Source organism: Cynara cardunculus, unplaced genomic scaffold, assembly GCF_001531365.2.
Source record: "Cynara cardunculus var. scolymus isolate 2C unplaced genomic scaffold, CcrdV1 Un_Scaffold_652, whole genome shotgun sequence".
Classification (NCBI taxonomy): Eukaryota; Viridiplantae; Streptophyta; class Magnoliopsida; order Asterales; family Asteraceae; genus Cynara; species Cynara cardunculus.
The window spans coordinates 64,770-118,465 of NW_020200601.1; the positions used below are offsets into that span (position 1 = coordinate 64,770).

Consider the following 53,696-nt stretch of genomic DNA (forward strand, 5'->3'; position numbering starts at 1 on the left):
TTTGGCACAACAGCATCTTCAGATGTTCCATCCTTAGCCCCGATTGCTTAATAAAACTTTTTGAGATAATTATTAGGATCAATTTGATGCTAACAATCTCCCCCCAAAGTTTTATGAAGCAAGCATCTTCATGAAGTCTTYAGGTCTTCTCCCCTCTGCTTTCTTGATTAAAGCTTTAGTGTGTTTGGTATGGATGGAATTTTCAAGCTCCCCCCTGAATGTAGTTCTTTGTTCTTCATTTTCAACTCTTAGATCAAATCAGATTCAATGTGAATGTTCTTCATTTTCAACTCTTAGATCAAATCAGATTCAATGTGAATGCAGCACCACTGATTGCACAAGATGCAGCTTTAATCTGCCCACAATCCAGCACATTCTTTGAAGCACAGAATAGCCACTTACCCCAAAAGTAGCAAATTCATCCAAAAATGGATAAATAAATGTGTGAATTACTTGACAAAACAGTGCAAACAGTCTTATGACAAAGAAACTTTCATTGAACCGCAAGTTGAGTAGGAATTCAGCTTTAGAGCTTGATTCAATTGAAGATAACTTGAATAACCGAAGCAAACACCATTGTTATTGAGAAGCGGATAGAAGAATTAACATTTAAGCTTTATGACTTCAAGAAACAGCAGGTCAAGTCAAAGAAAATTGACAGAATTGCTGTTAAGGGCAGAACATGAAGGAAATTGCCATAAACATGTAGGATTGGTGATTACAGGCAAAGAAAAACTTTAAGCTATTATAGATTCAAATCCACAAAAAGAGAGAAGATGAAAGAATACTCAAGATATTGGCGATAAATATATGTTTGGCAAATAAAACGCCAATTGCCTTAGGTTGTGAGTACCATGAACTCTTGCTAAAACGCCTACGCGTAGATTTGACAAAATCAAAGTTCAATAAGTCGACTGACTCCAAGAAACTCTATAGACCTAAAGATTCAAGATCAAAATAGGTTTGAATTCATCCAAGAACAAATCCCTTAAAAGGAATTTGATTAAAAATTTTAAACATATGATGAAATCAGAGTTTTTGGGACCAAACTGCAGTCGAACTGGAAGCAGTTCATGAGAGTATTTTTTCAAGAAAATTGAATCTACTGCCAGAAAGATCGTATCGATAGAAGTTAATCGATTTGGCTCTGATACCACTTGTTAAAACCCAGATCTGACAATAGAACAATTTAATAAGGAAATTCAAGAGAAATTTGTAGAAGAAGAAGATGAAATAGAAATYGACGGCGCTTYCTTTATTGAATGGAAAATTACAAACTCTCAAGAACCCTAATCGACTCTCATAAGATGTATCTGAATCTATGTGTTTACAATAAATTCTCTATTTTCTCTCATATTTTTCTCTACCTGAAACACTACTTATATAGGCAATAATACATGATAACTGAATAAGATAAGCATTATCCAAAATAGGATTAGCCTTATCCAAAATAGGATTAGCCTTATCCATAATAGGATTCTGAAGATAGTCGTCTTGAAGGACCAGAGGATAGACAGACCAGAGAGGCTCTAGTCCTCCAGAGGCTCTGGTCAATACAACCAGAGGCTCTAGTCCTCTTCACAGAGGCTCTGGTGTCTCTTACAGATTCTCTGGTTCTTCTTACAGAGGCTCTGGTCGTCCATACTTGGTCGATTTAGCACAGCGGCTGGTCTTTTTCCAGACTTAGACGTTTTGGCACAACAGCATCTTCAGATGTTCCATCTTTATCCCCGATTGCTTAATAAAACTTTTTGAGATAATTATTAGGATCAATTTGATGCTAACACATACTTTTTTTATCAAACAAGATTTATCTCTTAACAATTCAAATGATGTCTGATAAACAAACAACCCCTAAATATCACTAATCAAAACGAGAGTAAAGTAAACTACAAAAATAGTCCCACGACTATATGCATTATTCTACAAGTGCAGATTTATGGGCATTATTTTTACTTTTAGTTCAAAAAAAAAGTATATTTTTCTTAACAATATTAATTGTGATGTTTTTACTATCATAACGTATAAACCATGAATTCATTGAGCTTTTCAGTTAACCAGTATCATGTATCTCGAGAAAATGCCAAAAACTGATAGTAGTAAGGAAAAAGAAAAAGTTTGGTTGAGTTTTAGACAATATTGCATGTTTTCAGATGTTTTCGGTTATTTCTAATTGTACTAATTTGGTTATTTGAAATGTTTTTAGTTCTAAATGTTATATGATATGTAAGTTGATTTCTCTGCTATTTCTTGAAGGTATTATGGCATTCGGATTATTTTGACAATTGTAAGTAAAGTTTGTAGCGTTGTCTTTATGAAGAAAATAAGGGTGCTACATATACTCATTACAACTAATTTGGAAGTTGGACGTTTTTTTTTTTTTTGTTGTGACTCGTGTAAACATGTAAATTGTTATCACCTTCTTGATACTTATAAATGTCTAAATATAATTGTCATCAACACTTAGAGTAAATTATGTTTTTAGTTCCTGTGGTCTGTTGAAAATTTTTGTTTTCGTCCTTTTGGTTTTGAAATTACGAATTTCATCCTTATAGTTTATAATTTATTGTCTTTTTCGTCTTTATGATTTAAAATTTATTTTTTTTTTGTCCCTATGGTTTATAATTCGTTTCTATTTTAGACCTCATATTTAAAAGTGGTGTTTTTGGCCTTAAGGGTAAAAATAGAAATGAATTACAAACCATAGGAACATAAATCAAAATTTCAAAACCACAGGAATAGAGATAGTCAAATCGGCCCGGCCCGGCCCGGGACCGCTGGAGGACCAGGACCGGGACCGACAAAGGACCGGCCAGGCCCGAAACCGGTAAGGACCGGTTATGGGACCGAAAACAGGGACCGGTTGAGGTTTTTGGTAGTTTCATGGGACCGGTTTTGGGACCGACTATGGACTGGCCCGGCTCGGCCCGAAAATTCAAATAATTTTATAAATAAATGTATTTTTAAATAATTTTATAATGTATTTTTATAAGAAAACATAATTTTAATTATATTAAAACGCATTTTTAAAGTGTATTTGAGTGACCCAATTGTAAATTTAATAATGTATTAAAAATATATATCATTAAGAAAAGCAAAAAAAAATCTTATTTTTTAATGCAAGGACCGGTTGGGACCGGGACTGGCGGCCCATAACCGGTTATGAAGTACCTTGACCGGTTCTATCATTTTCGACAAAGACCGGGACCGGTTATGGCCGGTTATGAGAAAGGTTAGGACCGATTGGGCCCGGCCCGGCCCGGCCCAGGACCGGTTTTTGGCCATCTCTATACAAGAATGAAATCCACAGTCTTTAATAAACCACAAGGACAAAAAAATATAATTTACTCTAACATTTATAAGCATTAAAAAATCTAGAGTAAATTACACTTTTGGTTCTGTGGTTGCCACCCACTTTCAACTCTCGTCCCTCTTTTGAACTAATTACAGTTTTGGTCATTATGGTTGTCATTTTGTTTCACTTCTAGTCCCTCAAGCTAACTTCTGTTAAATAGGTCTGTTAACTTAGAGGGTATTTTAGTCTATTAATCATTACAATTTTCAATTAAAAAAATTTAACATATATATTATTATATTACTATTATTGTTATTATAGTATATTAATATATACACATAATATCATATTTACCATTGAACACCCCATCGATCAACCAGTCCCGTGTAGTTGGCGTTGGCCTCCTTGAAAGATCGAGACGAGAACAAAGATGGAGGTGGGGGGTTCACCATTGCAGGCGATGGTGATGAGGGTGGTCACCAGCAAAAACGATAATGAGAGAGGCGAATGAAAAGTCCCCCTTCGTTGGTGAAGAAATTGTTCCCGACGACCAAAACCTTCATACTCCAGCAATTATGTGAACCTTTTAAACTCTACGCAAAGAAGACCGTCCCCCTCTGCCTGTAACGATGACTAACAAGGTGAACGGAAGTCCCTCTTCCCCTTTAGTAGGCGATTTTGGTTTGGGTTTTTTTAATTTGCAACATCGACCAACGAGTTCATTTTCCATTTGTATTTTGGTTTCAATTTGGGTTGGTGATAGGTGTTAATTTATTTCTGTTGCATTGTTTTTCTTACCGTTTGCTTTTACTTTATTTGCACAATTTCATTTTTGAGTCTTTTGTAGTATGTCTTATTTTTTTTATCTTTTATATAGTTTGTAATAATTTAATCGGGTCTTATCATAATCTAGTACCAATTTGAGTTTTATTTGGAGTATGTGAAGCATGTAGAATGTTTTTCTATTGCTATCATTGCTTATAGAGTTATGTTGGCTATTCTTATAACTGATGCCTCTGTAGAAAGAAGTTTCTTAAAGTTGAAGCTGTTAAAGTCTTATTTGCACTCCACAATGACACAAGATAGACTCAATGGACTTGCCTTGATTGCGATTGAAAAATGACTATTTGGATAAAGTTGATTATGAAGAACTCATTGAAGACTTTGTTTCGAAGAATGTTAAAAGAATGATTTTGTTTAAGTGAATTTCACATGTTACTTTGTTATTTTAAGCATTTTGGTTGTTTTATATTCTAAGACTTTTAGTATGATGTAAACTTTAATATTTTGTCTTATGTATTACTTGTTCAGATGAACTATGATAGTAGTACATGGTAACAGGTGTATCAGGGCCTCCAAAAAGATTAGGATGGATCTGGCCGGAATCGAGTTCGAGCTCGTGGAATGGAGGGTTTTGAGTTCTACAATGGAGGATGGAATCGGTAAGCTAGAAGATGAAGAAAGAGGATGCGATGGAATTAGGTTTTGTATCTGATATCAAATAACAAAGGTAACATTGTAATCTCAAGTTTAGACTCATGTTGTTCCACCGTTTTTGGTGGAACAGAAAAACTCAAAAATAGTCCCATGAAAACTCACTTTTATCTCATGTTGTCCCATCTCATTTTTGTCCCATGACACACCAAACATGGGACTATTTATTTTTGTCTCATCCCGTCCCACCCAGTGTGCATACCAAACGCACCCTTATGGGATTTTAGCAGCTAAGTTTCTCTACGACTTGTGTCTTCATGCATCAAAGTTGTCCAAGATAGGGGTTTCCGCTTCGGTCTTGACTGTTTTAGCATCGTTCCTTGTGGTGTTTGATTCTTGCTCGTTGGCCGCTGTATTCAATCGAGTACAGATCTGGGCGACGGGTTGTAGGTTTGCGGCTTTAAGGTTCCGTGATTTTCAAGCTGTTTGGTGCTGCTGCTTTCTGGCTATGATTTCTTGTTCCTTTCGCGGCTGTTTTACACACACACACTCTCTCTCTCTCTCGGATCTGGTTGTGGTTTTGTGGCTGCTGATATCTAATGAAAGCAAATCTAGTCGTGAGGTCCATATCTGACCGACATAAAGCTTCCACGCTGCTGTTTGTTTCGATTTGAGCTGTTGCTCGTTGTTGTTTGATCACGGCATCAGGTCTGGTTGTGGTTTCAAGTCTGGGTGACGGTTACTAGTTTTTCATCCAACTGCTGTTTTTGCTCGTTGCTGCTGCTGGTTTGATCACGGCTCATTTTTTTGGGTTCGGTTTAACCGACATAGTTGTTGTTTGGTTGTTGCTGCTGTTTTGATCACGACTTCGATTGTGGTTGTGATTTCTAGGGTGTCAGCTTTCCTTGTTTTTGGTTAATAGACACATCAAAACTAGAAATCCTTTAACAACATACGCATTTTAGTTATAAAAAAAAGGTTATAGGAAAACTCACCTCAATGACAACAAAACAAGGAATTTAAACTTTAACTGAAACAAGCGATCGAAATTGAGACCTTTAATCCGAATCAGATGGTCATAAATCACAATCTAATCAAATAGACTTCACCATAACTCTAAACATTGATGAAGGACCACTTAACCAAACTTATCAAGTGCCAAAAGATCCCTTGAAGATTCAAGATGGCCCAATTACAAGATCAAGATCGAAACTAATCAAGGAAGCTTTGATGAGCTTAGTTGCGGAGATTCAAACAAATGCATTGAAGTCCAATGAAGATTTGCATGTAACGCATGATGTTATGCTTATCGGGCTTTGGATAATTGAAGGAGTTAAAAAGAAGTATTTGTGTTGAAGATTGCAAGTGTTTGGGCCACTTCAAAGAATAAAACTATTAACCATTATTTTGGAGCCCAAAATTGAACCTCTTCTTTGTCTGAAATTCTATTTGAGCCCAATAAACTTGAATTGAAAACCTAATACCCTATCTTAGAGTTTAGGTGACCAAAAGTCTTTGAATAAGAACATAAAGCATGTCTAATTCATGAATTAAATGTATGTCTTTAATTCTTGATTGAAATTTAAGTTTTAGCTTTTAAAAAGAGTCTTTTGGGATGACTTTAGAACCCTATAAATAGAAGTCTTTTGTAATCATTTTGATCGTCATTCTTGAATTATAAACACTTTATTTTTTAGTTTGACTCATTTGTGAGTTAAGATTTCTTGCAAGAGCATTCATAAACTTATCAAGATAGTAAGCACGATCTTGTGGCGTTCTAGATTCCTTTGGTTCTTAGTTTCCTAACTAACGGGTTAAGAATTGCTCTAGGTTAATTGAAAAATCCTATACCTGGGATATTCGCTGCCTAATCTGTGTCATACGAAGGTTTCAAGTTAATTTAACTTGTGGGTTAGCAGTAGGGGCGTGACGGTGTCAATAGTAGCATAGTCGTGATTGGCACAGAAAGCAACCAGTGTCGGCTACATTGGATGCAAAGAGATAAAATTCAATTTCTTTACTTATGCCAAGTAATGATGAATTCATTAATTTGTGAAATTTAAAAGATTTCATCTGTTTCAAGAAATGAACCAAACAAAAGAATTGAAACTTGATATTTTCAATTAAAATCCCATGGATTCCATGAACCAAACAGCACTAGCAAATCATTTTTCCATTACAAGGAGTTGATTAAGAATACTGAAATAATGCTGCAATAAAACCCATCGTTTTCAATTGTGGGAAAAAAAAATCAAAGATCCTACACTTGATGTCAATCTGAGTAAAATCTACCCTTTTAACATACTTGTTACCAAAACATATATATTGTATTCTATACGAGGATTTATTCGCTTATACAAAACTACTGACCAAGTTCCGGTCTCAAGCACTTGACATTGCTTGGTATATAAATATCTCCCCGAAGAAAGAAAAATAACGTGATCAAATTATTCTGCGGTTTTGGGTTTATGGGCGTTGATCAATTGCGTTTGCACATCCGCAGAAACAGGGGAGTGTTCTTTATATTCCATCGTGAATTCTCCCTTTCCCTGCATAATTACAACCATAGAAACTTTAGGAACTCAAAATTTTAAGCTTCAACTAGTCACCAACTCATTATTTTGTATCTCTTTCCATTCGGAACAAAAAAGAATCATTTTTTCTCAAAACTCTTTTACAAACCGGGGGTCGTGATGAAAGCAGTTTCTCTGCTCCTTGGGGTAGAGGTAAGAGGCATTTTCGGTCATGAAGTTGTTTACAGGTTCATGGCTCTGCCGCATCATATTTCTCTTTCTTACATTTTTTTATAAAAATCATGAACTGGTCCATGATTTATAACCAATAAAAGAGAGTGGAGGAATTCATTAATTATTTATTTATTAAAATGGCATCGGGCCCCACAAAAAGTGGTGGCCGACACTTATTTTCTCCACAATGGTATAAACCGGTTTTTTCCAAGCTGATGTGGCAATATATCGGTCCAAGACCCACCCATTGGAGATGCTCTATGGTCTATATGTATATTCTACCCTCGGACCTTACTCATGTGAGATTTGCATGGATTTGTTTGGTTTGGTATGATTTTAGGTGAGCGACCCATTTACAGCAAAATGGCGCCAGATTTGAATACAAATATTCTAGGGAAAAGGCGAGTAATATTGTATAAAAACAAAATAACTTGATGCTCTAAAATTTATCTATGGACGTGGATTGCTTTCACGGCATGGGTCTAGAAGACGACCAATTCATGGTGCGTATTAAAAACGTTAGAAACGTTGCAAGTTGCAACTTTCTCCCTTGAGTTTCATAGTTCAGTTTTTGTCACCGTTTCTGTTATAGTTATATTAAAGGTTTTAAGTTCATTTTTTGGTTAGAGTTAACAGTGAGTCTAAAATATTTACATTTTGGACATCAGCTAAATGTTAGAATTTTACCAATGTAAACCTAAAAAAGATTAACCGAATTTCCAGTCACAACAATTTCACAAATAAACAAAATCATGTTTAAAATGTCAAATTATTTTACTTGTTAATCATTGTTCACTGTTTACTCTTAAAATTTGTCAAGGCTGACTTTGGATTTTACTGTGATTAGGTCTGCCATTTCTTTGTTAATGGTTTAGTCATTCTTGATTTATTTTTACTACTTAGATCATTAAGCTTCTAATTAAGTTCTTCAAAAACAAAATGACAGGTTAGTTTTGTTGTTGGTTTTATTTTTACTGCTTAGATACTTAGGCTGCAATGTTATAACTTTGAATAGTGTATTTTTATGTTCTTAAATATGTATATTCCGAAATCTCCCTTCAATCTCAGAGGACTGGTTTTGTTGGGAAATCTGAACAAATATCTGAAACCTCCTCAGTGGAGATCTGATTCTATTCCTTGGAAGTGGCTAATGAGTAAGACAAGCTCAAATACTTCTCTAAGGACCTGTTTGGTTTGAAGGAATGTTTTTGAGGGATTTGGATTTCATGGAAGGATTTGAAATCTTTTGTGCGTTTGGTTTGTAGCATTTGGAATGGAATCAAATTCCATTTTTTATAGATAATTTATTAAAACAAATTACAAAAATAATTAAATTACCTTCTATTAATTCACTATCATAAAACGAATGTTTTTAACATATTTTACAACATTATTACAAACAAATGCCTGGAAGTACCAACTATCCTCATGGGATTTCGAAATCCGATGTTTGTGAGATTTCATTGTAATCCCGGGATTTTAATTCAGGACTTTCCTTTAAACTAAATGCAGGATTGGAATGGAATCCAATTCTAGATCCTATCAAATCCCGCAAACCAAGCAGGCCCTAATATTACTCCTAATATTTAGATCAACTGAACCAAAGCATATACGTTGTTAAATAGTTTATTTTCATGAAATCATCTCAATTATACGATCTCTATATGTGAAGTAGTATTTGATAATCAGAAAAACCTCAAGAAAGCAATAAAGATATTATAATTCAAGAATATAGTGTAACGATAACGTTTCCACTCACCTGTGTCATAGAACGAAGAGCTGTCGAGTATCCAAACATATTGTTCAGTGGGACCTGAAAACCAAAAAACCGAAAAGTCCCCCAACGTAAATTATAACCAAGTCGATCAATGATCTTCATACAAATCTACTACAGGACCAGAAGTACAGCATACATATGCTGCTGCTGTGTAATCAAACAAAGCCAGTATCACAATCATATATCCCTGTTGCCTCTCCCTAACAAAAACCAAATCAAATATACACAGTATATCTCCCTGTAAGTAGGAGTGGATGTATGCAGCCTTTCTGGCTAGCGTAAAAGCTCTGGGAGTTCTTGAGAGGCCGAAACGTCATTAAAAAAGTTTGAAATTTGAATTCTTTGAAAAAGTAATTGAGGAGCTTGATGTGATGAAAAAAAATTCTACACTACTACTAATTAATGTTTTTCAAACTAGTACCATCATAATTGTATAGTACACAGGATTTGTAACAAGATGCCTAGCTAGTGGAGTAGAAATGTCTCTTGCATTTTGATTGCTTGAGTTTAGCATATATCAATACCACATCTTTTAAATAACAGAAATAAATTTTACAATCGACATCCAGAAACACAATGAATCACATAAAAACAACTATCAATAGCAAAAACATTGCAAGCCACTGCTACAGTTTCTTAGAAATGCAATGCAAGAATATTTCAAGGACGTTATGAAAGCTCAAATATAGAATTTCTTAATCTCAAAGTGCTAAACAGTGAAGGAACCGATTTCGATGTATTTAGGTTGGGACAAGAATTACAACTAAGAAACTATCATGCTTACATCAGACATACTACAGAAACCACTAGTAAATTATGTCAAGGCTGCAACAGTCAAATATTCCTTAATCACACATTGATAAGCTATAATTTGATATTTCATAGAAAGTTGTAAGAGGGGGTTTGATATACTTACAAGGGCAGTAATTACAGAATCATCTCCATCCTGGTCATTTCCAACTATTATGCCTTTTCTCCTGTTATATAATATGTATGGTTAAAGATACTTAAAAAACCAAAATAAGAAAGGGATGGTTGGTTTTACCTGTTCAAGTCCCCAGAAACATTGCCCTGAAATTCTGTTGGCACTTTCAATTCAACCAACATCACAGGTTCCAATATCACAGGCTTGCATTTTGTATAACACTGTGTCATGAAGTCAGAAAATTAATCACTACAGATAAAACCGGTTTAAATGGGTACAAAGAGATTAATTTTGTATGACAAAGTGTTTATTATGACCATCTCTTTCAATTAATCTCGCCACCATCACCACAACCACTGCCACCAACTAATTTTATCATTGTATGGTATTCATAATTCAAGTAAGAGAGTATGAAAATGTCCATGGAGGGATATTTTGGTCGTTTATTATTTCATTCCAAGTCCAAAACTACATTCTGCCAACCAAACATCCTCTAAGAAATTTCATTAAATTCCATTTCAGTTCCTTCTAATTCCAATTCCTTTGATGAATTCTGATTCCACCAAATTCTATTATGCAAATCAAACCCGTGCTTAGTTTTCTCAAAATTCATAAAAAACACTTTGTTTCCTTTTTGAAAACCGTGGTATCTGGGCCTTTGGCCCAACCAGTCGACAGGGTCCATGCAAAGCGCCATCTCCACATGGGCAGAACAAACTTTAGTCCATGCCAACGGGCATGGCACAAAAGAAGTTGATAGAACCCATGGGATTCAAAAACAACAATAGCTGTATGAACTTGTGTCCAAATACCATATTAGAAAAAGTTTAGCATACAGGCAAACAGTATCCACTAGCAATCACCCTTTCTAATCACTTTTTCTTGAGTTATTGACTTTTTAAACCAATGTAGTGACTTTATGTTGCAAAAAACCATCGTTCTTGCAAAAAAAAAAACACTAGATTTTACAAGAATAAGCATTTTTGGAAAACTATGCAGAAGTATGATGGTTTCTTTTTTTACATTTCTCCAGTTTTTCCTCCTCCTTATGAACTATGGTCCTATTTTTTTCACAAGTATGGTTAGTTTGCTATGAAAAGCCAAGTACAACGGTTCTAACAGTCCAACACTTTTTCGTCCCACAAGACTATATTAACTGAAGTACAGACACACAAACTGGAAAGAAAGAAAGACCTGTCTAAAAGCATATATTGAAGCTAATCTGAAAGCAAGTTCACTAGAATCCACAGCATGAGATGCACCATCTGTCATAACAACGCGAATGTTTTCAACTGGGAATCCAATCAAAGAACCCCTGCATAAGCAAAAAGGTTCAGTCTTTAAATGGTTGAAACAATAACAAATACAGTTAGCAAGACAGAACAACCATCCAGGTGAAATGCACTTTAGTATATTGACCATGGACCAAGTTGCAGTAGGAGGCAAAGAAGCTGAATTCCATTTTATCCACCAAGATCTATAAAGAAGTCGAATCATGAATCTCTTTCCCATATGGCACTTCTACTTTGCTTCTCTGCCTCCAACTCCATAGTAGATTATCATTCTAATGAATTCCTCCCTAATGAGCTAAATATATTTGCTGCTGCTTCTGTCCCATTGAACTTGTGTTTAACAACTGGCACAAAAGCTATTCAGTTCATCTAGTTATTCGAGAGTTTTTTGGGGGCAACAGATGCTTTAAGTTTAGAACATTTTTATCAAAAAGAATTTTGAAGAAAAAGGATTGAACTAGTTGGACATGAAGTTTTGAGCCAAAAAGTGATTCTCTGATTGTTGAAATTTTATAGGATGGAGTGAGTGATTTACAGGGATTTCAACTTACTTATCCTATAACTTATTTATGATTACCATGAGGTCTAACAGCTTTGTGGCAATCAACTATCGACTCCCAAGAAAGAAAATCTTTTCAAGATCACAGAAATTTCTACCCCTACTTTGTAGTAACTAGTTTAGCTGAATATCAGATGCTGGGAACATTACTATATTGCACTTGCAGTGTACACGTCCAGCGACCTTCCATGAACAAAATACTGTCCATTGGCTGGACCATACGTCCATAGTTTTCTTCTACTAAAATAAAATACTAATGATAATGAACATTTCAAAAAAGCAGAAAGCTGTATAGAGAGAACGTTAACTTATCAACTTGTCGATATTCAGCCGATAACCATAAAAAATCAAGTTCAATACTTACGAATTGGCAGCTTCCCTGAAGCCCTTCTCAATGTGTGGGATAAAATTGGAGGGTATAGCTTGTCCTATTATCATGTTCTCAAACTCAAACTTCGTTTCCGATCCGGCTGGAAGTGGTTCCATATACCTATCGATTAAAACAATTGCAAGCACAAGTCATTTAAGAAAGAACAGACCAACAATGGCGTAACATCGAATTTGAAGCCATCAAATGTTAAAGAGATATCAGAAACTGGACCGATTCCATTAATTTCAAGCTATTCACATGAAATTACAAGAAACAGAATACATCAATCCTCACATGTTAGTAGTGGATATATCTTCTCCGTTAATGGACACCTACTAGCTATGGCAAAAATACTCTATGCCAAAACATGTTTGATGACACAAAAGTTTAACCAGACCAGGTTAACAAACATCATATAAGGGATCAATCTCTTGGTCATTTATAAGTGCAGTTAGCTCTTACCCACACACCCTTCCGTATTGACCTTGGCCTCCACTTTGCTTCTTATGTAAATAATCAAATTCTGCACGTTGTGTAATAGTCTCTCTGAAGTTGACCCGAGGTTTTCCAACAGTTGCATCAACCTTGCAATGGGTACATAGATGAATAAACACGGTGGTACTTATTTCAAAAAGGTGCCAGTTCTGACCAGATGTAGAGTGCTGTTTTCAACTAAAACTGAAAATGGTACCTTGTACTCCCTCCGAATGCGCTCCACGTAAATATCCAAATGCAACTCTCCCATTCCAGATATGATTGTCTGTGCGAGAAAGCATCCATATTAGTGATGATACAAAAATTAGTTTCAAAGAAACACAAAAATAAATGTTATATGATGAAATACCTGACCACTCTCAGGGTCCAATCCAACACGGAATGTAGGATCCTCTCTTTGAAACCGATTCAAAGCTTTTGAGAACTGAAATGGTAAATATACATCAGCAGTAACTAATATAACCTAATCACTAAGCAGGATCATTGTTGAAGGGAATGCATACTTGCTTTCCGGAATCTTTTGAAACCGGTGAAACGGCTAAGGACACCACCGGCTCTGGAACATTCATAGAAGTCATGGTGTATTTGACTGATCCATCTGTAAAAGTATCTCCTGATGTAACACATAAAAACATTTACAGTCAGAGTACACTCAGAAAGAATAGCAAAAAACAGATATGGCAAAGATAAGAGAGAACTCATTAACATCATCTACATAATGTTAGATTATCTGTCTCTATTTAATCTCTGTTCAAGTTATGTTTCTTTAGTGAGTTATAGAGAAATTTAACTGAGAAACTTTTGCTTTTATATTATAAAGCTAAAATATAGATACTGCATTTAGCCTGCCTCAACCTACACTGTTAAAGCAGTCGATCTGAAATTGCAGTAACAATTGTGATTTAATAAAGCGGTTATCGCGGTGGTATAGCGGTCCAAAATTAGTGGTTCATATAATAATTAGAAAATTATATATAGGGCTGGGTTCCTATGAGAATGAGAGTTAGGGTGAGAAGGGCAAGAAGAGATCTCCACCTTGGATCAATACTAATTGAAGAGTTCCACTAGATCAACACTAATGAGAAGCACCGGATCAATTCCCTTTTAAAGCGCAATTCATGGGTTGTTTTGAGATTAGAAGTGATCAAGGGTCCAAACCCTTCTTACACTTCTCACCTTAACTCCTATTCTCACAAGATCCTTCGTCTATATATATATTGGCAGTCAAAAGTCCATCCAGTAGTTATTGAAATTGCATATTCATACATATGTTTGGCAGCTAAATGCGTGCTCCTAATGATTAACATGAAACAATTAAAGTCTCAAATGACTTACAAAGTCAAAAAAACTAAATTTCAGCTTCAAAATTGACATCATTTTATAACATTGTTGAGCAACTTTGGAACTCAAAGGTCGTGAACTTCAGAAATCTTGACCTAAACATAAAAGATACTTGACACTCGGCCAAAAAAGAGCCCAACACTAAATAGCCCAACTAATGTTAAAAATCAAGCACAAGATAAATCGCCAATTTAGCATCGCTACTGCAACTGAAAAGTAAATAGCACCGCTATTCTCCCGAGACCACAAACCGCTATACCACTGCCATTGCACCGCTATAGCGGCGCAATTAACAGCACAGGCCTCAACCAACAAAAAGAACAGAAGTCGGGAAATAATATGGCCCTGCTATGAGACATACCAGATGCACAATCTAAACCAAATACTGCTACAATTTGACCCGCATGCGCTTCTTGAATATCCTGTATGGTTATTTCCAGAAAAAGTGAGAGAATCGAATGGAACAGCCATAACTATGTAAGGAAAGCATCAAGTTTTAATGACCTAAAGTTGAGGGGGAAATACCTCCATAGAATCTGAATGCATCCGGCCTAGTTTAGACACCTGCCATATATGATGTCAGACTCATTAAATAACTAAAGCCCACATATCTGGCCATTTAGCACTTATCTAATAAAAAGTACCCATATCTACATAACATTTAATTGAATCAACTGTTGTTGTAATTACTTGGGGCCAAATGAATTAATTATTCTTATTTTCAGTTGTACCAGAAGCAATATTTTTTATTAAATCAAAGTTATCATATCTCTGACATGTTGCCTTTGAAATTGGCTGTCATAAAATATAACTATTCTGTTAGTAATTTGTAATTCTTTGTCAGGTTATTTCTACCAGTTTCAACTTAAATGCTTCAGTGCCCTTCATTGTGTTCAAACTTGAAACCAAGGTAGAATCTGCAAGCCCTCAATCAGATACATTGCGCTCACCAATCTTACCTCCACCTCATGCACCAGAACCATCCCAGATTTAACAGAAACATTTATCCACAATCTCATACAAAAATATTCTTAGCTCACAGCTTTGCACGACTCTTTTGCTATTATGAAGTCCATCAAGTGATGTGAAGACTAGCAAGTAAGTTCTACTTGATAGAGAACATGTGTTAGTGGGTACAGGAAGATTGAGACACCAGATTCTGGAAGCTACTACTGCCCTTAGCACACCCATCATGTCAACAGATATCATGAATTGACTCTTTTCCTCCTGTTTTTCCTCAATGGAGTGAAGGTGTTGAATGATAAAGCAACCATAATGAAAGAAACATGACGTAAAATAGCAAATGTAATTCTAAAGATCTAGAACTCACTTTGATTTTCTTTCCTGTGTTAATGTTTGTAATAAATTCACCTTTCTTGAGCACGCCATCATATATTCTTCATTGAAATGAAGCAATGTCAATCATTTCAGCAAAGATGGATAAATAAATTACATTGGTAGGCTTGAAACATGGTTACCTTAAATATGTCAACTGACCAAATGGTCGTTCCTCAAGTTTAAAAGCCAATGCAACCATAGGTCCAGCTGGAGTTCCAGACAGCTTAACCTGTCAACAGTCCAAGCGATGCAGATTTAGTTCCATAAAGGATCATTGAAATATAAACACAAAGTGATGTGAAGCAATTCATCCATACTAAAGGATACCTTTTCTTCCTTCTTAGACTGATCAAGGGCAAAATTGTCAACTTCAAGTGGACACGGCAAATAATTAAACACACCATCCAGAAGCGGTTGTACTCCCTGTAGAGAAACAAAACAATAGATACCACCAATATGTTAATAGTTGAGCATGATTTATGGAAAATTGGAAACAGCTAAGAGAGACAGAACTTGGAACATATATCATGTTATGCAAGGCACTTGAGGTATAAATTCATCAAAAACACAGCTCCCTCAAGAAATATTGGTAAATCTCAATGAGAAAAAAGGTGTGCATTTCATCTTCCCAACGAGGCACAAGAAAGCTTACTATTTTTAAGTTGAAACAATTTACAAGACCAAGTAAAAAACCTTTTCACCAATCAACTTCAAGTCCAAAAGTCCATGGCCATGAACTTTTATTCGTTTGGATGATCACACCAAAAATATTTTTTAGGTACAGAAAACTCAAAAGATAATGCCTGAACCTAAAAGATGCCTCAATAGCACATTTCTAGTTGGTAGTTAGTGGGACAGAAATCTACAGAAAAGCATTCATTTGATAGTTTAATAGCAAAAAAAAGGTAAACCCTTTTTTACCAATGTGAAATCACCAAATCAATTACAATATGATGTAGTCACTTGTACCTTATTTAATAAAATTATATTTTCCACTAGATTTGGCCATTTCAGTACTGAAAAAGGATCGACCCTAAAAAAATTGTCACTCAGGAAGGGGTGGAAAGATCATCAAACCACTGCAGGCTATATAATCACATCTGATTCAGAAAATTTATGGTTTGCAATGATGAAAGGAATCCAGCGATCCTGGTATGATTTCATATAATTGTGACTTTACTCGATCCTGAAGTGGATAAAAGTGACATGAAAAGATGATTGACGGATTTTAACCAAGTTAAGCATGTTTTTACAATATGACTTGAAGACAAGATTGTTTGGTTCAAAGATCCAGATTCCAGAAGACTTCTCAGCAGCCGTGTAGAGATGTAATCATGTTAACAAATACTTCCCAGTATGGTTAGCCAACTCAGATATGGTGGCTATTTTAACAACTTAAAGCATTGTAGATCAGATAAATGTTAACCGCACGCTGGAAACAGGATTGTTTAAAAAATAAAGAGTACTAACATCATCCAAAAGCAAATTACAAAAAAATGTTACTTACCTTGTTCTTAAATGCACTACCCATAAATACTGGTATAAATTTCCGTGCTATAGTTGCTCGACGAATAGCTGCCTGTTCAAACCCCCCAGGCACAAGAAACAGCATTATAAGTACAGAAGTCTTTAATGTTAAAATAATGACCAAATACTATGCTGATACCAAAAAAATTACTAATGAAGTTCTAGAGAACTTTATCAATGCTAGATCCCGTATTTCTAGAAAAACGCAAATGAAAATATATTCTCATCTCATGAAGCCCCATTAGTGTCCTTCCTGTACGAATTACATTATATAGTCAAGTATCCAGCTTACCTCAAGATCAGCAGACGATATAGGTTCGTCACTTAGGAATGCTTCAGCAAGTTGATCATCGACATCGGAGACAGCTTCAATTAATTCACGCCGCTTTTCTGCAGCCATTGCTTGCATATCAGCTGGAATTTCTTCGGTTACAACGTTTTCACTGCCAAAAAGAAGAAACATTAGCATCTTTGTTATTACCATTTAATAAGTAGTAGATTCTTTGTCATATGATACATATACTTGTCACTACTAGAGCCTAAAAGACAAACCCGCTAGAACCACGAAAATAATATGCCTTTAATTGCACAAGATCCACAAGACCCTGAAAGTCCTCTTCCAACCCAATCGGAATTTGCACTGCAGCACTGTGATGTCGAAGCTTTTTCCTTGCCTAAATGGGAGGGAAGGGGGAGCAGGGAGACAGTCAGCACACTATCAAAAAAGAGGCATCAATCAAAATTGAAGCAACCATCCTTGTAACGCTGTAGACATAACAATTTTTCTCTAAACTCTGCATTACAGGCAGGATCATATAACCCAATCATTGGACTGGGGACCACCAAAGGCCTTTTGCCCTTGAAATCAAATCCAGAATGAAAATGCTAAAATCTTATTTCACATCAAAAACTTTATAAAAAACAAGAAATGTACATTACAGTATAAATGCAAACATCATCAAATAATACGCCTGTCATGAAGCCATGTTGAGAACAACTATTAGCCATCATAACATGATGGAAAACGTGGTCAAATGATTGCTTATGTTTCAAGTAGCATTACCAAAATGCCTATTCTGACGCCACCATGGTTTCTGAAAACAGTCGAGGTGTACGCCCCGAGGCGTGCCTCAAGACGATGCGGTTAAAAAACGTTCTTGGGGCGGGGCCTCTGCTAGGTTGGTTGAGTCGTATGCCTCGAACTACTGAGGCAGTGAGGCGGGGCTGAGGCGGTACTAAGACTTTAGGGTTAAAAAATACGCCAAATCAAAGAAAATATACTTACCGATTGATGACCATTAAAGTGAAACCTGTGCTCCGTGTTTTGTCCTTGTGCATGGCCATTGAAGAAGAAAACTTACTGCTATGTGTGATTTTTCGTTTTTATACAGCAAGACTACGTACTAGGGATGAGAATTGGGAGGTGCATAAGGACTCTTCGATTTTACATAGCAGGATTGACTTTTCTTCTTCTCATGACATCTGTGTCACTTTTATTGTTTCTTTTTATGTAGGAAGCTTTTAATGTTTCTCTTTATGTGGGAGGCTTTTATTGTTTATCTAATTTGTTTTTATTAAAAAATAAATTCTTTAACAATTAATTACCTAAATTAAAGTATTTAAATACTTTATTAGCAACATTATAATTCTAAATACAATTATCAGCTAAGTATTACATATATAATATTATTTTATTTATTTTTATTTTTTGCCTCAAGACTAACGCTTCGCCTCACGTTTCCGTACTTTAACCATTGGACGCCACTAGCACTGATCATGATAGAAATCAGAACAAACATCTTTATTACCGAAGGGTAAGTTACCAATTCCTTCACTATTAGTTTGCCTTGAAAATTCATTGTATTCCCATCTGAAGATGCAACTCTGGATTTCAAGCACTTGATTTGTACTCAGTTCCCTAACACGTTCAGTTAGCTTCTAGAAACTAACATTAGCCCAATAGATCATGGGAAGACTAGTGATAGAGAAACTGCAATATGCCGAGGTACAGTTGACAGCTAAAGTTGGTAGGAGATGATGCTCAAAAAATATACTAAAAAAGTACACCAATGTTCACTACTGAATGCCTTTAAAAAAAGGTTTGCTACTGAAGTTGGAATAAGAAGATGTCATGATGATCAGAGACTACCTGATTGAGAACCTTCCATGGATCTGCCCCCATTCGATCAAGTTTGTTAATGAAAGCAATCCTTGGAACCTCATATCTTCTCATTTGCCTATCAACAGTAATCGACTGACTTTGCACACCACCAACACTACAGAGAACAAGAATAGCACCATCAAGAACCCGCAATGCTCTCTCAACTTCAATTGTGAAGTCCACGTGACCTGGAGTATCAATGATATTTATCTGCAAGAACAGAATATATTTTTTGCTAATTCAAACCAAAGCCAAGTCATCAAACAAAGTAAACAATAGTGATGAAAGTGACCAACATAGAAAATACGAGTCAGTTGGCTCGTTATAAATACACCTTCTTATGACACCATACTAGTCACTTAACTCATCATAAATAAAACTTGTAATGCATGAATGAAGCAAAAAGCAACAAAAAGTGAACCATTAATATTTAAAACCAAGCTTGTTAATCAAATTCACATGGCACACCTAGAGTTACCATCAACATGGCATTCTCAGGCATACCCAGAATTCAAGAGTTTTAGGTTTTGTTTTCAGTTCCTGGGTGTTTTCAACCATGAACAACAATAGAGTCTTGCCTATCTATCATCTTATCAAGTATGAAGTATCATGCCAGAACCTCAAGATTCAAAGCCTCACTTCCTTCAGGCCTTTGCACTTACCTACGTAATGATCTGAAATCAGAATTAGTATCACATATTAAAATGTGAATTCTTATAAAGTTAACTCATCTCATCAATGGCAAAGTGACATCTAAGCTACTAAGCTAGTAAGCTCCCCCTCGACATTATAATGACATACCAAGCATTAGCATGATATTCATTTTGTACGCTTCCCTATATATCAGTGTTCTCAAAATCCTCTCTTAAGCCAGGCATTTGGAATTCTCGAATTGCTTTCATTGGTTAAAGTCATTAATCAGCAGCCGATGAGTTAGGCATCCCCCATAGCTTCGACTGACAACTAACTTCTTAATTAAATGTTTTCAAAAATTAATCAGGGCTTAACCAAAGTTCATCAATCAACTGCCTCAATTTAATAGGAATCTGTCCAATCTTTTTCAAATTAATTGTATCAATGAAACAATAAAACCAATCCATTTAGACATGTAACTGTATCAAAATTTCATTTCTCATATGTTATGATTATATATTTATATGAACCACTAATGCTTCTGCTTATGCATTTGTTTAATCCCTGTTTAGGCGATTAAGGGGCTGGTTGTTTACCTCTTAAGGGTTCCATTTAGAGGTAAACCTCTGATTTAGCCAGAGCATATTTTGTTTGGCAACTTCATTAAAGCATCTGAATCATTCAATCTGGCCCCGCATCGTTCCTTATCTTGGACCTCACCGTATCTTGTTCCACCGTTACCCTTCTCCTCAACTGGTCTCATGTATGCTGCTCACCGTATTTCAGCAGATGAAATGCACTCACCAATAGATCTCCCCATCCAGCATCTCCCTTGTCACCTACTGCTCCATTCTGCTGCTCCGTTGTGTGGCTTCAGGTAGTTGTTTCCTCTCTGAAACAAATATGCTTTCTTCTGGATTGGTTGATGTATCATCTATCACAGACTATGTGGGTTTAAGCTGAAATTGAGTAATTAATTGTAAGGGTTCTCCAATTTGTAGGTTTCAATTCATCATCATTTTCAGAATATTTCTGTTGTCTAGATTAAGGTAAGATGCTGCTTTGTGTCTTTGTGACCAACATTTATTTGATTTGAGGATCTCTCCTTTTCGTTTTGCTTTTTTCCTCTGTACCGTTTTCAATTTTTGCACCATTTCCTCCTTCAGCTGCCAATTTTGTCTTTTAATGATAGCAAGGATTTGTTTTTCTACCAATTTTATGCATAATTTATATAACATCCAATTAGTTGAGACTTGAGAGTACAGTACAGCATCATTGGTGTTCTTTTTATCAAATTTTTAGTTCAAGGATCATCTACTATCTGGTCGATGAAATGCTCAATATAAATTGTATGTAGGAATGTATGATTATGCTACTCTTCAATCTCAATGGTTATTTTATTCCAGTTATAAAGTGACATTTATGAGTTGATCTTTAATGTTTTTTAAATGTGATCATTTATTAAGCCTATTTTTATTTGTTATGTTTGTTGCGCAGGTGTATGATGTAGATACCGGGAAGACCTTACCCCATTTAAATGGAATTGCTGTCATAGATAGGGAACAAGGTGGAACTCTCCTTGGGGACCAATTATAATGGTGTGCCAATGTATTCTCTATTTTAGTTGGTGAATCTATAAAATCTATATTTTGCAAGAAACATATATACCATTTGTACTTATGAGATTAATGAAGTCCTGTATAACCAAAAGTTAAGGATTGGAACATGCTTCTCGTTTCTTTCTCATAGGTCGAATACTCATAGGTGCAATATGATTTGAGGTACCTTGTAATTGCATTTCTCTCTAACTTTCCTTATCAATTGTTTGCTATGAACCAATTCTATGCCTTGTTTCACGGAGATTCAGAATTGTGTTCCACAGAGGTTCAGAATTGTGCTACTAGTGCTGCTTCAGTTGGATCTGATGATATTTCAAGATTGAGATGTGAAGCAGAGGGTGTTTTTAGTAGTTGCAGGAGTTGAAGATGGTTTCTGGGTAGGAGTTGCAGGGGTTGAAGGTGGGTCACCATAATGAAGGTTGCCAAATAAGTATTGAAATTGTGCAGGTTGCGTGCAGGTAACATATTTTATGGGTTTCAGGAGGTGTATAGTACATTAGTACATGTGTAAGGCATTACTAATAGAGCCCTAGAGGATATTGGGTTCATGAATCTCATGTTAAAGTTATAGTTGATTATGTTCATGAACCAATGTGTGTAAGATAACATATGTAAGATGTTCATAAATTACATGATAATTCATGTTTTTGAAATTTATATTTGCCAAATAATTTGAACACTTGTCAAACAATCATACTTCATTCAACACTAAATTATACACAAGGTTGAAATGGTAACTTTTTGTCATTCAGACCATCTAGTTAGAACACTTACCAAACAATTATTTTCATGTTGCACTAAAACATACAGTCACACAGAGGCTCTTAATTATTTTGACCACTTAATCATTCCACACCAAATCATTTAGCATCTACCAAACAGCCCCCAAGTATCAAAAGTAGGTCACTTTACTGCCTAGCTCTAATGCTTCTAAAACATGTTTAGTAAAGTACCAAATACAAAACCACTCAAATCTCCTCTTGTTGCGGAAATAAAAAAAACTGACCAAAATCACAGCATAAACATCTAATTCTTTAATTTCTACCTCCGTCATATATGAACCAGACCCTCTCTAGACCATAACAACTTTTTGGGGGGAAAAAGAAAAAAAGCACACACAAGATGTTGAGTTATTAGAAGCATCCTCATTGGGTGCTCGCTCCATCATCAACCATCATTTAAATTCATTGCCTTGCTTTTGAAAACCAGCAATCAACGGAAAAAAAACATAAGATTGACAAAATGGCTCCACTCTGTTTTTTTATTAGGCAACACATTTGTGTTAATATACAACTCAACTCACTTCAACTGTGAAGAAGTGATACAGTTTGCAACCTGTTAAGCAAATGAAAGATACATAGAGACATGACCATAGAGCCGTAATTCATAATTACTACATGAATAAATAAAAAATACGCTTTGAAGTTGAAACCAAATCTAGCACTGTTTTGCATTTGAAATGAATAGGCTACACTTTAAATTACCATCATCAGAAGTCAAAAACAGGGAAATGGGATTACCTGGTAATCTTTCCAAGTGCAGTAAGTAGCTGCAGATTGAATAGTAATCCCTTTCTCTCGTTCCAATTCCATTGAATCCATTTTCGCACCAACGCCATCTTTCCCTCTGACCTCATGAATCTCATGAATCCTCCCCGTGTAAAACAAAACCCTCTCCGTAAGCGTCGTTTTTCCCGAATCAATATGAGCCGATATTCCGATGTTTCTCACCTTATTCATCGACTCCTTCCACCATGGCTCCTGATCATCCTTCGCTCTCACAGCTGGTGCAGCTGAGTAGTGACGGTGGAGATGGAGGAGGGCAGTGATTTGTGACGGCGGTGCCGGTGATCTTGATGATGAATACGGCGTGGTTTTGAGGGATGAACGTAGGGTATATAGTAAGCGCGTGGTTGATGACCGAGATCCAGCCATGATGTTGGGGGGTTTAGATGGCGCACTGATAAACCCTACTGAATATTGCAAAGAGGAAGAAGATAAAAGATGAATGTGGCAGGGTCAGTTTGTAAATATGAAATAGTTTCATTTACATCCTTTAAGTTTGAATAAATTGCATTATGGTCCTCCTCTTTGTGGGAAATTTTGTGTTGTCGTTTGAAAATGATGTTCTAACAGATGTGTGTGAATTTTAAAAATTACATTTTACGCATCAAAATAAATTATAGTGTTGACTTCTATCGATAAACATGTATTGGGTAAGCAATTGGATAAACGGCCCTTAGATTCTTTAAAATATAAAATTGACCTGCAACTTGTTATGTATGTAAACATAATGTTAAAGTTGACCTTCTCTTTGTTAACCATAAGTGTATAGGCCAGCTTGTTTGCTTGCATCTCAACTAATCCTGAGAACCGTAGAGAACAATCAGAAAAATCCTAATGGCCGTGCAGGACTCGAAACCGATGACCTCTGAAACTGAAGGTCCAAGTCTTATTGCAAATAGAGTTAACCTCACAAGGTTTAAATAATGACCTTTTACCCTACCCCCCACTCCCACTCCCACTCCTACTTCATCTTCTTCCCTAAAACTCGTTGGCCCTATCCACCTCTCCTAATTTATGTAGTAGGTAGAGGTGTAAACGAGTCGAGTCGGATCGGGTCGAGTAGTAGGTTATTCAAGTTGGGCTCGAAAAGAAAATATCAGTCTCGAGCTCGTATAACTTTTTCAGTTTAGGGCTCGGGATCGGATATTTATTAAATTATCGAGCTCGATGCTCATTTATGAGCTCAAACTCATGATCGATTAACTCCTTTATAGGCTCGAGGTTTAATCATTTTTATTGTATGATTTATAAACATACGAGCATGTGTTGCTTGAAAAAGTGTTTGCTCGAATGGTTCGGCTCGACTCGACTCAACTCGACTCGAAAAGTTTAAGCGATTTTTCAAACGAGCCGAGTCGAACATTGGTGATATGAAGCTTGACTGGTTAAGTTAAACGAGTTTTATTTTATGTTCGAGATTGACTCAAGCTCGAGCTGAACTCAAATAGCTCGTTAAAAACTCGACTCGCTTACACCTTAATAGGTTACATGTGTTTTAAAGTAAAAAATCAAAAATCAAAACGTAACCTTTTATCCTCTCATCCCCCACGTCATCTTCTTCCCCAAAACCCACAAACTCGTCATCCTCTTTCATGGTCGACAATACAGAGAAAGAGACATGTGTTTGTGTTGATACAATCGTAAACTGCAACTTCCATTTGTTAGCTCAAACCGTTGAGAAAAAACACCGGCTAAACTGATAAAAAAAATACAAGGATTTAAGTTTGAGATATCTGATACAAGAAACAAGTAAATAAATCCAAAATTAAAGGTTTTATTGATCGATTTGATGACGAAGAACATATGTCTCACTCGTTTTCTCTCTCTCTCTCTCTCTCTCTCTCTCTCTCTCTCTCTTTATTGTTCAACAAAAAGATTTAGTGTTGAGTCAACAAAACCTTAGACAGAAAAGAATATATATCTAACATTTGTCGGGTTTTGTCACTAAACCTAAGAAAATTAAGAAGATAAACTAGCCCTTGACTTATTATTATTTACTTAAACGCCATTTGTGTATTTATTATTTTAGAGAACAGGAATAAGTCGGATGCTTGTACATTAAAAATACTTTTATAAATGGTTACGTGTTATTTTTTAGGTTATAATGACCAATTTAACCAATTTGAAGATGTCTAAAGATTTAATTGTTAAAAAACTATATAATGAATTAATCACTCAAAATCAAAAAGCTTACTGGGTTTTAAATATTAGACTAATCTATATTATATTATAAAGCATTTGGTAAAAACTCTTAAAACTATTTTTTTTTGCATGAAATAATGTATATTGATGCTTAAAATTTAAGATTACAAGTAAATTATGCATAAGTACAACTTATCAAAACTTCATTTTGAATTCGTGTAACTAACTGCAGATAAACATAATCAAATATAGGATAAACATCTCATTTTAAAATCTAAAATGTAACGAGGATAATTATCAAATTCTAACAAAATAATTAATTATTATCTTTATAAAAAAAATATGCATATGTACAACTTATTAAAGCTCTATGTTTGAATTTGTGTAACTAGATGTGGATAAACATAATCAAACAGAGAATAAACATCTCATTTTAAAATCTAAAAAAACTAAAATATAATTAGAATAATTATCAAGTTCTAATAAAATAATTAATTATTATCTTTATAAAAAAATTATATTATTAAACCAAATATAAATTATTTCGTTATAATAAAAAATTGAATTAAAAAGTTACACAAAAGATGAGAAATTTTAAATAGTTAATTTGATGCTAATATCGATATATTTTTGTCAAATTTTATGATTTTTTCAAATTTATATTTTTTTGAAAATAAAAACATCATCGTTTTTTTCAAAATCACATAAGACCATATTATAACATCGACTGAGATAAATAATAAAATGAAATATTAAAATCAAGATGTATCTCGCTGCATTGCGCGTGTAAAAATCAAAAGTATAATTAGGATAATCATTGAGTTATAACAAAATATTTAGTTATTATATTTATAAAAAATTGTGTTATTAAACTTAAATTAAATTACTTCGTTACTAAACCTAAATTAAATTATAATAAAAAATTTGAATTAAGAAAATTACACCAAAAACAATAATTTTTAGAAAGATTAATTTGATACTGATCTCAATATGTATTTTTTTCAAAATTTTATGATATTTTCAAATTTATATTTTATTAAAAATTAAAAATATTATCGCGTTCTCAAAACCACATAAAACCGTATTATATCGACATAAAAAAAAAGAATAAAACGAAACACTGAAATTGAGATGTGTCTCGATGGGTTGCACGCGTACCCTTCTAGTTATAATAATAATAACGTACTTTCACTTTGTTTTCAATTTGGTTCCTGTATTCTGAAAGTTGTTATTAAAATTATTTAACTTTTGAAAACGATTATAAAAACATTTGATGTAACACCTCCTTGCTACTGCTATAAATGAATGTCGCCTTAAACACTAAATAAACGATATATTCAAAACACTTAAATACTTCCATGACAAACGTTAACGAATTAACTTCATCATAAAGCAAACTTTTACATCTCTATATTATCAGTATGATATGCCATACACCCTTGAGGAAAAGAGCATCCCATAGCATGTCAGAAGAAAAACACATCATGAATGAAATGCTCGATATGAATTTGGATTGCAAACAATCAAATATGAACATATTTATGTTGGTTCAGAAGGTAACAGTAATCACAATACATGATGGGGGGTGAAATACGTTGTTTTAAAAGGATTAATAATAATTCCCGTTATTAGTTTTCATATTTAGAGAACAATAATTGTTGTGGAATTCAACAATCAATGACAGATTATTAGCTGCTTAAACATATTACACCATTTGACAAGCGTTAAACCCATAAATCTTTGAATAGAAAAGTACCTCACTCAATCGGTGATTGTTATACCAAAAAGTTGTGATGACAGTCATGAGGACTTTGATGTTCTTAAAATTTCTTGTTGGTGATAATGCGGCTGTGAATACATATATCTTTTGTATAATCTTTGTTTGGCTTATTGATGAACGGTGTTCTCTATCTCTTCAATAGTCAACCAACTTCTCTTCAATTTGGTCTTTGATTTGCAAAAAACATTTAAGAATTGAACTAACTTAAAGCTAACTTCCTTTAACCAAATGTACCACTGAGATGGATTTTAGGGACGTAAATAAGTCTGGTGAACACTTATCTTATGTATGACAACGAAATCTAGAGTTAATGACTAGAAACATGCTAATATTAAGTGTTTATCGGTGATCTTGTCATCAACAAGTGTTGATCCTTTATCTCTCATTGATTTGATGATGATCTCTTTTATCTATCGAAGTATATTGTTTATGTTATTCAGTTTCAGCGATCTTCACTGAGTCTGTTCAGTGATCGCTAAATATGTATTGTAAATCGTTCAAAAACTGTTATACTTCAAGAGAAGACAAAACTCACACCACAGATCCTTCAGCAATATCGAAGACAAAAGCTGAAAATTATAGATCAACAATTCGTGATCTGAAGCGGTATAGTGATAACAAACTCGTCTACATGTGTGTGAAGACTGTGCAAGATTCAGTGAACACTTAAGAGACCTTTCAGCGTCATCCCAGTATTTAATGATCAAATGAATCTTGTTAAGCAAGATTGTTTTTGTCTTGTCCTCTCACACACAAAGGACAAACCCATACCTTGCTAAGTATAGTACAGCACAGAGCCACTCCTTGACTCTAAACGTGCTTACCTACTTTATGAAAGATGATTGTTCACATACGGCCAAAAGCCTGCCATATATGAACAAAGGACAAGCTTTCCTCCAAAAGCTTGACACGTGCCCTATAGCTTATGAATTGCATTTAATGCAATTGGTATAAATAGTTGAGTGGTTCCCCTCTTAGTTATCATCTTCCTTACTAAGAACTTACCCAAGAAGTCACTTCTCTCACCGCTATCTGTCTAAGAGAAAGAACCACTTTAACAAAGTGAAGAGCACATTTATTCTTACCTTATTTCTTGTAGCAAATCTTTTCTTATTTCTATTTGTAATCTTGTGTGTATATTGGATTGTTTAGATAGGTTATGTATCATATCTCTTCCGCAAACAATCTGTAAATTTTGTATTGATTTTATTTATCAATATATAATTCTTAAAAGTGAAAGTTTTTATGTTTGTATTCACCCTCCTTTTCTACAAATCGATTACCTATAAAATCTTGTAGATCGGGCTGGGACCAACAAGTGGTATCAGAGCAGTGTTTGTTTTTTGTGTTGTATTGTTGTTCAACTGGTGTTCTATTATCTTTTTTTTCATTAGATAATTTATTCCTGTTAAAATGGCTTTGCAAAACACTAGCACCAACTTTCACGATAATGGCTCTTTTGCCAAACCTCTCTGTTTCATCAGAGACAACTTCAGTCTCTGGAAGAACCGAATCTCTATTATTGGAAAGTGTGGATCTTGAGATCCCATACTATATTGAGAATGGACCTTATGTTTCATTCACAATCTCTCATACTTCTTTTCTAAGCCTGAAAAAAAAAAACTTCAGAATTCATAGTTTTAAGTCTGAAAATGAAGACTTCATAGTTCAGACTCCAGAGTTTGGGTGAACTATGTTTGAAAAAATAAACTTAAGAGTTCGGGTGAGCTAACTATGAATAATGACTTCAGACTTGTCATCTTGAAAAAACTCTGAAGTAAAATTTTTCAGTAAATTGAATTTAGAATAAAATGAAGTTAGCCCTATAATATAATTGGATTTAGAAACGAAACTATATCAGTAAATTGAATTTAAATTTAGAAATAAACACCATTTTTTTTTCTTCCGGGAATCAGTTACCACACGAGTTAATTAACCCAATAATAAAATCAATTGCATCCTAAATTAGTGAGATTAATTGAATAAGAGGATATATGTCAATGAAATAAGTATAATTGAGCTGTTAATGTAAATTGTGTTTGAATATTTTCAAATAAGTCTAATTTAACCACTAATGTAAATTGTGTCTAGATACATGTTTAGGCGAAAAAACAAAGAAACCGACACCAGAAGATGATGCGTGTCACCAAAGTTACTTATTTATTATAAGTATGTATATATATATGTGTGTGTATATATATATATATATATATATATAGGGTTGGGTTCACGTGAGACCAGCCTGTTTTCGTGAGACCCGTGAGACCACATTTTTACACGTAACCTTCACAGCAAAAACACTGTGAAGGTTTAAAAAAAGTCGAACCTTCACAGCAAAAACACTGTGAAGGTTTTAAAAAGTCACTTTCACAGCATTTTGCTGTGAAGTTTCAAGTGTAAAATGTTGGTCTCACGGGTCTCACGAAAACAGGCTGGTCTCATATGATCCCAAGTCTATATATATATATATATATATATATATATATATATATGTAACAGCCTCAAATTTCTCCCCCTCCCTCAGTCTCCATCCCTTATTTATATTTGTATGTATGTTTATATGGGTGTATTAAATATTGGGGATTTAGTACCCTTTTTTATTTTATTTGATCCTTTCAATGAAGTGGTAATCTTTCTTGATAATTACCTAGTAGTATTATTAGAACTAGGGGTAAAAGTAGGAATAAAGGGGGGGGGGGGTGTTACCCCTTGTGCTTTGACCCATACCAGGGGACATTCCATCATGGGAATGACCTACCTCTTTGCTTCTTTTGGTAGCCGTCTGTCACTACAGTAGAGAGAGGGAGTCTTTTTGCTTGGGAGGTCACTTCTTCTTGGGGATAAGAAAATAAAAGAGGAGAGAGGGAGAAGAGGGCTATCATTTCACACCCATGCTTTACCCTACCTTTTAGTCTCACCTTTTTCTTTCATTGCTTTACGGTTCAGCTCTTGCTTGGAGGAAAAGCTAAAAACCTCTGAAATTGAAAGAAAATATGAGAAGGGATGAAGGGAGGAGCAGTACCTGTTTAAGAACGAAAAAAGGGGGGGCTGTGGGAACTGAGTCGTCGATCCAGCCGTAGTTACAGGTTCTTAAGAAGCAGTTGTTGCTGCTGTTAGGTCTCGAAGTGCAGCAGAAGCTGCTGTGGAGCCACGAAGTGCAGCAGAAGCTGCTGTTGAGCCACGAAGAACTGCCGTTAGCTGCTGTTAGACGTGCTCGGTAGAACGAAATCGAGGCAGCAATAGCTGCTGTTTCGTGTCTCGAGTTCTGCCCGTTGAATCAATTTATTCCCAAGTTTCAGGATTTCTCCCAAATCTTGCAATGTGAGTTTATCCAACCCTTCTCTTTTTGAAGCTTTATACTAATCAAAATCATGGGTTATGCTCGACTTATACTATGTTTCTAGATGAGCACTTGCTTGGTAGAAATACTTGTGTCAAAGTAAGTTTGGGATAAGGCTTTATAAACCCTCATGTTCCATGTTTGGAGTTAAATATTGGTAAAATGGGAACGTTCTTTTGATTAAGGACTCATGCGAATATTCGAGTGATGTACAAGTGGTTGTACGTTTATATAAACGCATTTAAGTATGTCCTTAGAATGTAACGGCTTTGAAGGCATGGGAGTCGTTTTTATATTAGAAGTTATACGAGGAATGTGTATATTGGATTTAGACATTGTGATTATTATGTAATTTCCGAGATAAAAGAGTTTATGATCACGACCGACTACATGATTGGTTTAGGTTGATGTCGATGGTTTTATACCGGTAAGTGATGCTCTATAACGTTAATCTATGACTTACTTTGTGCTCCGTCATAATTAATGGTAAATCGGGACTCCCCCGTCATCTTCGGATGTCTTGACACTCCCACGTATTATTTATGACTCATTTTCTATATATATAAATATCGTATGATACTACGTCATTATTTATATTTATATAGTGCATGTATATCGTTTTATTTTATTCGTGGAAATGATGGTGTAAGTTGGTGTTAGGCATTGTGATTATTATGTAATCACCAAATCATCCTCTCACTTTCACTCGGTAATAGGCATTGTGATTATTGTGTAATTACCGAGGTAAAGAGCTTAATATCACGGCCGACTACATGACTGGTTTAGGTTGATGTCGATGGTATTAAACCTGTGAGTGATGCTCTATAACGTTGATCTATGACTTACTTTGTRTYTGTCATAATCAACGGTAAATCGGGTCTCCCCCGTCATCTTCGGATGTTTTATTGTTCCACTTCGAGTTATTCAGGTCTTACTGTCTCTATTCCTGTTTAAAGTTACGTCAACTATTTGCATGTATATTTTTATATATGTTCCTTTATGTTTACATAAACTCTTTTGTTTGGACTCACTAGACGTAAGTCTGACCCTCTTTTTTTTGTTATAATTATTTTTTAGGTTCCTTTAACGGTGGGGCTCTAAAGGGTTGAGAGGAGCGTTGGTTCGTGAAAGACTCTTTTGTAATTATAGCCTTGTTACTTTTGAACGTTGCGTTTTTGATGTTACGGCATTTTGGAGATTGATAGAAATACCCGTCTTTAATCTAGAAAAAAAAATCTAGATTTGTAGGTTGTTATTTATCTTCTCAGTAGCGGAATTGTAAACGCTATACTATTACTTTTGTTGGGTGAAATCTTTTTTTTTATCTAAGATTCTGGTTCTCGTTAGATATTTTCGGTTTAGACTATTTTTTAGGGTGTTACAATATATATATAATTTCTATGGGGTCTTCAAATTTATATTTTATTCAAATATTAAAAATTTATCGTTTTATCAAAAATATACAAAACCATATTATAAAATCGACAGAAACAAAGAATAAAATGAAAAATTAAACTCGAAAGGGAACAATCCCACCTAAACTTTGTTTAATGACAGAAGGCAAGAACATGGCTTGTCAATATGGTCGGTAATGGATAATTAGTGATGACAAACAAAGTCTTTGTTACTGAAGTCGAAATATAATTTTTAACATAATGAAATTCAAGATCTTTTGCTTTAATAATGAATGATCCGGTAATTACAGATGGTTGACATCAGTTTTTATATCGGGGTTAGAACTAGAATGGACCTAACGGAACCCGAACCCATAAAATAAAAAAGATGGAATCAAAAAATGAACCAATGTAAACGGTTTCAGTCTGTTTTGAGTTGGACACCAATGATCCGGAAAAAATCGGTTAAAAAAAAAACCTTTATATACGATATTTAAACCGAACATAAACGGTTTTAGTCTGTTTTAGCCCGATTCCAATTTTATAATTCAATTTTGTCGTGTTGAACATGACTTTTAGGGGCCGTTTACCGAACGCTTACTCAAGTAAGCACTTATCAATTGACGTTACCTTACCAGATGAATATGGTAAAGACTAAGAACTTTACTCGATAAGAGCAAAACAATGACCAAAAGTCTTACCCGGTAAGTGAGAGTGACAACTTTTACCACGGTTAGTGCTTACCGGGTAAATTGTTCCATACGATGTAGTTTTCGTGGACTAAAATCATATCCGGTAAGTAAACAATAGTGTTGAATTTCACGGGTAAGCACTTACCGGGTAAAGTGATTAGGTAAACGGCCCCTTAGGTGACTTTAAGAAAATCTTTTATGTTTTCTTTAAAACCCTCCTTACTGATTTTCTCTTACGCCGATTAACATCAATTTTTACTTCTACATTTTCAATCTAATGAATATTAGAGGGGTCCAAAAAGCAACATTTTCTCCCTAGATCGTTAATTCAAGTCTTTTTAAAAATATTGAAAATTTTTGTGACTGTTATCTTTAGGACCTCGTTAGTCACTTGAGGTGTCCACAAATTGATACGAAACTCTCAGGGAACTTTCCCGTTTGTGAATGATTAAATCACTGAGTTATTTTTTTTTAAATGAAAAAAACTATTGAACTTTCTCATTTTAATAGTTCATGAATATTTTTCTTAAAATAAACTATCGAATTTTTAAAATTGATTACATACATTCTTTTACCCTAAAAAACTACTTGTAACCATAGACTAGGATGGTTTTAAAGTAAAAAAAAAACTTTAATTAATTTTCCGGTTCTCAAACCCGCTGCCATTTAAACCCCTCACATACAACGATATCGTTCCCACTCGCCACTTCTTGTCTCCCCATTGTTGTCCATTCTCCATACCGTCAACCGTTCGTTGGCCCTGCCATTATATCCCTCTTTTTTAATCTATTTTTTTTTTCTTTTGATTATTTATATTTTATAATAATTTAATAAAGCATATATATAAACATAAAAAAGATGGGCAATAAAAAAAACAAAAAATATACAATAAAAAAGAAAATCGATGACAGAAGCCAACGGCGATGATAACCAGTAATAACACGTGAATGATGATTAGACGACAAGAGATAACCAAAAGTTTGAATAACGTATTGTTTGAAAACAATTAAACTATTTTTTTCCGTTTAAGGGGGTGCTTGAGATTGCTTATAAAAATAACTTATTGACTTATTCCGGTGTGTTACCGGTAATAAACACTTTTGAGTTTTTGGATAAACAACTTATACCGGTGCCAAACCAATAATAATAATTTTTTGATAAAGTTAAACCTTTCTAACTTATAATAAAGAAAAAAGTTCAAATAAATCCAATGGACTTTATTGTTTGGAACAATTAAGTCATTTAACAATTTTTTGGAACAAATAAATCTTTGAACATTTTAGAATCTATTAAATAACTCTTTAGACCTTTTAAAACATGTTAAATAGATCCTCATTCTTTAAAAATGTAACTTGCAACCTGAATAGAAGGTAAAATCTTAAATTAAAAAAAAAAAACTAAAAAAATCCTAAAAAGGATGACTACTCATCTTCTCCCTCTCGTCAGTCTTCATCACCGTTCCCTCCCGTTTTCATCATCGTTCCCTCCAGTCTCCTTCTCGTCTCCCTCTCCCCCATCGCCGCCGCACCACCCCTGTCTCGGCTCATCGCCGCCGCACCACCCCGTCGCCACCCCTGTCTCCGCTCGTCTAATCAGGTTTGCTCCAAAATTGTTCAATCATATGATTACACTTTTACATTCTTTTCACTTTGCTTCTGATTTAGCATCAATCACGAAATGGGTAGCCTATCTTCATTTGCTTCTTAACTTGTAGCCAAATTTGTACCCGAAGTCCTCACCTAGCTACAACACCTACTTTCTTAACCTTCAGGCTTAAGTATTCGGTCAGCTTCAATAAGCAACAATCTATCTGATCCATGAAAATCTTTGTTAGGAAGAAAAGAACAATACTTTTACACTAGTCACATGGAATAGGATTGTGGAACATTGGGAAGTGGAGTATCTGTCAATACTTAGTGAGAGCAAATGAGCCCCAAAGCTACCAAACCCACAACCAACATCAAGTAATGTGCACGTGTTAACATCATTTAAAGTGAATCACCCAAGGCATGATACAATTACTTTTCCCCCAAAAAGAGGTGAACTACACTCATACTAGAATGGTATATTTGTTTTTTTTTAATTTATAAATATAAATATTTTTTTCGTTCAAAAAATATTTAAGGATTTGATCGTTCAATATATGAAAGTCTATTGGTTTTTTCGGATTTTTTCCACTAACAAAATGTATTTAACAGATTTTAGAAAGTCCAAGGACTTATTTAACAGATTTTGTAATGTCTAATGTGTTTTGTAATGTCCAATGACTTATTTAACAAGTTTTAGAATATCCAAAGTTTTATTTGTTCCAAAAAATTATCCAATAACTTAATCGTTTTAAACAGTAAAATTTATTATTATTTTTTTTACTTTTCCCCATAATAAATTAATAAAAACTTTTGTTAAAAAATACAGGTTGTTTTAAATAAACAAATCCCAAACACCCCTGAATCTTGTTCAGGAAGAAAGTGGTTCGAGTCTTTTTAAAAGAATTTTCTCAATTACTATACATAAAAGTTGCCACGTGTATAACTGGAATCATTTGGAAGCCACGTTTCTCCCAAGTTACAGCCGCGATAGAAGTGCAAGATTACAGAAACAACCTTTTTAATCTTCCGAACTACGCTTCACGTTCTGTAAATTTCGTGATTTGAAAAGGGTAATTTCATCAAAGAATATATACTTTTCACCAAAATTCAAATTCAGTAGCGTTTTGCGCCACATCTCAAGAAAATGGACTACGAGCAAAGGTTAATCGCCGCCGCGAAGTACGTTTTCGACGGAGACACACGCGCGGCCGCGGAGGCTCAAGTCAACTGCTCCGATATAGGTGTAAACGCCACGCTTAAGCCTCACCAAATCGAAGGACTTTCATGGCTTATACGAAGATACCTTACCGGTGTTAACGTTATTCTCGGTAAGGGATTTACTTTTTCAAGACCGTTTGAATTTACAAGAATTGTGGTGATTTTGGTTGTTTCATCTGTTTTTGCAGGAGATGAGGTATAGTTGCATTTGTACCTGGAAACTGGAAGCCCGCAAAGTTGTGATCGATTTTTTTTAGTTACATTATAATTGTTGAATCGACAACTACAACAATAACATAGATCATGTTCTATATCTGAGCTCTGATTATCTGAGGAGTTGCTCCATTTTATGTTCTAGGATGAATTCTTGATGTTCCAAGATTCTAAAGTACATTTTAGTTCAGTTCATTGCCTTCTCTATTTTTTGCTACTGAATCTCTGTTTCTATCCGTATGTTGTTACTATCCCAACTGGTAGAATTGGCTGGAATAAAACAATTTTAATGAAGTTTCTATTTAGTGATTCACTGATGAAGTATGTCTCATTTGTGGGTAACATCTTATTGTTCTCATCTTTACCATCAAAATTTAAGCTATATCCGTAAAATATAACACAATTGTACTAAAATGCTTTCTTGATATTCAAAAGTGATGTTTGAGGCTGCTTATAGGACGTTGGTTAACTATGATAACTCCAGTTAAGGTGTGGTGCAGCTGAAAACCTTTTCTTTTTCTTCATATTCAATTTTCTAATTTGGGACGTGCTTTAAGCTTTCTCGTTAATGAACAATGCTTTTCTTAATCTTGATTGATCTCTAAATATTAGGAGCTTAAAGCATGTATGAGATAACCTTTTGACTCTGCCATGCCATGTTATTAAGTTCTTGTGCTCAGCCATTTAATTGCTATTGGCAGATGGGGCTTGGAAAGACTTTGCAAGCTATCGCCTTCCTGAGTTATTTAAAGTTTTGTCAAGGCTTACACGGACCCTTCTGTGAGCAATGGAAAACTGTTTTGCCAATTATAATATAACATGTTTTGATCATTATTACGTTCTTAAACATATCATGTCTTCTGCAGTGATACTGTGTCCTCTCAGTGTGACTGATGGCTGGGTATCCGAGGTAACCAAATTCGCCCCAAAGTTAAAGGTTCTACGTTATGTTGGAGACAAACAATACAGACGTGCTTTGAGAAGGGAAATGTATGAACATGTGGAAAAACAATCATCATCGCCCAATGTAAGTACCTCTTCTGGCTGCACCTGCTTACCAGCTTACCAGTAGGTAGCGGAACAAATTTTTGTTGACCTGGATGCATATGCTTACATGTTAAATAATGCAGGTTCAGTCCTTACCTTTTGACGTGCTCCTTACAACATATGATATAGCATTAATTGATCAGGACTTCCTTTGTCAGATCCCTTGGTATTATGCTGTTATTGATGAGGCGCAAAGACTTAAAAATCCTTCCAGTGTAGGTTTAAGATTATTCTAGTTAATTTAATTTACCACTGCGAAGGAGCATGTTATATCTATTGTTTCATTTATAGTGATACATTGGGATAATATTAAGGAAAATGATCTGTAGCAATTGTACAACTAATTTCATATGTATAGCTTAAATCTAGGACCAGTTTTGATTCTGTCTTTATACAACCTGTGATTTTGGAACAGCTGCTCTATGTATTGTAAATTTCATGCACACAAACCAATCGATGGAAATTACATTTTCAACCAATAATAGTAACCGGAACATTTTATTTCTATTTTACGCATTCCTTCATTTATTTTATACGTGATTGGCTTTTAGTACCCTCCAGGTGTCATGCCGCTCCTATAACATGTTGCAAAACCAGAAATTGTAATTCTGAACCATGGTTATATACTTATATTCCTTAAAGAAATTGCAGATATCAGGTTAATAATCTTAACAAGCATAAAATATGCTGAAGAAGCAGCCGTTCCGTAAATACTTCTGCTACAAAAATAGGTTGTGATAAGAAACGCTCAATTTTTTGTGCTCTTGCTATGGTTAAATGATCCTCTTCGGATATTTCTTACTTACCATACTCTTGGATCTCATAGAATACCTCCAATAATAGCCCAAGAGATGACATACTTTTATTTCTGCTGCCCATCCATAGTATAATATATGGCTCAGTACCTTTTCTTCTCTGTTATATATCTGGTCCCTAGAAGATTTACTGCTTCAGAAGTCTATTATTAATCTGATATTTAATTATTATATATTATCCTGCAGCAAAAGTAGACATGCAGATATGTTGAGTTAACACCTAGCTACGTAGATTTCCTTGTAGTGTATTTCCGCTTCATGATTTGATCCTTTCCAGGTTTTGTATAATGTTCTTAGAGAGCACTATATCATGCCCAGGCGTCTACTCATGACTGGAACCCCTATTCAGAATAGCCTTACTGAACTCTGGGCACTCTTGCAATTCTGTATGACTTCAATCTTTGGGACACTGGAACATTTCTGCGCTACATTCAAGGAAGGTGGAGATCCTTTCTCAGGTTTCATCCTGCTCTTCATAATGTACTATTATCTGCCTTCTCTTAGTGTCACATGTGCTTAAAGTTACTCTGGGATGTTTGGACTTCCATTAAACTTCTAGACCATGTATTACAACTTCTTTCTGGCCATCTTTTCTGATTGTGCTAAATTGTTTGATTTGGGAGGATATATATGTAGCTTTTTGAGAAGACGTTGCTATATTTGTTCATTATTTCTTATTGTGTTGATGGTCCATGATGTTATCCAGGTTTGACTTCCATCATTTTGTTAGAATTCGATTTTGTAAACTAAACCAAACCAAACCCCAAATGCTGGATCGGTCACTCAAGATCTTTGGTTTCTACTGGACTCGATTGGACCCAGAAATGATACATTGGAAAAATGCATCGGGTCTTCCAATATCAATAGGTTGATTCAAATTATTCGCTACAAAAGGAATTTTAGCGACCAACTTGCCATCAGATATTTGTCTTGAATGCCCCCAACCCCTCTTCCTCCCCAAACCCCAAAAAAACTTAAAACCCAACCCACTTGGTATGTCCCACTCGGAAGTGGGGTCTGAGGGGCAAGATGTATGCAAACCTGACCTCTACCCTAATAGTAGAGTGACTGTTTCCTTGGAGACCCGTTTTGTGAAAATTGTTTGCAAAAAGATTTTTGGTGGAGGACCGAGGGTTTCATAAAGTTTGCCAAAATTGAGAAGTGTTTCATAGCATTAGATTTTATCGTGAAATCATTTATACCTTGGGTGATTGGACTGATGCTATGAACATACTGTTCTTATGCATCCTTCTATGTAAGATGTTCAATGTGATATAATGTGTTCGAATCAGTGGTTGCTCATTGACTATTCCACCTTTTTTTTCTTAAGCAGGTAAAGGTGCACCAATAGTTAAGGATAAGTTCAAAAGCTTAAAATATATTTTGGGGGCATTCATGCTTCGAAGAACAAAATCTAGGCTTATTGAGACCGGAACCCTATCTTTGCCACCTCTTACTGAAATCACCTTGTAAGTTGCTTACAATGGCCTTTGTTCATGCTCAATTTCATTTCATGTTCCTCTTTCTGAAAATTGTTGGGTCTCATCTTATTCTTTTTAATTCGGATAAACTGTATTTAGACTGGTAAATCATATATAAACCACAGAGTGAATGGAAAGCCTCTATCCTTTGATAATATAAGTGAAAAGGGAAATCTAACTAGAATATTCTGCCAAGTAAAAGCAGCTTGCTCAACAACTTTGTTTTGGTAGGATGGCTCCCTTGGCGACCTTGCAGAAGAGGGTGTATTTGTCAATATTAAGAAAGGAGCTTCCTAAGCTTCTGGCATTGTCTTCTGGGACTTCTAATCAGCAATCCTTGCAGAATATTGTAAGCCAACTTCATGCCTATCAAGCTTTTTATGCATGACTTGAACATATAAAAGAAAATATTTCTTGGGGATGTTAATTCTACCAACAGTACAGTTTTTTCTCGAATTAAACTTTCTATACCATATATCATCTAACAAGTTATAATGTTCATGTGTTCTGTTTCCTTCTTTGTATAATTTGTGGCCAATTATACCATTTGTGTTTCTTGATTTCATGTACTTGATTGGGATTTGGAGGTAACTCATTCTGTTTGGAAAATAGTTTTTCTGATTGCATAAGGTTCTACTTTTATGCAGGTAATACAGCTACGTAAAGCATGCAGTCATCCTTACCTCTTTGCTGGTATAGAGCCTGAACCATATGAAGAGGGTGAACACTTAGTTCAGGTAGCATAAACGTAACATGTAGTAGAATGTGGTATTAAGCTCCAATTTTTTTTTTCTTACCTACCAAATGCAGGATTTTAAAATGTTGCTGCATGATTTGGAAGCTTAAAGAGGAAACCAATGAATCTCTGGACTGTTAAAATTGTTGGTTCATTGAAGGAGTTTTAAGATTTTGTTTGTATGAGTCCAGCAATAAATAAGCTTTGGCCACAACATTTGGGATTTATGAGATGTTGCAAGAGGTAAAGAGACCAAAATGAGATGAGCACAGAGAGAATCAACTCAGCTTTAAATTGTATTTCCGCTCCTCCTAGCTTCATTGATTTGTCAAGCTCCTTGGTTAAGAATTCATGATTACATTGAAATGATTACAAAATTATTGATTCTTCTTACCAAGCACTATTAGACAATTAAGAGTGATATATATATATATATATATATACTAGAAGAGTACTCGCGCAATGCAGCGAGACACATCTTGATTTTAATGTTCTATTTTATTCTTTGTCTCTATTGATGTTATAATACGATTTTATGCGTTTTAAACAAAACAATAATGATTTTATTTTTAAATAAAATATAAATTTGAAGATATCATAAAAATTTGAAAAAAATTATATCAATTTTAATATCAAATCAACTATTTAAAAGTTTTTACTTTTTATGTAATTTCTTTAATTTTTTTTTATTATAATTTAATTTAAGTTTAATAATGAAATAGTTTATTTTTGGTTTAATAATATAACATTTTATAAAAATAATTAAGTATTATGTTAGAACTTAATGATTATCCTAATTATATTTTARATTTTTTATATTTAAAATGAGATGTTTATTCTGTATTTGATTATGTTTATCTGCAGTTAGTTACATGAATTCATATATGGAGCTTTAATAATTGTACTAATGCACAATCTACTTGTAATCTTAGGTAATAAGTAATATGCATTAATAAACAGTATTTTATGCAAAAAATGGGTTTTAAGAGTTTTTTGTCAAATRCTTTATAATATAGTATAGATTATGTGTTTTTAATAAAAAAATAATGATAAAAATGTAAATGTGAAGATATCATAAAAACTTGAAAAAAAAATACCAATGTTAATATCAAATCAACTATTTAAAAGTTATCATTTTTTATTTAATTTATGTAATTTATTTTTTTATTGTAATTTAATTTAAGTTTAATAATGAAATAATTTATTTTTGGTTTAATATTATAAATTTTATAAATATAATAATTAAGTATTCTGTTAGAATTCATAATTATCCTAATTATATTTTAGATTTTTTATATTTAAAATGAGATGTTTATTCTGTATTTGATGAAATAGGATATGGATGAAATCAGATAGGATGAAATCGTTTAGGGATGAACGGGTTTAGGGATGGTTTTAGCAGGTTGTACCATTAGCAATAGATGTTGTCTTTAAGAGTTTTAAGAGTTTAAGAGTTTTTAAGAGTTTTAGCCAAATGCTTTATAATATAGTATAGATATATAATTATATTAGAGGGTCTAGAGTGTAAATGTATCTCTTATATATATCCCTGATTGTAATCGATATATACACACACAATTACCAAGTTTATCTTGGTATCATAGCCGGCCCTAAACGCCCTACAGCTGCTGCCCTACGGCTGCTGCCCTACCGCTGCCGCCATACCGCAGCCGGCCCTAAACGCCTACAGCTGCTGCCCTACGGCTGCCGCCCTACCGCTGCCGTCCTACCGCTGCCGCCCTACCGCTGCCATCACAAGGCAACCCTAAAGCTACCGCACCCGTCTTCTACCCTACGGCTGCCTCACCTTCTGTCCAATGACAACTGTTGCAGCTTTCACTCCAACCGAGAAAACCACCCATAACTCCCACAAGTTTGGCTTCACTTTATCACCAAACAACTATGGCTATTGGAAGACAATGGTTCAACTGTTCCTTGTCACAAACAACCTGTTCGGCTATGTGATGGCACCATTCCTTGTCCACCGATGACTATCTCATCATCACCATCTGGAAAAGATGCCGACAGCACCACAGTGCCCCCACCACAACCGAATCCTACCATGCTGTGTCTTGCCTTTTGGTTCTATGCATCTCTTCCTAGTGTCTTCAACCATATAATATAATGTGAAAAACAGTGGTCAAAGAATTTCACTAAGCTGCTTCTTCTAAACAACAGTTCACAAGTAAATCAAGGTCTCACTGTCCATATAAGCCTTCTATCATCTCAAGCTTGGTCACACAAAATGATTTGCTAATTTCTAACAATACTTCTTATAATTTATAACAGCACATCGTCCAAGAGAGTCTTTGTGATGTCCGATAACTTATTATGTCGAGTCTAGCATCTTGCAAGATGTTCTCTATGGATTCATTTGTAGGATATGTGTGAATGATTAATCAAAAAGTTCACAAGTTAAAAGTAAGAAGGCCGAGCTTTATCTGCTGCTTGAGAACGTGTTGTAGATTCCACTTGTTGGTTGTCCTTCTCTTTTATGAAACAAGGAAACAGCTTGTATGGACTTCTGTTGATTTGTATCTTTTGACTTTCTATGAGCTCTCTCGGAGTTACGTAACACGATTTGTGTTCGTTTATGATTCTTTCAGGCAAGTGGTAAACTTATAGTCTTGGACCGGCTACTTCAGAAGCTACGCAATGCTGGACATCGTGTTCTTCTGTTTGCACAGATGACACATACACTTGACGTATTGCAGGTATCTTTCCTTCTGTTGTTTACCCATGAAAAAAAACTGGCAGCTATGTGAGTGAAATTTTGAAATACAGGACTATATGGAGTTGAGGAAATATCCTTATGAGCGTCTTGATGGATCCATTAGGGCTGAAGAGCGCTTTGCTGCAATAAGGAGTTTTAGCCAACAGTCGGTCATAGGAAGTTCCAATTCTGAAGCATCACATGACAGTGCATTTGTCTTTATGATTTCCACCAGAGCAGGGGGTGTTGGCTTGAATCTCGTGGCTGCTGACACGGTGAACCTTCCCTATAATAGTAGATCCATCTTAAATTTCTTTGAAGTAAAGTTCAGTCCCTGTAGGTTCATTATGGATTTCTGTGCCCAAGAAATAACGGGGGTTGCTAAGTCTTTATTTGACCACTGTATCTAAAAGTTGCTTTAAATCTGTTATCTGCTTCAAAGTTCAAATGACAAAACCTTCCACTCTTGTAGCATAAATAATAATCGTTATTGAAGTTTTTGGTAACCCCTGGTGTTAGGAGCCATGACAACTTAGCATATCAGTGTCTTGAGTCTTGTTTAGCCTATGTAGTGAGTTTGCAGACTTGTTAGGATTAGAGAGCACCATCCTAGGAGGGGGATTTGTGTAAATGTCTTCATCCAAGTCGATCTGGTTGCATATTTTATCCCATTTGAAGTACAGTAGCAATAAGCAAATGGTCATTTTCACCAAAGGTGAAGAAGGTTTATGTAGCCTTTGCTATGCAATAAAGGAAGATGGAATTGAATTAGACATACTTATTTGTTTTTCATGAAGGAATGGAATTAATCATTCCGTAAGGAATTTGATTCCTTCTATTTGGTTGATTTTTATTCCTTGGTGGAGGGGTCTTTTTTTCGTTCCCTTGTGGGAACACCAATTTTTCTAAAAATACTGAAATTTTAATTCAATTTCTTTGGTTTTTAAAGATAACTACAGTTTTTTCTATTATAATCTTATCGTAGGATTTTATTGATCTTTTATTTCAGTAAATAAAATTTTGATGATTTTATGAAATTATTTACCGACTAGAAGTAAAATAATAAAATTGTATTTACCAATCAATCCAATTCGTTTATTTATTGATACAAACAGAAGAAACTGTTTGAATGACTCTTTCCATTACCTTGTGCGTTCCATTTTTTGCCATTCCATTCCATCATATCAAACATACCCTTACGGTAGTCCAAGCCCTCTTTTTGAGTGCAACTTCTGATGGCCAATCAAACCTTTCATCTTTCAATTTGTGCATGGCTTTCAATTTCACTTCGTAATTTGCAGCTGACGAGCTTCTTGCCATTACGGAAATTAGTGACGATTCATATGCATGGTTTTCAAAATCGTTTGAGGTGTACGCCTCGAGGCGCCCAAAACCGCTCACGAGGCGGTGTCTCATGGTCCCTGGACGAGGCTTAAGCTTCAATTGGTGAGGCGGTGTCTTGAGGCGTTGAGGCGTTTCTGAGGCGCACGCCTCTCCAAACAACATTTTTTTCTTCTCCATTTCTTACTTTTTCCTCTCTCAAGAAGATATTCATCTCAAAGGCCAACCCGAAAAGTAAGTGCTTTTTAGTTTGTGTCGATATTTTTAGTTTATGTATAATGTATTATATTATCTTATATGTATTTCAGTCAAGTATATATGTTCTATATCATGTATATTGTATTGTCTATATGATAATGTTTTATGTTTGTTCTTTTGTATATTTTCTTTATTATTTTATTTTCTGTTTTCTGTTTTTTTATATTATTTTCAGTTTTCTGTATTATTTTTCTGTTTTCTGTGGATTTGGAAGATGAAAGTGATCGTGATTATGGATACGATTGTGGAGCTGTACAACTTGATCATGCTACGGGGAACTATAAGTTGTAGATTGTATGTTTTTAGACGTATAACTAGTATTTTATGAATCTATGACATTTAAAGTTTGGTATGGACCTATGTTTTGCTTACTATTAATATTTATGAATTTTATTTGTTTTACGCATCGAGGCTTGCGCCTTGGACCTCCTCGAGGCTTGTGCCTCGGACTGCCTCGAGGCTTACGCCTCAGGGCGTGGAAGGAAAACGCCTCGAGTCCCAATTCCGCTTTCTAAAACCTTGTTCATATGCTATTTGCCTCAAACTCCTTGGTCATAGCTTTCTGCCAAACTGGATTAGTAGCTCATGATTCATAATTAGGTGGCTGTGTATCTTATCGATATCACTTGGTAACTGCTGATCATGTAAAGGAAGTGATCTAAAGCTACATGCTGAAGAGAGAAAAGGAGGTGATAGTAGGACCGTGTGAGAACAAACAATTGAGTTCAAGGAACTGTATGTAGATGAAAGGTGACACACATATTCTTGAAGATGTGGAGGAGGATTGTGAGGTCTAGTTTATCCCCTCACAGAAAATATTTGATGCTCAGAGTGTGGGATGGAGGATGATAAACAAGATGACTTTGAGTAATAGTAAGTCTGTGCTGGTATCCATGGTAGAGGTTGGATTGGTTGAAGGGACAAGTGAAGAATCAACAGAACTATGGGGAAGGGAGTGAGAGTCAAAGGTAGGAACGTTTTGGGTGGGAAGAAGACTAGGAGCAGAATGAGTGAAATGATGATAAGGAAAAACGGATTCATGTCTTGATATTTGAACCTTTGGTGTCCAAATTAATTTTTTATTGATAAGCATGTCATTGTATGTGCAAAAAGTTTATCACCCAACTTAATTTAGTTCCACACGGCCAAGGAAGCATCGGTTTTTAATCTCATTATGACTTGGTCGTTCAGAAGAGATTCTTTCTCGATCAGAATAGTGGAATGGAAGGCACTACAAGAAAGATATATTCCTTTTCAAATCACCCTGCGAAGACAGACGTTTAGAAAGGTTCTCGAATCGTTCTCATCAAGAAGTTGTTGGTAGGCTAATGTAATTTATAGAAACACAATATACTTGCTTAGAACATGAAAAACAATTCATGTTACTACTAAAAATAGATGAAGGATGTGGATTTACTTTCTGGACATGTTGGTATTGTAGGATTTCGTTTATAAGTAACTTTATAAAAATGTAGCGGAAATTAAAAATTGATTTAATTAGGTTACTTCTTTTAGAAAACTTTTCAAAAAGAAACCCTTTTCAGATCCAATGACACATTTAACTGAATCTAAACAAACCATAGGATGTTTAGATGTTACCTTTTAGGGTTTGTAGCAGAATCTGACAGGGGCACCATTAACCAAAGTAGGTTTCCTCTACAACACATCCACACATGAACATGCTTAGGCCTCAACCGTGTGCTAGCTCTAAACCCTAGGTTTCTAGTATGTGTTCTTTTTAACATAGAAGAATAAGGTTTCTATTAAAAACCTTAGGTCCATCTATTGAAAAACATATTATGCCTAAATAAAGGTTTTATTTAATTTTATTAATCATAATAAAATTATATGTAAATACATTTACACATAAAACCCTGTAATTATCATAATTACACTTTTAACACATACTTTAATTATTGTGCGAGAATAACAATTAATAACCAGCTTGATATTGTTCGGGCATTTGATTATCCAATAACCATATCGAAGCATACGCTTTCCTTGTGTGCGACTTCTAGGTTTACGTATTCTTAGCAGTATTGCTGTGCGACATGTGTCATGGGCATATAGAAACTTACAGTATTGAACAGCAACAAGTTGTGAAATTGGAGTATCACGTACTATAAATTCATGTGAAATGACAAGCAAATACTATGAAGAATATATACATAAGAAGCTATCTATTACAGACCCGGGTTGGGGGTGGGTGGGGTGGGAATCACTACCGTTATACCGTGAACACGTCATGAAGTCCCCACAACTATGGTGCTGTGACAGCAAGTATACCCTGCTGTTACACGTGTTTTGGAGTTCAAAACGTCATGAAACTAAAGCAAAGCAGAGAGATACAATCTTGATACAGCTATAAACTGCTCTTCAAAACAGTACCAATAGTCTAGCACAATTGTGATTTATGGCAGAAATCGGACTGTGGAGAGTCATTTTGTACATCCATGAATTAGTCCTCAGAGATTCATGATGACCCTTAAGAGACCCAATAGGAGATGCTTAGGTGAATGAATGATGAGAAAATGAAAACGCAAGCAATGCATGCAAGTGCACAGAAAATCACCTACTGAATATTTACAATGATCAACACAACATCACCATAAGATGTGCTGTGGTGGGAATAGGATGATAAAAAGAGATGATGGAAATTAATCAACTATGATTGATTTTCTGGAACTAAAAGAAGTATAAAACACAAGACAAAGTACTTAACAATGACAATAATGATGGACGGATGAAGAAACCATCCCTAGATTACCAACCACAAGGGACTTGTACTTGCATTCACACCACCAAACGTACTTTTCATTGTGTCAACACATTTTTAGAGGATATACAAGCCTGAATCCTTGGTGTAATCCATTTGTATCAAACCAAAAGTAGGTGTGGTTAACATGATATGATAATAGAGATGGATCATCCAATGATTTAAGAATTTGATTTTGCTGTTGTGTTCACTCTCTCCATCTGGTTCTCATTGTTTTTCATCTTCTTCTTGCTCCTTGGTAATATATCATGTTTCTCTCAGTCTTTGAGAACTACCATATCCTGTATATAGTTTTGCTTAACTAATATTGCAAAAGTACAGCAAAAGCTGGTGTCTCGTGCCTGATAGTTATGTAGTCTTGTAATCTTATAACTATCAACTTCTGAAGGAGGGTTTGTATTTAATTAGTATTTAAGTTGCCTGCTTTGTGCATGCTCTTCTAAGATTTTTTGTCAGTTGAAGGCGTGCTATATGCTTATCTGACCATGCTCCCCTGCTTGAGTGTCTTATTCCGGATAAGAGGTAGAATTATGCCTTCCATAATTTCAATGTTGGTTGTAGGATGCCAAAAAACAAAAATTACATGCTGATTGGGTTAAAGAAAATCTGTAACCTCCTAAGAAGATAGCTGCAGTTCTTTATTTCCTAGCTATAGCTTCACATCTATCGGTCACTTCCCACCCTGACCCTCTCCAGGTTATTCTTTTAAGAATTTATTACAAGTCCTGTACCTCTCACAATGAGATTATGTGAAGGATCCTTGGCAGGGAAAATGTTCATATTTAAAAATCACTCAACAGGCGTGCCTTAACAATGCACCGGATCCTTAGTATTGATTATATGATGTTTGTAAAACTGTCTGTATAGTTACTTCTAAGGGAATTTCAAGTATATTCTTCTCTTCTGATTAAAGTAAGTACGTTTTTAGCTTTTGGTCCTATCGACTCACTGAGGAATGAGGATGGTGCCAAATGCAGGTCATATTTTATGAGCAGGATTGGAATCCACAGGTGGATAAACAGGCTCTACAGCGGGCACATAGAATTGGTCAAATGAACCATGTGTTATCTATAAATTTAGTTACTGAGCGCACGGTGGAGGAGGTCAGTCATGATTGATAGAACAATTGAATATACAGGGAACTCAAAAGTTTTTAAATCATGGAATCATAATTCGGAGGAATCTCTTATAGAGCTGAACATGCTTTACATCCAGTTATTATAATATCCATTGCAGGTTATCATGCATAGAGCAGAGAGGAAGTTGCAACTGAGCTATGACGTTATGGGTGAGGATGCTACAGACAAGGAAGGCAAAGATATGGTAGGAGTTGCAGCTGGTGATCTGCGTTCTGTTGTACTTGGGCTACGTATGTTTGATCCCACCACCGAAAGCGAAGAGAGTTCGGATCAACTAGACAGGTCAAAAGTGAATGCAATTGTCGAAAAGGTAATAGCATTCCGACATGGAGGCCGATCAGAAACAGAGGGTGGCAAGGTTGAGATCAATTCAGAGAATGTATTAAGTGAACATGTTTATGTTACAAGAAGCCCATCATCTAAGGAATTTGAGCCCATTCTAGATGAAGCTTCATATCTTTCTTGGGTTGAGAAGCTCAAAGAGACATCAGAGACATGTCATAACTCTGCGTTAGAGGAGCAGAATAAGAGATCTTTACCTAAGGAGAAGCATCTCAAAATGGAGTCGATTAGGAAGAAAGCTGAGGAGAAGAAACTAGCAAGATGGAAAGCTGAGGGATACGAGTCACTGTCAGTCAAGGATGTTGTGTGTCCGGCAGATGGTAATATCTTGTCAGATTCTGGTTCGGTACATTTTGTTTATGGAGACTGCACACAGCCATCTAAAGTTTCACCATCAGAGTCTTCTATAATATTCAGGTAATTACTTTCCTTGTTTTTATCTCTAAGAGTGTTGGTAACATATGAGATACAATCATGCACCTTTCTTTCCATGTCTCTTCCCTCGTCAGTCTTGTTATTTGAGGTTGTAATTCATATATTATCATTTTCAATAGTTTGTTACTGTATTTTGCCTTTTGGTTTCATATTTTCTTTTATTAAAATGCTAGGTGTATGCAGATTACTTGTTTAGATTGTCATCTATTATGAGCGTTCTATAAGTATTGAATATGTTATGAATTCAAGCAATGGGATATGTCTTATAACTTGCCCCAGAAAATTTGCAGAGGGCTTGGACCTAATTCTTATCCCAACTATTGTAGGTATATATGTTTGCATCGTTAGCTTTGCTAGGGTTTCATGAGTCATTTTACATCCGCGTAATCCCTAGATTCTTTGCAATGAATACCTCTCTCATGTTTCCCCCCACAATCTTGGTGTTGTTTATGTTTTCACTTATTCCATGTTTGTCTAACAGTAAGCATTAGAAATATAGCCGCTTTTGATTTTAGCGAGTCTTGTGCTACATAAATGTAGATTGTAATGTCTCTCTTGGATAGCTTTTGGGATGAAATACAGTCTGATTGATCATGATTAGCATAGCCGCTATATCTGTTTGAAAGCTTTATCTATTTGACAGTACCAGTAAATTCCAATGGATATAAACCCTGTCTTCTTATAAGTTGTTAAAGTTTGAATCAGTCAGGTGAATATACATCTTTTCACTGAAACAAAACAATAGTTCCAATATCATCTCTCATTCTTTTTATCTTGTCATGGAAACAACCGCTCTACTCTCTGGGTAGAGAACATGTCTGCATACATCCCACCTTCAGACTCCACCTCTGTGCGGGATATATTGGGCACGTTTGATTTAGTTTATTCTCTTTTTCTGAACACAAAAAGTTTGTTAGCAACGAAGGCCTGACTTCATAGCTGCGGGGATGCATTGTTGAGCTTCATTTGTTTCGAAAAAAACAGCTTTGAAATACATTTATCTTGCTACTCATACATACAGAGTATAATCTCTTGCAGTTGTGTTGATGATTCTGGGAACTGGGGTCATGGTGGTATGTTTGGTGCACTAGCTAAACTTTCATCGCGAATTCCAAGTGCATATGAACGAGCTTCTGAATTTGGGGACCTTCATCTGGGTGATCTTCATCTTATAGAAGTTACAGGTCTGCATCTTAATGTTTAAGGTTTTGATTAATGCGCTTGTTTAAGAGTGTCCTGTTTGTTCAACACTGTGGACCTAGCATAGTATTGACAAGTTTTTATGTGACAACCATTTTCTTCTTTTGGTGCACTCTGGACCAAATATTGGCACTAAAGAAGTTCGGTAAGGCAATGTTTGGCAAACTAGCTGATAAACTAACTGTTAGCTGAAAAACTAGCTGTTGGCTAATAAGCTAGTTGTTTGCTTATAAACTAGTCATGTTTGATAAAACTAGGTTATGGTTGACAAACATGAGGTCACAGCTATCACAACAAAATAGTTCTGTGTACTCGTGCACCTTTTTTCTTTTGTCGTCTATAAATTAATATATGATTCACAATTTGCACAATCACTTGGGACACTCCTCGCTACAATTTCAATCTTGTCATGCTCATGAAATTTGCAACATTCCCTTTGTTGGGAATCTTGAAGTTAGGATTACACCTTTATCCATCGTCATGATGACTATTTATTTATATTATGTCATTAATTGAAGGCCATCTAAGGTATTTTGACTTTAGCAAACAATAAGTAAAGGTTATCTGCATATGCCTCTGTGTGCAGAAGGTGATGACGAGGAGAATAAAGTTGCTGATACTCGTCTGTGGGTAGCTCTAGCTGTGGTGCAAACATATAATCCCAGGCGTAAAGTGCCACGTAGCGGTATCTCTATTCCTGAACTGGAACAGTGCCTGTCAAAAGCTTCATTTTCAGCTGCTCGAAATTTTGGTATGTATGGTCAACACTTGAACTCATCTTCTCTCTGTGAGGTTGTGGCTTCTGATTGCTAGATCTCTGTTGATTTGTGTAAATTATGATCTTCCATCTCATATTGTTATCTTATTGTGTTCTCTTTTCTGGAATTACAATAGCTTCGATCCACATGCCACGAATTGGTTATCAGGATGCTTCAGACCGATCAGAGTGGTACTCAGTTGAGCGACTTCTTAGGAAATACGCTGCTTTATACGGCATAAAAATTTACGTGTAAGTCCTTCCACAAAAAGAAGTGATGGCTTCCATAAGTATTGTTTTGGCATCTTTTGTTCATTTCCATCGTGTAGCCTTCCTTGCTTCCACTATTTCAAAAATAGAATCCAAATTTGACTTTTTGACTTTCGAATGGGTCAGTCTCGACTTCAAACTAACCAGACTTTGGGTTTGTTTCTCGGATCAGCACCGTTCAATTTTCTTTAGATTAGTCTAGGTGCATATAAACGGGCCAAACACCCACGGTTACTATAATTACTTAGATTGTTGCCATAAACCACAAATATTGATTTTGTTTGCAAGAGCATGCAATTATTCAAACGACGACTGGGCAATATATAAATTCAAAAGTACGTAATTTTTATATCGTTCGTATAGTTTTTCTATTCATTCTCGATCTTTAGTTTTGTGTTTATATCCTCTCACATCACACATGATTTTGAATCATATCTTCAGTTTCGCAGTTCATATAAACCGCACCCATAAAATGATAGTGTTATTGAATGTCGAGAATAGTATGATTCACACGATTTTTATTTATGATTTGCAGGTATTATTTTCGAAGATCCTCTTGAATTTGGATTCTGGAGATATATTTGGGTCATTCAAATATGTGACTTCAAATGAGTTTTTAATTAAATTCAAACCTTCTGGCGCGTATACGAATGAATGGCTTTGTACTCTTGAGAAGGTCCTGGACTTGATTAGAATCTCATTTAAGGTTATATATCTAAAAAGTCTCAATCTTGTAAAATGTGTAAGATAAACATGTCTAATCTCTAGATATATTTGGTACTCGGGACTCCGTTACTGTAGAGGTGGGCAAAAACCGGGCCTTTTCTGGCCTTTAACTCGTCCTAATTTGCCGATCCTATCATATTCATCTCGTGAGTTGATTTGTCATCTATCATCATTGATCTTGTGGTTACCCTTGCCTACGGTCTTCATATTTGTGAGAGCATTTTCAACAGATTATCGAAAATAGAGAAAATAATAGATTATTTAAGGGCATTTTTGTCCGATTCTTTAAATGTAGAGTCAAAAATTTAGATCTCCAAAAAGGAATAATATTCAATTCTAAGACCTTCTCCGGTTTAGAGATTACCGATGTTAATTATATTATTAGAATATTATATATATATAGACTTGGGATCATGTGAGACCAACCTGTTTTCATGAAACTTGTAAGACCATATTTTTACACTTGAAACTTTACAGTAAAATGCCGTGAAGGTAACCTTTACAGTGTTTTTGTTGTGAAGGTTCAATTTTTTTTACCTTTATAGTGTTTTTGCTGTGAAGTTTCAAGTGTAAAAAGGTGATCTAACGGGTCTCATAAAGACAGACTAGTCTCATGTGAACCCAACTCTCTCTCTCTCTCTCTCTCTCTCTATATATATATATAGAGAGAGACTTGAGATCATGTGAGACTAACCTGTTTTTGTGAGACTATTTTTTTACATTTGAAACTTTACAGTAAAATGCTGTGAAGGTGACTTTCACAGTATTTTTGCTGTGAAGGTTTGGATTTTTTTACCTTCACAGTGTTTTTGCTGTGAAGTTTCAAGCGTAAAAAGGTGGTCTCATGGGTCTCACGAAAAAAAACTGGTCTTACGTGAACCCAACCATATATATATATATATATATATATATATAAACATTATTTATCTCACATAGATATTAAATTTTAAACTTTATCGATAAAAATAATAAAAAACAAACTTTTCTCTTCTAACTAATATTTTTTAGAGATTTTCTTATATTTTCTCAATAAAACAAATCTAAAAGCGTTTGTAGGTTAAAATTAGTGATGGTTAAACCGGCTCGGTCTGGTCCGGGACTGTAGGAGGACCGCAATCGGGACTGGTAAAGGACCAACCTGACCCAAGACTGGTAATGACTGGTTATAGGACYGGTAATCGGGACCGGTTCATGATTTGGGGTGTTTTGCGGGACCGAGACCGACCGGGACCGGTAATGGACCAGTTTGAACCGGGCCCATTTAAAAAAAAATGTAGCCTTTATTTTTTAAAAAACTAGCCGTTTATGATTGTTTTTTGGCCCTTTTCTTTGTATTTTTTGCATTGTGAACACTATATATAAGTGTCTTAGTTGAGAGGTTTACATACCAAGTTCTCAATTCGCAAAAAAAACGTTCACAATTCTCGGTTTCTCGCTACATTTTGTGACTTCAACTCTTATTCATTTCTCGTTTCCGCTAAATATGTATGTGCATACTAACTTTGTAGCAACATGCTCGCAAATGATGTTCAAAATTTTGAAAAAAATTGATCTATTTTATTTTTGGAAACAAAAAACAATCTCAATTCCCGTAGGTTCAGAGTCCGCCTTTTCTCTTAGGTGGTGTTTGTTTTTTAAGAGGTGCTGAAGTCTGAAGTCTGAATTTACTTCTGAATTTTAAGAGGTGATGCTGAAGTCTGAAATCTGAAATCTGAATCAGTCAGACTGTTTGTTTTTACATCTGAAATCTGAAATCTGAATCAATAAGACTGTTTGTTTTTATAAATTGACAAACTTCTGAAGTCTGAAATCTGAATTAATTCATTTCAATTACATTTAACTGAAATATCCAATCATTTAAACCATTTGTAAACTATCATATACTTTTAACACATGAATATAAATTACATCCTATGTTACACCAAATCTTCCAAAAGACATACCATTTTTTTTTAAATCAAAATACCCAACTATTCCCCATGGTTTTGCTCCCTGGTTTTTCATACCCATGGTTTTGCCCCAACTATTCCTCCTTGGGTATCTCACCCTTTACATCTCCTCATATACTTTATCATTTGCTACAACCATATACTTTTCCCGGTGATCTTCATCTTCCCGGTGATAGTGTGTGTGTGGCGAGGAAGATAGACAGGCAAGACCCTCAATAGCCGGTAGATCCATTTTCCCGGTGATCTTCATCTTCTCCGACTAGAT

The 53,696-nt window shown here is 35.1% G+C and overlaps 2 protein-coding genes across 11 annotated transcripts; one reads left to right on the forward strand and one right to left on the reverse strand.

Moving 5' to 3' along the window:
• Positions 1 to 6,973: 6,973 nt before the first annotated feature.
• LOC112501874 (elongation factor G, mitochondrial-like) lies at positions 6,974 to 23,473 on the reverse strand. 3 transcript variants are annotated; one of them, XM_025105619.1, is made up of 20 exons: positions 23,034 to 23,447; positions 19,250 to 19,471; positions 17,653 to 17,774; positions 17,393 to 17,543; positions 17,081 to 17,152; positions 15,901 to 15,996; positions 15,714 to 15,802; positions 15,566 to 15,632; positions 14,761 to 14,799; positions 14,597 to 14,657; positions 13,398 to 13,507; positions 13,244 to 13,318; positions 13,091 to 13,159; positions 12,862 to 12,983; positions 12,394 to 12,519; positions 11,373 to 11,493; positions 10,299 to 10,399; positions 10,170 to 10,230; positions 9,236 to 9,289; positions 6,974 to 7,278 (listed from the first exon to the last, which is right to left on the reverse strand). In XM_025105619.1, exons 1-20 carry the CDS (start codon positions 23,445 to 23,447, stop codon positions 7,177 to 7,179), a joined length of 2,274 nt encoding a protein of 757 aa, XP_024961387.1. In that variant the 3' UTR covers positions 6,974 to 7,176. The 3 variants fall into 3 exon arrangements, with proteins under 3 accessions (XP_024961387.1, XP_024961389.1, XP_024961388.1); XM_025105621.1 differs by lacking the exon at positions 23,034 to 23,447 and adding an exon at positions 20,491 to 20,780; XM_025105620.1 differs by lacking the exons at positions 6,974 to 7,278; positions 9,236 to 9,289; positions 10,170 to 10,230; positions 10,299 to 10,399; positions 11,373 to 11,493 and adding an exon at positions 11,518 to 12,240 and having other exon boundaries at positions 23,034 to 23,473.
• An 11,652-nt stretch (positions 23,474 to 35,125) lies between these two features.
• LOC112501876 (probable helicase CHR10) lies at positions 35,126 to 51,645 on the forward strand. Of its 8 annotated transcripts, none has more exons than XM_025105622.1 (17): positions 35,126 to 35,343; positions 35,422 to 35,429; positions 36,148 to 36,226; positions 36,313 to 36,473; positions 36,577 to 36,708; positions 37,586 to 37,748; positions 38,639 to 38,777; positions 39,021 to 39,138; positions 39,437 to 39,526; positions 42,132 to 42,239; positions 42,310 to 42,513; positions 47,591 to 47,716; positions 47,850 to 48,511; positions 49,568 to 49,713; positions 50,316 to 50,480; positions 50,624 to 50,736; positions 51,292 to 51,645. In XM_025105622.1, exons 1-17 carry the CDS (start codon positions 35,160 to 35,162, stop codon positions 51,505 to 51,507), a joined length of 2,814 nt encoding a protein of 937 aa, XP_024961390.1. In that variant the 5' UTR covers positions 35,126 to 35,159; the 3' UTR covers positions 51,508 to 51,645. The 8 variants fall into 8 exon arrangements, with proteins under 8 accessions (XP_024961390.1, XP_024961391.1, XP_024961395.1 ...); XM_025105623.1 differs by having other exon boundaries at positions 36,652 to 36,708; positions 37,586 to 37,766; XM_025105627.1 differs by having other exon boundaries at positions 37,586 to 37,766; positions 50,624 to 50,738; positions 51,292 to 51,434.
• Positions 51,646 to 53,696: the final 2,051 nt, after the last annotated feature.

Excerpts from the sequence above, each read along its gene's own strand:
- LOC112501876 (XM_025105622.1), top strand. The coding sequence starts at position 35,160 with ATGGACTACGAGCAAAGGTTAATCGCCGCCGCGAAGTACGTTTTCGAC. Across the intron at positions 47,717-47,849 it reads CTGAGCGCACGGTGGAGGAG|GTTATCATGCATAGAGCAGA; the intron begins GTCAGTCATGAT and ends TATCCATTGCAG. Across the intron at positions 50,481-50,623 it reads TTCAGCTGCTCGAAATTTTG|CTTCGATCCACATGCCACGA; the intron begins GTATGTATGGTC and ends GAATTACAATAG.
- LOC112501874 (XM_025105619.1), bottom strand. The coding sequence starts at position 23,447 with ATGGCTGGATCTCGGTCATCAACCACGCGCTTACTATATACCCTACGT. Across the intron at positions 17,775-19,249 it reads CATGGAAGGTTCTCAATCAG|GCAAGGAAAAAGCTTCGACA; the intron begins GTAGTCTCTGAT and ends CCTCCCATTTAG. Across the intron at positions 12,520-12,861 it reads CAATACGGAAGGGTGTGTGG|GTATATGGAACCACTTCCAG; the intron begins GTAAGAGCTAAC and ends TTTAATCGATAG.